The 56,000-nt window shown below is 45.3% G+C and overlaps 1 protein-coding gene across 1 annotated transcript; it reads right to left on the bottom strand.

Annotated features, from left to right (window-relative positions):
- Window positions 1–14,611: 14,611 nt before the first annotated feature.
- On the bottom strand, window positions 14,612–38,268 carry LOC136500271 (uncharacterized). Its single transcript, XM_066495625.1, has 2 exons — window positions 37,912–38,268; window positions 14,612–15,025 (listed from the first exon to the last, which is right to left on the bottom strand). The coding sequence occupies exons 1-2, from the start codon at window positions 38,266–38,268 to the stop codon at window positions 14,612–14,614; spliced, it is 771 nt and encodes a 256-aa protein (XP_066351722.1).
- Between the last annotated feature and the right edge of the window lie 17,732 nt (window positions 38,269–56,000).

Raw genomic sequence — 56,000 nt, 5'->3', positions numbered from 1 at the left:
TTTTTCTCTTTCTTCTTAGCTCCTCCCCCATTCTTCACCTTGCACTCATAGGACTTGTGGCCTTCCTTGTGGCATACATAGCAAACCACGATTTGTCCTTCATCAAGCTTCTTCACTTCCTTTACGGTGTTATCTTGATGAAGTTGAGCTTGCTCCATTTTGCCTCTTACTTGAGTCAAGTCCTTGGTACGGCGAGTCATTTCTTGCTTGAGTTGCTCATTCTCCATTGCAACCTCATGTGTGCATGTATCTACAACAACTTTCTCAACACAAACTTGGTTGCACAAGGATGAGTCTAAACATAAATCATTGTAAGAAGTAGAAGCATCCTTTTTAGGCATGCCAAAGATAGAACTTTTCTGTTTAGGTGCCTCCATGGGGGTAGAACCGATGGCTTCATGATTAGCAACTTTATTAGTTAGATCATCACAATGTTTACACATAGTTTCCATTTTATCAAGTAAACTTTTATAAGCATCTTGTGAGTTAGCTAACTTTTTCTTTACAAGTTGCTCATCATTGATTGTGCAATTATTTGTGTTTGCACTAGTCTCAAGTTGCTCAAATTTAGTAGATAGTTTCATATTAAGATTGACAAAAGTTTCATATTGTTCAAGCAAAGTAGCATAAGCTTGTTGAGATCTATCTAATTTTTCTTTTAATTTTTCAAGCTTCTTTTGTTGACTAGTGCAAACTTTAGCAAAGTTAAGATTTTCTTGCACAATTTCATCATAAGAAGGTAGCTCATCATCACTATCACTATTATTGTCGCTATCACTAGGGATAGGTTTTTTGTTACCTTGTGCCATAAGGCACACACGTGAAGTGCTTGATGATGAGTGCTTGTACCCTCGCCTCTTGTGATGGTCTTCTTCTTCACTTGAAGAATCATCCCATGATCTTATTGATGTGAGGGCTTTATCCTTGCACACCTTCTTCTTTGTCTTGGGTGTGGTCTTGTTTGGACAAACTTCCACAAAGTGTCCCAACTCACCGCATCCATAGTATCCTTTCTTTCTTTGCTCATTTCTTTGATTGGTGAAAATGAAATCTTAAATTTGGATGGGCACACTCTTGACATTGAGCCTTTGGATCATCTTTTCCACCTTGTTGATAAGTTTGATTGATTCTTCGTCAAGGTCAGAGGTGGAGAAGGAAGATTGATCATCATCACTTGAATCATCATCATCATCATCATCATCATCATCTTCTTCTTCTTCACTTAAGGAGCTTGAGCTTGTCTCAACTTGCTTGCCCTTCATCTTCTTGTGCTCACTAAAAGCGAGAGCTTTGCCTTTGCTTGATGAAGAGGCTTCTTCATGACCCATTTTCCGTGACATTTCAAATGTCACTATCTTGCCAATGACTATGGCCGGGGTCATAGTGCTCAAGTCCTCCATATTGTGAAGGATGGTGATGATGCTTGCATATTTCTCTTGTGGTAGCATGGAGATGATCTTCCTCATGATGTCCGCATCATCTAGCTTCATTAATACTATTGAATGGAGCTCATTGATAATTAGATTCAAATGACAATACATATCACGAACAAGCTCATCATCATTCATTTTAAAGGAACCATAATTTTGTTTAGCTAGACAATATTTTTGCTCACGGATATTAGTTGTGTCGTCATGGAGCTCTTGGAGTTTTAACCAAATTTCATGTGTCGTATTTAAAGTGAACACTTGGTTAAACACATCCATGCTAAAAGATTCAAACAAGCAATTTTTAGCTCTAGCATTTAAATGAATTTCTTTTTCTTCACTCTTTGTGGGTTTATCGGAATTCTTAATGGGTTTCATCCCGTCACGAGTGACTCTCCAAACACCCCAATCTACTGCTTCAAGGTGACAAGCCATTCTAGCTTTATAGTAGGGGAAGTTATTGTTGTCAAAGTGCGGAGGCCTAGAGGTATTCATCCCAACCACTCTAAATAATGTCGGCTCAACGACGGTGAAGTCAAAGGTCCAAATTGAGCCAACCGGCTCTGATACCAATTGAAAGGGACCATGACACCTAAGAGGGGGGTGAATTAGGCAACTTAAAAGTTTAACTCTAAACTATGACCTCTTTTCTATTCTTAGCAAAACCTATGCAAAAGATAAATTATCTAAATGTGCAACTATGATTTTGCTAGCGTGTTGCTATATCTACCGCAAAAGAAGTTATGCAAACAATATAAATACAGAAGCTAAAGAGTAAGGTAAAGATATACAAACTCCCATCGATGACTCTGGTATTTTTACCGAGGTATCGAGAAGCGCGCAAACTTCCCCCAAGCCGTCGTTGGAGCCCCTCGCAAGGAATCCCTCGTAAGGGCCAAGCTCTCGGTCGGGTAACTTCATGGATTTCCCGGGGCCTTCTCCACACGCAAGTGGGTCTCTGGTGTGCCTTCCACCAAGCCTCTCCCAGACCGCTCCCCGCCGTCTTCACTGTCAAGCTTCCGGCTGAACCACCGTGGGCCTTGTTCCCTTTGGTACACGGTGGTGGCCACACCACAAACACGGTTGATGTGATCTTACAAGACTACAAGCCCCTCCGATGTATAACAATGGTGCGCGCAAGCACCGAGTGGTAAGAGGTATGCAAACCTCACTAAACACTAGGCCTAAACCTAGAGCAAGCGCATAAGTGGTGGTCTAATCAACCTAAACACTTCGCAAAGCACCTACGCTAATCACCTAATGAATCATAAAAATAGTTTATCAATACCCTTGGTATATTTCCTCAGCTCCACCCTACTCAAATGACTGGTTGGGGGTCTATTTATAAGCCCCACTGAGAAAGTAGCTGTTGGGGACGAAACCCACATTTCTGCTACTAACCAGACGCTGATCACGTCCTGATCGCACATGTCCAGTCGTCCTGACTGTTGAGCGCGCACGCTGATCGAACTCTGGGCTAAGTCCGGTCATCATTGGTCGAACATGTCCAGTCGCACTGGCGCCGCTCTAGAACCTCTTTGGAAATGATCAGACGCTGCACTTCGTGCATCTGGTCGTCCAGTGCCACTACGTCCGGTCACGCTAAAAACATTGCCATGATGATGAACAGTGTCACCGATGCGTCCGATCACTACTTCACACAGCATCTGATCACTGTTGCTCAGCGTCCGGTCATAGCTGCCGACGCCTGGTGTTGCCGAGCAACGGATCGGACGCGTTTGGTCCTTATTAGGACAACGTCCGGTCACCTCTGCCGAGCTTGTTTCTTTGTGATCTTGTGTCCGGATTGGTTCCCATCTTCGTGCTTGGACTTTGCTTGATATCTTGGGTCTTCTCTTGTGCTTCTAGGGTCTTGCTTATGGTGTTGATCGTGGGATCATCATGTCGCCTTCGTCCAAGTCATGTCTTGCATCCTATTAAACTACAAAACAATTACTTGCAAATTCATTATTCCAATTTGGTTGTGTTGGTCATCAAACACCAAAATCCAAAGCAAATGGGCCTAGGGTCTATTTTTCTTACAATCTCCCCCTTTTTAGTGATTGATGACAACACGACCAAAACAAGCAAATAATAAAAAGTTTGGAATTTAAAAACTATTTACTTGCTAGGATGCAATGCAAAGGGCAAGGTTATATGATGCTAAAAGATACCACAGGTAAACATCTTTGGAAACTTATCTTACCCTTACAAAAGTCCCCATGTGGCATTATAGATTTAAGCCTCCCCCTAACTCCATAATCCACTATCCTCCCTTTCTCGGACTGTTACCACTTATAAATTATTATGACCGGGCTTGCTTTTGGTCCTATAAATTCTCCCCCTTTGGAATCAAACACCAAAAAGGAAGACATTAGTTGCACAAAGGAGGGTCAAATTTTGTGATACTTTGAATGTGGAGTGGAATAGGTCACAAAATTTGACTCTCACATTACATAGATTAAGCTCCCCCTAAATATATGCATACATATGATGGAGAATGTAGTTTATGTATAATTGGCAAATTAATACTCAAGAGAGTTTAATCTATATAATACATGGAGAAAGCATATAAATACCAAAGTGAAATCAACATGATGATATCGGTTTAGAAATACCACATGTGGAAATCAATTTGATTTATACCACCTACAATAGTTGGTGGATATTTGAAGTATGATGCTTAACTCCAGGGACTCCATTTTCCTTGCAATGAGACTACTACACACATGATAAGCTTGAAAAGGTATTAGTCTCAAAGCATCCAACTTGTAGAGTAACCTCCCCCTAAATTTGTACACACAAGTATGCAATACTTGTAGGAGACATGCACATTGATTTTAGAATAAAAAATACCACTTGAAAGATGACATCACATGAATGTGAGAATCATTTTTGAAGGTGATATTCTAGAGAAATTGTCTACAATTTGGACTTTGGCACATATTAGATGAATAATTATAAAACAAGCTATGTGCCGTGCTCCTAAACAATTTAAACCATATAGGTTTTCTCCAAGGGTTAAGAATGAAACCGAGCAAGCCTACCATAAGATATACCTAGTGTATGCAAGACAAAAGATTAAACATACAAATGCAAATGTAGGCATGAAAAGGAATGTGGTAGAACCGCCTAATCTAATGCCTCCCATGAGTGCTTGTCTTCCATTAGACACTAAACACTCACGGGAGAACACTAAATTACTTAGTTCCATCGGGCACACCCCAGGGGAGAACCCGAAATTCCACATTTTTGCCATCAGGATCACAAATGAGAGAATAAAGCTTACATCATCCTGAACCATTTCTTACATCACTTTTAATACAACATCAGAGTATAATATTTATTAATATAACAGTGGAATGAAATCATATTATCAGAGTTATGAACAATTTAATCGAACAATGGAATATAAACATGCGATCAGAATTCCAGCGGAAATGAATATCTAATCATAACATGATGAAGTATTGATATATAAACTACGACAATAGATTATGAAACTTTCATTTATAAAAGCATTTGGTGAGAGTTATAATTAACAACTACAATCGCAACATAAAGGAATCCTCACTGAGCCCACCAGGAGGTATCCACACACATGGGTCAGCTCTAGCATCCACCTGTAACCTACAACAGGGGGAATAAAACCCTGAGTACTCAATTGTACTCAGCAAGACTTACCCGATAGGAGGAAAGAGAAGACTCTAAGGATATGCAAGGCTATCTGGCTTCTGGGTTTATCACATCTGTAGGAAGCATTACTAAGCGTGCGTCCTTATATTCGATTTTTATTAATAGCCATATTAGTTCATTAACTAACCATTCTATGTAAGCATTTGTGCTACTTTCAAGCAGGTGGTAAGCAATCAGATTTCCTTTTTTCATCTTCAGTTCTTACTACGGTGCTAGACATGAAACAAGCCGTACCAGATTTCCCGGCGATTCACGAATCAATGCCCCCAGCTGGGTACCCTAAAAACACACGCCTTGCTAGTGCCCAAGGCACAAGCAGGACTAGCCCATCACTCTCCTATCCTAGGGTCCTAGGTCCCTGTCCAAACTGGGACTCCAAGCCTCCGCACCTAAGTCCCAGACTCAGTGCGGTGCAAGGACCTCCTCCACTAAAAAGAAACCCTAACAGTCGGTCCGGAAAGAGCCGGAACACATGACAAGAGAGCAACAAGTCTTCCAAGCACCCATACCCAAGTATGTCCTTGGGATAATAAGTCTGTGACTTGCCTCGATGGCTTATGCAACGATCGGTCCTTAAACGACATAGACAGAGAAAATAGTGTAACCAAGCCATGCCCCGCGCCCACGATGACACAGCCTCTTACACCCACCAATACCCAAACCATATCCTTGCCCGGTCACCATTTTTCCTTTCCACCATTTATATTGTCCAAGTGATAATAATATAGTAATATATTTCCTATCTCTCATGAGTGACAGCCATTACTCGACTTCTACCGGAGTCCTGTAGCATAGCATCCTACACGATCCTGCCATACTAGTAAGACTCATAGGATAAAGATATATATATATATATATATATGTATATATATATGTATATATATATATATGTATATATATATATATGCAAGTGGGTTTCATTCAACTCCTTAAAACTTAATGTACAAATATAATTTAAACTGTAGAAAAGTAGGGGTTATGCACTGGGGCTTGCCTGGGTAAAATATAACCAAAAGTTAGTATTTGCATCTTCGGATCATCCACCATCATCTGAATAGAAAGTCCATTGCATCATCTCCTGGAGAGAATACCATTACACCATCTTTGGATTCCCAATCATCCTTCAATTGATCTGTTGACCCATCATCGTACCTATATGATATGCATTGATGCAAATACATAGATGTAAATAATTAACGACAGCCGAAATGCTTAGAAATCTAATCACGCCTCACAAGCTAACGAGCTCGCTCTAACGATGTCTGTACTTAGGCTACGTATCCATGTTGGCGAATAAGACGCTATTACCCAACAATTATTTTAGTTACATAAATCCAAGTTGTTTCCTTATTTTATTCTATCGATTTACTCATTATTCGAAATAAGACATCATTATCTATTTAGCAAACTAATTATTCTAGAGCTACAAAAATTACAGTGGGTACCTAATATTGCTAGGAGCCTACTGTACAAATTTCAGATTCAACAATGTTACCAATTTATCATGGAAATTCCTACAAGTTTATATTTTACAATATTAAGTTCCTTAAATTAATTATATAGCTTCCAAGAATATTATCAAACGAAGTGAACACAATATGCTAACAGCTAGATCGTGATTTTAGAAACTCAACAAAACTGGTTTGGCATTTTTATGATTTTTTTACGGTTTACTATGAATCTTTCAAGTTTACTTTGCAAGCCAAATTAGAAAGTGCTCTACAATTCAAAAAGGCCAGCGACACCCCTTTCGGCCTAGCGGCTAGGTCCGGCCCCAGTGAGGCACGGCGTGTGCGGCCCAGGCGTGGGTGGCACATGACCGGCCCAGCGGGGCGAGCACGACCCAAGTTGGCCCAATGCGGAAATGAATAGCTAGCGGCCCAGGCGAGGCGCGCGGCCAGCGGCCCAATCAAACCGGCCCGACGCGACGGTAGCGAACTAGCCCAGCGTAGCCTGCCTAGGCATGGTGGAGCTCTCGCACTAAGACCCTTGGGCTTTCCTCGAATTAACTAAGCTCTTTCTTGTAAAGTTACGAGTCTAGCGCTTTTACGAAATGAACCCGGTAAAAAGTGCTATTTACGCTTGAGTCCTTTTCTACCTTTTTACCAGTCTCGAAGCAGAGCACGGAGGAAAATAGAGCGCTGGCCGCTGCGACGGCACGCCGATGATGGAGATGGTGTGTAGGGGCAGCAAGGGTGGACACGGTGCACCGGCGGGTGGGTGCGGCACGGTAGCGGGCGAGGGCAGCCCATCGGCACTAGGTGGACTAGGCGCTGGAGGTGGAGCCCCACGGCGGCAGAGGCACTAGCACACGGGCATGGGGGAGTCGCGGGGACCCATCACCGGTGGCGTCTAGCCGGCGCGGGTCGTGGAGGGGGACAGGTGCTGTGGTCGCCATGGCCACAGATGCGGGCTATTGCGACGATGGGGCGCATCACCGGCCACGGCAGTAGGCAGGCCACGCGGATGATGGCGGGGCGGTGATGGCGCCAGGGAGGACAGCTGCTACGGCACGACACCAGCATGGCATGGCCTAGCGGGCGCTGTAGGGAGGGCGAGCCGAAGGTGGAGCGGCGTGAGGTCGTGGTCTGGCTAGGCTCGACAACCGTGCAGCCACGATGGGACGCGGCACGAGGAGTGTGCTCACACGCGATGGCCTAGCAGCGGCGCTGCAGCAGCCATGGTGACTCCGGCATAGATGGCATGGGAGGGCGGCAAGGTGCTGAGCTCGGCGCGGTCCTGGGTGGTGGCGTGGGGAGCAGGATGAAGATGCACGCGGGCAAGCAGAGGGAGGCGAAGGAAGCAAGGAGTGACCGACGGACACGGCAATAGAAATAGAAAAAAAGAAGGGGGCAACATCACATGGTTTAGCCGAACTTGGAGATGACCTAGCACAGACATGTTGGTGATGGCAACAAGCCCGTGTACACGGTGATGGGGGAAGAACTGGGGCAAGGACAAGCAAGGACAGACCGTAGAGCCAGGCAAGATAAGGCCGAGACAGCAGAAATAGAAAAGAAGGAAGAAAACAACGTGAGTGACCCAGCCAACTTCAATAATGCTGGGACAGTGCGGCGTGATTCGACGGCTTTGCAGATCGACGGGACGACAAAGGTAGACTACGGTATCGTTCCATCGGTGATATCTAGCGAGTCCACATACATGGCAACGTGGTCCGACAACGCGATGCAACGTTAATAATTCGGATGGTAGATTTATTCAGAGTAGGGGAGGGACACACCACCATACTCAAGCATCCAGAATGACAGTGAGACAAGGACAATAGTGGCATGGCTTCACCTCAATAACGCGCACCAGAGCACGAATACAAGAGATCAAGCAGTAGCTAAACGTATGGGCCTCGCGTGGCTCTACTGGTCGCCTGCCTACGCGTGAAATGACTCGACGCGGATGTGAACAGTGATACGTCATCGGCAACTCTAAATCCTATCAACTTCCATCAGTAGACATTTCACATGATAGCTCATACTCCATACCAAGCCATGGAACAAAATATTAGGGTGTTATATAATTATTTCATGTAAAACAAATCACCACAAACAACGCTTTAAAATATAATTTCCAATTTTTACCATTGATGCGAAAAGCTGGTTTTTAAAATTTTAACTTCGATGAACTTATTTACAAAATTTTTTACTTAGGCCTAAATCACGGTGCTAAACAAGATTGTAACACCAGGGGTGTTACAAGGAACTAGATGCTGATTGAAATTTCAAGAAATTAAATCTAGTTACCTAACATGGGAAGGGAAATTTGGGTCCATTGTATTCACTAACACACTTGGCAATTACTTTGTCCATAATGATGCACCCCATGAAATGCACCCATACTTCACCAAGTCTCCAAATTTCCCGAAGTCCATTAGACTTCTCACTTCCCTTTCAGGATCCAAACCTTCTTGGTACTCTTAATATTTGAAATGATTTCCTTTGGCACCCAAAAGCGTTTGACCCCATTGTTGGCTTTCTTGTTCACCTTGATGGCCACCACCTTGTTATTTTTCTTCTTCTTCAAGAGATAAGGTGTGGAGGCCTTTTTGTCCACCCTGTTGGTGTAGGTGTTGGAGAGCTTACTTGTTTCCTTTTTGCTTTTCTCTTTCTTCTTAGCTCCTCCCCCATTCTTCACCTTGCACTCATAGGACTTGTGGCCTTCCTTGTGGCATACATAGCAAACCATGATTTGTCCTTCATCATGCTTCTTCACTCCCTTTACGGTGTTATCTTGATGAAGTTGAGCTTGCTCCATTTTGCCTCTTACTTGAGTCAAGTCCTTGGTAAGGCGAGTCATTTCTTGCTTGAGTTGCTCATTCTCCATTGCAACCTATTGTGTGCATGTATCTACAACAATTTTCTCAACACAAACTTGGTTGCACAAGGATGAGTCTAAACATAAATCATTGTAAGAAGTAGAAGCATCCTTTTTAGGCATGTCAAAGATAGAACTTTTCTTTTTAGGTGCCTCTGTGGGGGTAGAACCGATGGCTTCATGATTATCAACTTTATTAGTTAGATCATCACAATGGTTACACATAGTTTCCATTTTATCAAGTAAACTTTTATAAGCATCTTGTGAGTTAGCTAACTTTTTCTTTACAAGTTGCTCATCATTGATTGTGCAATTATTTGTGTTTGCACTAGTCTCAAGTTGCTCAAATTTAGTAGATAGCTCCATATTAAGATTGACAAAAGTTTTATATTGTTCAAGCAAAGTAGCATACGCTTGTTGAGATCTATCTAATTTTTCTTTTAATTTTTCAAACTTCTTTTGTTGACTAGTGCAAACTTTAGCAAAGTTAAGATTTTCTTGCACAATTTCATCATAAGAAGGTAGCTCATCATCACTATCACTATTATTATCGCTATCACTAGGGATAGGTTTTTTGTTACCTCGTGCCATAAGGCACACACGTGAAGTGCTTGATGATGAGTGCTTGTACCCTCACCTCTTGTGATGGTCTTCTTCTTCACTTGAAGAATCATCCCATGATCTTATTGATGTGAGGGCTTTATCCTTGCACACCTTCTTCTTTGTCTTGGGTGTGGGCTTGTTTGGACAAACTTCCACAAAGTGTCCTAACTCGCCGCATCCATAGCATCCTTTCTTTCTTTGCTCATTTCTTTGATTGGTGAAAATGAAATCTTAAATTTGGATGGGCACACCCTTGACATTGAGCCTTTGGATCATCTTTTCCACCTTGTTGATAAGTTTGATTGGTTCTTCGTCAAGGTCGGAGGTGGAGGAGGAAGATTGATCATCATCACTTGAATCATCATCATCATCATCATCATCATCATCATCTTCTTCTTCTTCTTCTTCTTCTTCTTCTTCTTCACTTAAGGAGCTTGAGCTTGTCTCAACTTGCTTGCCCTTCATCTTCTTGTGCTCACTAAAAGCGAGAGCTTTGCCTTTGCTTGATGAAGAGGCTTCTTCATGACCCATTTTCCGTGACATTTCAAATGTCACTATCTTGCCAATGACTATGGCCGGGGTCATAGTGCTCAAGTCCTCCATATTGTGAAGGATGGTGATGATGCTTGCATATTTCTCTTGTGGTAGCATGGAGATGATCTTCCTCATGATGTCCGCATCATCTAGCTTCATTAATCCTATTGAATGGAGCTCATTGATAATTAGATTCAAATGAGAATACATATCACGAATAAGCTCATCATCATTCATTTTAAAGGAACCATGATTTTGTTTAGCTAGATAATATTTTTGCTCACGGACATTAGTTGTGTCGTCATGGAGCTCTTGGAGTTTTAACCAAATTTCAAGTGTCGTATTTAAAGTGAACACTTGGTTAAACACATCCATGCTAAAAGATTCAAACAAGCAATTTTTAGCTCTAGCATTTAAATGAATTTCTTTTTCTTCACTCTTTGTGGGTTTATCGGAATTCTTAATGGGTTTCATCCCGTCACGAGTGACTCTCCAAACACCCCAATCTACTGCTTCAAGGTGATAAGCCATTCTAGCTTTATAGTAGGGGAAGTTATTGTTGTCAAAGTGCGGAGGCCTAGAGGTATTCATCCCAACCACTCTAAATAATGTCGGCTCAACGACGGTGAAGTCAAAGGTCCAAATTGAGCCAACCGGCTCTGATACCAATTGAAAGGGACCATGACACCTAAGAGGGGGGTGAATTAGGCAACTTAAAAGTTTAACTCTAAACTATGACCTCTTTTCTATTCTTAGCAAAACCTATGCAAAAGATAAATTATCTAAATGTGCAACTATGATTTTGCTAGCGTGTTGCTATATCTACCGCAAAAGAAGTTATGCAAACAATATAAATACAGAAGCTAAAGAGTAAGGTAGAGATATACAAACTCCCTTCGATGACTCTGGTATTTTTACCGAGGTATCGAGAAGCGCGCAAACTTCCCCCAAGTCCTCGTTGGAGCCCCTCGCAAGAAATCCCTCGTAAGGGCCAAGCTCCTGGTCGGGTAACTCCATGGATAGCCTCGGGCCTTCCCCACACGTAAGTGGGTCTTCCGATGTGCCTTTCGGCAAGCCTCTCCTAGACTGCTCCCCACCGTCTTCACTGTCAAGCTTCCGGCCAAACCACCGCGGGCCTTGTTCCCTTCGGTACACGATGGTGGCCACGCCACAAACATAGTTGATGTGATCTCGTAAGACTACAAGCCCCTCCGATGTATAACAATGGTACGCGCAAGCACCGAGTGGTAAGAGGTATATAAACCTCACTAAACACTAGGCCTAAACCTAGTGCAAGCGCATAAGGGGTGGTCTAATCAACCTAAGCACTTCGCAAAGCACCTACGCTAATCACCTAATGAATCACTAAGCACTATGCAAGTGAAGATCACTAAAATGGTGTATCAACACCCTTGGTATGTTTCCTCAGCTCCACCCTACTCAAATGGCCGGTTGGGGGGTCTATTTATAAGCCCCACTGAGAAAGTAGCCATTGGGGACAAAATCCACCTTTCTGCTACTGACCGGATGCTGATCACGTCCTGACCAGACGCGTCCGGTCGTCCCGACCGTTGAGCGCACGCGCTGATTGAACTCTAGGCTAAGTCCGATCATCATCGACCGGACATGTCCGATCGCACTGGTGCCACTCTAGAACCTCTCTAGAAACGATCGGACGCTGCACTTTGTGCATCCAGTCGTCCAGTGCCGCTGCGTCCGGTCATGCTGAAAACATTGCCGTGATGATGAACAATGTCACCGATGCGTCTGGTCACTGCTACTCAGTTGTCGACGCCTAGTATTGCCGAGCAACTGATCAGACGCGTCCAATCCTTATTAGGGCCACGTCCGGTCACCTCTACTGAGCTCATTTCTTCGCGATCTTGCATCCGGCTTGGTTCCCATCTTCGTGCTTGGACTTTGCTTGATATCTTGGGCCTTCTCTTGTGCTTTTATGGTCTTGCTTATGGTGTTTATCGTGGGATCATCATGTCGCCTTCATCCAAGTCATGTCTTGCATCCTATTGAACTACAAAATAGTTTCTTACAAATTCATTATTCCAATTTGGTTGTGTTGGTCGTCAAACACCAAAATCCAAAGTAAATAGGCCTAGGGTCCATTTTCCTTATAGAGTAACCAAGCAAGAAACCTTCATCATATTTCTTCTCAAACTTGCTCAATCTTGTGCCTTTATTTAATATGTAGCATTTACAACCAAAAACTCAAAAGTATGCAATATTGGGCTTTCTTCCTTTCAAGAGCTCATATGATGTCTTCTCCATCATGGGATGACAATAGGGTTGGTTGCAATAGTAGCAAGCTGTGTTGATTGCTTTGGCCCAAAATGAATGACTCACATTGTACTCAATCAACATTGATCTTGTCATGTCAATCAAGGTTCTATTCTTCCTCTCAACTAGGTCATTTGATTGAGGAGTGTATTTGGCCGAAAATTAATGCCTAATTCCAAACTCATCACAAAGCTCATCAATTCTTGTATTCTTGAACTCACTTCCATAACTCACTTCCATTGTCACTTCTTACTTTCTTGATGGTTGTTTCAAACTCATTGTGAATTCTCTTGATGAATGTCTTGAAGGTTGCAAATACATCACTCTTGTCAACAAGAAAGAACACCCATGTATATCTAGTGAAATCATCCACAATCACAAATCCATATTTGTTTTCATCAATGCTAGTGTAAGTGGTTGGTCCAAACAAATCCATGTGCAACAACTCAAATGCCTTAGAGGTACTCATCAAGCTCTTCTTAGGATGTGTGTTGCCAACTTGCTTTCTAGCTTGACATGCACTACAAAGCTTATCCTTCTCAAATGTGACTTCTTTCAAGCCTCTAACTAGATCATGCTTGATCAACTTGTTTAATTGTTTCATTCCAACATGACCAAGCCTTCTATGCCATAACTAACCCATGCTAGACTTAGTGAGCAAACATGTTGACAATTGAGTTTCTCTAGCATTGAAATCAACCAAGTATAGGTTCTCATATCTAAATCCTTTTAATATCAAGTTAGAGCCATCTACACTTATGATCTCTACATCATCCACACCAAATATGCACTTAAAACCAAGATCACAAAGTTGAGCTACCGACAATAGATTGAAGTTCAAGCTCTCTACTAGTAGCACATTAGAAATGCTCAAGTCATTGGATATTGCAATCTTGCCAAGCCCTTCGACCTTGCCTTTGCCATTGTCACCAAATGTGATACTATTGATCCCATTGCTCTCATTCTCATTGATTGAATTGAACATTCTTGAATCTCTGGTCATGTGTGGTGTGCACCCACTATGAAGCACCCAATGCCTTCCTCTGGCTTTATAATAGACCTACAAAAGAAGATCAATTCTTTTTAGGTACCCAAACTTTCGTGGGTCCTTGAAGGTTAGTTACCAAGGTCTTTGGTATCCAAATGGCCTTCTTCTTTGGGCCCACAATTGGTGTACCAATGAACTTAGCCTTCACACTATTGGCACGCTTAACAAGCATGTAACAAGAATCAAAACTAATTGAGGATACACTAGGTTGCTTGTTCTTGTTAGTCTTGCAATATTGCTCTATATGCCCAACTTACTTGCATCTATTGCAAAACCGACCATTGCCCTTCACAAAGCTAGCTTTGGAAGTAACAAAGGCCACCTTGCCTTTCTTGGGTGTATAGCCCAATCTCTCTTTGTTGAGAGAAAACCTTTGGCTATTCAAACACTTTAGCAAGCAAGCATCTCCACCATAGGCATTGCCTAAGGCACGAGTGAGCTCATTCACCTCCTTCTTGAGGGTCTCATTTTTCACCATTAGTGAGGCATCACAAGTGAAACCATCACTCAAAGGTGAAGTAGTGGTGGTGGTGCTACAAGAAGGTTTAGTGGGAGCAACAACAATGGGTTTATAATAAGATTCATCAATAATATCACATGTTAGTCCCACATCACATGTCACCATCACTTGCTCCTTCTTGGCTTCCTTCTTCTTAACTTGCTCAAGGAGAGAGGAGTGAGCTCTTTAAAGCTTAGTGTGAGCACTGCCAAGCTCCTCATGGTCTTTCCTTAGACTCTCATGAGAAGCATTGAGCTCATCAAAGGATCGCTTGAGAACTTTGAGCTCTTTCCTCAATTCTTTGCACTTCTTTCTCTTCATCTCAAGACATGTGTGGGCATTCTCCAACATGTCCATGAGAGCCTCCTTGGAGTCCTTCTCATCATTATCAGTGTCATCACTCCAATAATCATCACTTTCACAAGCATCATCATCATCACTATCATCATATTTTACCTTGGTGGGCTTTGCCATGAGATAAGTTGATGAAGTATCGAAGATGGAAGGCTTGTTGTTGATGGCTATGCTTGCAAGTGCTTTCTTCTTGAATTTCTTGTCATCATCACTTGAGTCATCATCCTCCGAAGAAGCATCACTATCCTATGTCACCACATAGCCACCACCATTCTTCTTCTTTTGGAAGGTCATCTTTTTCTCCTTCTTCTCCTTCTCCTTGTTTTGCTTCTTCGTCTCATCCTCATCATTGTTACTATTATAGGGACAATCTATCATAATACGGTACGGGATCTTGCAATTGTAGCATCTTCTCATATATTATTTGCTCTTGTTGTTGTCTATTCTCTTTCTTGCACCATAGCCCTTCTTCTTCATGAATTTTTCAAACTTGCGCACAAAGGGAGCCATGGCCTCATCATCAATGTCACTAGCATCTTCATCATCACATGCTTGTTGCTTCTTTGACTTGCCCTTGTTCTTGGATGATGAGCTAGCCTTGAATGCTACAATCTTCTTTTTCTTGTCTTCATTTTCCTTCTTCTCATCCTTGTCAGCCCCCTCCCTATCCACATGATATGTCTCTTGTGTCATTATATCACCTAGTACTTGGTTGGGGTGAGTTGCTTCAATCCTCCTCTAATGATGATCAATCTCAATGTCTCAAATCTAGGAGGTAAGCACATCAAGAATCGATGAGAGACATCGTCATCATTGATCTCCTCTCCCAAAGCTTTCAAGTCATTGGCAATTACTTATAATTTATGGAACATCTCCGGAATGCTCTAATCATCCTTCATCTTGAAGCTTGTCAACTTGTCCTTGAGGATGTATAGCTTGGCACTCTTCACCGCCGGTGTGCCCTCATAGGTCTCCTCTAATCTCTTTCACACTTCACTAGCTTTCTCACAATCCTTGATTTGCTCAAACACCTTGGAATCAATGACATTGTAGATAGTGTTGAGAGCCATTGTATTGCATTGGTTGTTAGCCTTGTCGGTGTTGGTGAGATTGTTTGGATCAAGAATCACATAGTCAGTCTCGGTCATATCCCACACTTGGTCATTAATTGAACCAAGATACATCTTCATCTTTCTCTTTCAATAATCATAGCATGTGCCATCAAAGAACGGTGGTTTGCCCCCCACATAGTTGAACACAATTTGAGCCATAATTTGACACCGAGGTTGTTAAGCCTTCAATCAAACATTGACCATGGCTCTGATACACTTGAAAGGTCCTAATATGGCTAAAGGAGGATGAATAGCCTATTTAAAATGTATAAGATTACTAGAGCAATTTGATTAGTATGACAAATAGCGAAATACAAACTTGCTCTAGCTCTACAAGGGTTGCAAGCCACCTATCCAACACTTATAGTTATTATGATCACTAGGTACACAAGAAGTTACGTTGCTACTCACTAAGAGCTGTCAAACTTGCATGAATACCAATTCAATCACTAGGAGAATACCAAAGGGCAAGAGACAACCAATTTTCTCTAGAGGTTCATATGCTTGTCGGCACGTTACGTCCCCATTGTGTCGACCAACACTTGGTGGTTTGATGGCTAATATGTATCTAAAAGGACCTAGGATGCCGCCTAGAGGGGGGTGAATAGGCGTTTCTAGTAATTAACACCTTTAAATGTGGAAATGATTAGTAAAGGGAGTTTCCAAAATAGAAACTCCAAATAAAGAGTAATACCACCCCTCACAAGTTAGACACAGAGTATACAAGGTATAAAGAATATATATAGAAGCTACAACCCTACAACATAAAGTTAGAACAAAGAATAAATATATTCTACATAGGTAGGAAATACCGGATGTGTCCGTATGTATACCGGACATGTCCGGTATGTATACCGGACGTGTCCGGTATGCACAGTTTCTACAGAACAGCCCCAAACTTGCTCCTTTTGATTTCTATCTTCAAACCAAACTGCAGGTACCTACTAGAGATGACAATAAATATAGAGAACCTGCACAAGAGCTAGAGCAACACAAATATCGAATGAAATATGAATTGAGACATGATATTTGTTTTACCAAAGTTTGGACTCATTCGAGTCCTACTCTCCATTGAGGGGGCTATGGGCAACCCAGCGAAGGTCAGCCCTAGAGGGTACCACGAAGGTCACTCTAGCTAGAGTCTTTTCCAACTCCTTTTCCTCCTTCCACTAGTTGATTCCGAGGTGACAGAATCGACCGTTACAAACTTTTCAAGGCACACCACAATCTCTTGGGTGCTCTCCGATGACGCCTAACCGTCTAGGACCGAAGAGTCCAAGAGTAACAAATACAAATCATGAGATTGATAATATGCACAAGTGCTCAAGTGGTGGCTTGCTCTCTTTTTCAAATTCTCTCTTAACCCACAAATGGATTTTGCGATTTGAATCACACACTCACTAAGAGAGGGTTTGGGAGAGTTGGCAAGGCTAAAAACGTGTATTGCAACCAGCAGAATCAGCAGCCTCCAAAGGTGGAGGCTTGGGGGTATTTATATCCCCCTTAGAAAAACTAGCCGTTTTATAGCCGTTGCCATACCGGACACGTCCGGTATGACTTACACTGCGCCAATGGTAACTGAGTTACAATAATGTTGTAAGGCGTTAAAACTCCCAATGAATGCCAAAACTTCCGACCGTCGGAACTCCCGCCTTACATCGGAACTCCTGATGCTTAGCACATTTGAAAGCTATGGTAACTGAGTTAATATATGTGAGGTGTTGGAACTCCCGATGCATGCCAGAACTCCTGATCGTCGGAACTCTCGACCCTTAAGGCACTTGAAAACTAGCTATTGTCTTCTAGCCATCCATACCAGACACGTCCGGTATGGCCAGGATAGTGAACACTCCAAGTCAGTTAAGCATGAGACGTCGGAACTCCCGACCATTGCCAAAACTCCCAATCATCAAAACTTCCGATGAACCAACCCGAGAACAACAATTTTACCATTGCTGGTCAAATACTGGACACGTCCGGTATCCATCCGGTATTGCTAGACCAGCAAAAAACAGGTTAGCTCTTTTGTCTCTCAAACACTCAAAACTCGCATGGGTTGGCATGAGCACTTATGACTAATTATCTATCAACATGATGCATCCCTCTTAATAGTACGACATACCTATTAAACTCAAGATCAAATGAAAAATGAATTTATACCGCTTGAGTTGATTTCTTTTGAATTGATGCCTTCTCTTTTAATCTTCATCAAGTGAGGTTGCCAATATGTTGATATTGATCTTTATACTTGAGCATAGCCATCTTGAGCACGTGACTTGATTCCATTCATTAAATATGAATAACTCCAAATGCATCAAGTCACTTCCAACACTTTGTCTAATATGGATTTGATCCTCCACATCAATATGACTATCATAGCTTGATTAGTACCTTAACTAAAAGCAAGTACTTTCTTCTTCACCCTAGCTAGGTTCTTCAGCCGCCAAGCCATCGCTTGCCCTTCACCCTTGCTTAGTACCTCGAAGCCTTTCCTTGCTATCTTCACCATCTCAAGCCATCAAGTCACATCTTGTGTTGAATCATCCATCCATTTGTATTGTTATCTTTTTCGTTTCAATTTAGCAAGCTTCAAATATGAGACCATTCCGTATGCAATCCCTCATGTCTCATCAACTAATTTTTCTAGGGCTTGCTTTCACATAGTACATGGAAATCCCACAATGCATGAATTATATTTGTATTGTTGTCTTGTGCTTGAACTAGATTGTTTATACAACAACACATCATTTTGGCTTTCATTAAGTACCTGTGAGATAACCTATTACCTGTCCACACTTAGCAAATGGGTTAGATCTTTTAATCATGTTGTCATTCAATCATCCAAAACCCACTAAAGGGCTAGATGCACTTTTAATCTCCTCCTTTTTGGTGATTGATGACAACTTGATTAAAGCTTACAAAAGGATATAAACATTTAAGCTTTTGGGTTTAATGATTTATGAGAGGCTCCCCCTTAATATGTGCAATATGAATTGAATTCACAACTGACCTCAAATGTCAATTTGCACATACTAAAACACATAGGAGACTCTCCCTAAATCATTGCATTCGTGGGGTGCATGTGCGTGTGACAGAGTAAAACCATGATGCATATGACAAGATATATCACACAAAAATAAATATAAAGGCATCACATCAAATATTTTCATTCTAGCATGCATAGTCCTTATGAAAATAAATATAACACATGTATGTCACACATAGCACTCATTACACATTTTCTCAAGTCCACAAGCCACTAATATATAAATAAAGATCATATCTTAAGAGATACATAGATAAAGCATAAGTATAAGTCTCATCTCTCACAAGATACAATCTATGAAGCTAAAAAAATACAGCCTGTAGTACATATCTTTAGGTACAAAGATAAGCAAATAAAACAAAAATCCTGAAGCTTTAATCAGTCTCTCTTCCCCTTTGTCATCTATCACCACAAAGATCACTCATCACCATCATCTCTACCAACATCCTCATCATCCGAGCGTAGAGCACCGGCTAGACGAGAACCACCCGCACCAGACGGGTCATAGCTACCAGACCCATAGTAGCCGAAACCACCTGTGAGGTCACCCCACCAATCAGAAGCATACTCGTCTGCAGCACTGGGACATGACTGAGAGTGAGTAGGCACCCAATTCTATAGTGGTAAAGTGTTAGGGTGCTCTAGTGCCTGCTGCTGCTGCTGTCGCTGAAGGAACTCAGCAAACTCTATGTTGTACCTGCCCTGTTGCTGTTCCTTAGTCTCAGGCTCACTAGCTGCCTCATCTGATAGTGGAGATCTAGGAGGACCAAGCTCAAGTCTAGCAGCAATCAGCTTTAGAGTCCTAGTGTCCTTCCTCCTAGCCTCCCTCTCCTTCTGCTGATAGGTCTATATGTCCTTGCACATCCCAAAGATAGCACTGAACATCTTACGAATAGGAGAAGAAGGACTACGGCAACATGAAGAAGAATGTGAAGAAGCATGTGGTAGAGGGGAAGCTCCTCCTCCTGCTGCACCACCTATAGGTGCATCTACCTCTAGTGCTGCTGCTCCTCCTCCGGTCCTACGGGAGGTACCCCAATCTCTGTCAAGTCATCTACTATCTTCAGGACTTTATGCTTCTTGTCATACTCAAATATGTGTCCTATGACCTTCTCAATCATAAACATGATGTAAGGTGCAAATCCATAACCCTTGAGGGGCCTCTCTCTCCCACATTCCTGATCTCTGACCAAATAAAGTCAAAAACACTAAATGACCGTGCATCAGGTGCCATCCTATGGAGTAGGTTCCTGGAATAATCTACAATGTTGCCCTTGTCTCCACCCTTACAGTCAATGGTCTTTCTGAACATCCTATCTAGGTATCTGTAGGTAGGGTGAAGACCTAGAACCTTCCCAACTGCTCATCTCTCACCTCCTGGTGGGTACATATAGGCAAGCTGCTCAGGAGGTAACACCTACTCTATGTGGATCCTATCTCTCTAAAGGTCCTCCTCTGAGAAGCCAAGAAAAGTTGTAAAGGCATCATAGTCAATACTGTACCACTGGCCCTCAAGCATCCAATGCATATGCCTCGGCTCCTCTTCCACAAATAGAGTGGCATAAAACCGTGCAACGACTTCAGAGTTCTAATCATGCACAAACCCCAAGAGCGTGTATACACCTATGCGCTGACAAGTGGCAATAGCATACTTAATGGAGGACTTTTGTAGCTCTCTGACATGTTTCGAATCTATCCACTGAGACTTGGCTACCATAGGATTCCTAGCAAGTATCACACTAGTGTAATAATCTAGATGGAACATAGTGTGAAAGCGATGATCATACTGAATTCTAGGCAAACCTCTAGGATCTATCCTCCTCTAATCTCTTGCTCTCATAGTCATACCCTTTCCTTCGCAGTTGACTCCGACAACATAGTTGGGTAAAATAGGAGCATGTACTTCAAGAAGGCCATAGTTCATGCCCTGACCTGGGTGGTGCACTAGAGGTGCCTGCTGTTCCTTATCTATCTCCTCAGAGCTATCACCATCATCTGACTCTCTATCTGAGTCTCTGTCAGTGCTCTTCCTTTTCCTATGCTCAAGTCTATAGTTCTTAGTTTCATCATCAGAAGAGGGGCTGCTATCACCATCACCACCCTCTTTGTACTGTGGAGCGCCCCTAGTGGATCTAGAGGGTCTCCTCCTACTGCCCTACTCCTACGGACTGAATCTAGGATGCAAATCCTATCTTGCCTTCTTGTATTTCTCCAAAGCTAGATCATGCCTATGCTTGGACCTAGGCTCCTATCTTCCACTTATGGCTACTGTCCTATATCCATAGATATGCAAGGAATTTTAGATACTTGCCCAAACGATAGCTTATTTTAGTTGAAATATAGAAATAAGAATAATTATTCTATGCTTTGCAATCACCTCAACCAAACTAGGTCACAAGGTTCACAAAACACAATAGACAATTAAACTTAGTCCTATGAATCAACCACTGAGAAGATTGAAATAAGAGAGCAAAACCTGCTCTGCTGTCCCATACCAGACATGCCCGGTATGAGCGGATAGCAACCCTAACCAGGGTCCTTCGCTCATTCGTCAACCAATCCAATCCAAACTCTGGGCATTGCTTCTAGATAGGTAATGTAGCATCTCTACCGAAGGGATTTTAAAATCATGCCCTAACCGCTTAGATTGGATGAGGTCTAGGATTAGGGTACCTTGAGAGAGTGAATGAAGATTCGATTGGAAATCCAAGTCCCGGAGCCTTCGATCTTGATGCAAATCTCCTCCGATCCAATCTCCCTCTCTTCCTTTTCACAGTGGAAAAATGAAATCACCACAGAAGGTGGAATAGCGATGGTGGCATCAGCTTGGAGGAGAGAAAAGAGAGGACCAAGGCCGAAGGGGTACGAGCTTTTTATAACCCCACTCATACCGGACACATACCAGACACGTCCGGTATTTGCGGGCTGGCTGTTCTTGTTCCAAATTTCATTCACTTAATTCCAATCCCCTTCTCCATTATTTCTTGATCTAAAACATGTATGTCCTTGATCCAAATAAGGTGTAATTACTTTTCTTATCCAAATGCCGTGAGTAACACTTCTCTTTTCCAAATATTTCGTATATAGATTTTGATTACATGAGAGAGATATTGTGAGACATAGTAGATTGTGGACTTAAGAAAGTCATGTCTTATGTAATTAGCCAATCAAACAATCATGGTGAGCTATAATTATCACATGACAAGGCTAGGTCACAAAGACCAAGATTCAAATAGTTTTTCAAATTCACACCACCTACACATGCTAGTTATGGATTTTGAAAAACATCTCTCCTAAGTAGCACAAATGCACATTCTAACATATAAAGGGCCTTAGATGCACTTACAATGCATGTATGTAAATACATACCTTTGCCTTGAGCCCACAAGAATACCACTAAGAAGATACATAGCATGATAATCTTTATGTTGACCTTAATTGCTAAATAATCATGCTAGATACGAAATCAATTTTTCATCCAAAGGAAATGCATTAGGATTTAGTAAATCACAAGCTTCTGAGTAAATTAAGGATATATGAAAATATATGGATCAAAGACTCAGTTGCAATCTAATTAGTGTTCTGGTTCCTGCAATACCGGACACGTCCGGTAGGTATGCCGGACACATCCGGAATACATAGAACAGAAACATTTTCTCTCTGTCCCTGGCCATACTGGACATGTCCGGTAGTAATACCGGACACGTCCGATAGGTGCAGGACAGAAACAAATAACCTGCTGCTTGTGATTCTTCGTTTTAGCTATAGTATTTATTTTATGCCCTGCATCTCAACAAATAAATTACTCTACTAGAGAGCCATTAAAAGCATCATATGGCAAAATAAAATACTTTTCAATTGAATCTAATTAGCCACTTTCAATATTTCACAAATATTCCTATTAGTGAACTATTTAGCACAAAATGAACAAAGTGGCTATCCTATAAGGTTTAGGTACTTGTTACCAATGGTGAGGATGAACTAGATGATATATTCATTACATTATCTTTGGGTCAACCATATAAGAGATTATAATAAGAATTGGTTGATAGATTGAGTGAATATTTTTAATTTACTTGCTCAACCACCCCGAAGTCTTCATCTCATCACCAAGTACCTACATCATTAACCTAAGCACACTTTGGTACCCAACTCTTGTTGGGTCCTTTTGAGTTAGTCAAAAAATGCTTAGGCACCCAAATGGCTTTAGTACTAGTTTGTGATGAACACATCACTTTGCTAGTCCTAACTCCATTTGTGGTCTTCCTAAGCATATCATTATAAACAAATGTGTTCGGCTTAGGAGTGATACCATTTGGGCATTCATAGCTTAGATGCCCCTTTCTTCTACAGGCATAGCATATGCGGCCTTTGTTTGCTCTATGCTTGTTTTGCTTATATGGACATCTATCAACCTTGTGGCCCATCTCATTGCATCCATAGCATCTTCTTGTTGTAACTTGGGCTTCTTTTCTTGCCTCTTTGTACATTGGGCATTTCTTGGTAGGATGCACCAAATTCTTGCTCATGAGACAAGTGCTTTGTCCATCACTTTTCTTTTGGTTGGCCAACTTGTTTGAGGCCTTTTGTTCGGCTGCTTCACACTTGTTGGCCCAACTCTTGTGTGGACACATAGCCCACTCATGTCCATATAATTCACAACCATAGCATAACTTTTTTCCATGTTTCTTGCTCTTGGTTATGTTGGCCTTGCTTGAAATGTGATTCTTTTGTTGGGCTTTGGAGGAAGCAAGGTTTGAACCCTTCTCAAGCTTCTTCACCATGTTATCATGGTTATCTTGAGAAGGTTGTGCTTTCTCCTTACCCTTCAACCAAATCACATCTTTCTTTATCCTTTTCACCTCTTCTTTTAGCTCTATGTTTTCTATAAGATTTAGCTCAATCAAAGATTGGCTTGCTTGAGGAGCACACTCATTAGTACAAGAAATATTTAATTGAGATGGTGTACTAGTGAGTGAATGTGTAAGAGGTTGAGAAAATTTTACCGATGTGATCACAACCTCATGGGCTACCTCAAGCATGATGCTTGATTCTACTACTTCCTCATGAGAGCACTTTAGATGAACATAGTTTGCTTGTAGCACATTATACTTGCTTGATAGTTCATCTAGCCTTGCCTTGAGCTCAAAGTTTTCCTTCTCTAGTTGTGAAACACTAGAAGAGGAGTTAGTAACTAAAGCATGCTCAATTGACAATTTTTCATACCTTTCACTTAGAGCTTTTAGTTCTTCCATCTTGGAGATGAGAAATAATTCTTGCTTTTGAAGTGATTGCTCTTGCTTCTCAATCTCTTCTTCAAGCTCATCATTCTTTTCAACTATCTTCATGATGATGAACTTGTCCTTGCGGTTGAGATGATCAAGGTTGTAGTTGTCTTCAACTTCAACATCACTCTTATCTTGATCATCCACTTGTGCTTTCTTGTTACTCTTCTTCTTGCTTTTCTTGGCCATGAGACACAAGTGATAAGTATCATGAGATACTGAGGTTGACTCATCACTTGGTCGCCACCGGGCTTTAGCCTCATCATCATAGATAGCCTGCTGTCCTACTACCACGGCCATACCGGGCATGTCCAGTAGGCATACTAGACACGTCCGGTATGTGTAGGCAGATAGCAGGTCATGCGTTGCTTGTACTTCTTGCTTTGACTCGGCATTCTTGAGGTCTTGTGAGGCTTTTTCGCTGCATGAAGACACAATGGACAAATTTTCCATTGACTCGATCTCAAGTCCATCATCACATTTGGATTTTCCATATAACTCAACAAGCCTAGTCCAAATGAGATGGGCACTCTCTAGAGGTGGTTGTCCATTAAAGATTGTCTCATCTTGAACCTCTACACTTAATGTACTCAAAATGACATTAATAGCTTGAGCATTAAGTTGCACGCATATCTCTTCCTCTTTTGACAAATTTTTATAGTTGCTCCAATCAACTATAGGAAGAGGTATGCTTGCATCCACAATATGCTCAACAAGAGGACTAATATCTCTAAAAGCATTAAGTACATGAATTGACCAAGGTCAAAAGTTTGAACCATCATTTTGGAGAAGCACCGGCTCCAACTTGATAGGCGTCGACATCCTTTTCTCACGGTGGTGAAGCTTTAGGTGAGAACCTTGCTCTGATACCAATTGAAAGGACCTAGGATGCCGCCTAGAGGGGGGTGAATAGGCATTTCTGATAATTAACACCTTTAAATGCGGAAATGATTAGTAAAGGGAGTTTTCAAAATGGAAACTCAAAAAAAAGTAATACCACTCCTCACAAGTTAGACACAGAGTATACAAGATATAAAGAATATATATAGAAGTTACAACCCTGCAACACAAAGTTAGAACAGAGAACAAATATATTTTGTACAGGCAGGAAATATTGGACGTGTCCGATATGTATACCAGACGTGTCCGGTATGCACGGTTTCTGTAGAACAACCCCAAACTTGCTCCTTTCGATTTCTATATTCAAACCAAACTGCAGGTACCTACTAGAGATAACAATAAACACAGAGAACCTGCACAAGAGTTAGAGCAACACAAATATCGAATGAAATGCGAATTGAGACACGATATTTGTTTTACCGAAGCTTGGACTCGTTCGAGTCCTACTCTTCGTTGAGGGGGCTGTGGGCAACCCAGTGAAGGTCAGCCCTAGAGGGTACCATAAAGGTCACTCTAGTCAGAGTCTTTTCCAACTCCCTTTCCTCCTTCCACTAGTTGATTTCGAGGTGGCGGAATCGACTGTTACAAACTTTTCGAGGCACACCACAATCTCTCGGGTGCTCTTCGACGACGCCTAACCGTCTAGGACCGAAGAGTCCAAGAGTAACAAATACAAATCATGAGATTGACAATATGCACAAGTGACCAAAGAGTCCAAGAGTAACAAATACAAATCATGAGATTGACAATATGCACAAGTGCTCAAGTGGTGGCTTGCTCTCTTTTTCAAATTCTCTCTTAACCCACAAATGAATTTTGCAATTTGGATCACACACTCACTAAGAGAGGGTTTGGGAGAGTTGGCAAGGCTCAAAACATGTATTGCAACTAGCAGAATCAACAGCATCCAAAGATGGAGGCTTGGGGGAATTTATAGCCCCCTTGGAAAAACTAGTTGTTTTATAGTTGTTGCCATACCAGACACGGTATGACTTACACTGCGCCAACGGTAACTGAGTTACAGTAACATTGTGAGGCATCGGAACTCCCGATGAATGTTGAAACTTCCGACCGTTGGAACTCTCAACTTACGTCGGAACTCCCAACCCTCAGCATATTTGAAAGCCATGGTAACTGAGTTAATGTATGTGAGGTGTCAGAACTCCCAACGCATGCCGGAACTCCCGACCGTCGGAACTCTTGACTCACGTCGGAACTCCTGACCCTCAAGGCATTTGAAAACTAGTCGTTGGCTTCTGGCCATTCATACCGGACACGTCCGGTATGACCAGGACAGTGAACACTCCAAGTCAGTTAAGCATGAGACGTCAGAACTCCCGACCATTGCCAGAACTCCCGACCATCGAAACTCCCGACGAACCAACCTGAGAACAAGAACTTTACCATTGCTGGGCAAATACCGGACACGTCCGGTATCAATACCGGCCAGACCAGCAAAAATAGGTTAGCTCTTTTGTCTCTCAAATACTCAAAACTCACATGGGTTGACATGAGCACTTATGATTAATTATCTATCAACATGATGCATCCCTCTTAATAGTACGGCATACCTATTAAACTCAAGATCAAATAAAAAACGAATTTATACCACTTAAATTGATTTCTTTTGAATTGATGCCTTCTCTTTTAATCTTCATCAAGTGAGGTTGCCAACATGTTGATATTGATCTTTATACTTGAGCATAGCCATCTTGAGCACGTGACTTGATTCCATTCATTAAATATGAATAACTCCAAATGCATCAAGTCACTTCCAACACTTTATCCAATATAGATTTGATCCTCCACATCAATATGACCATCACAGCTTGATTAGTACCTCAACTAAATGCAAGTACTCTCTTCTTCACCCTAGCTAGGTTCTTCGGCTGCCAAGCCGTTGCTTGCCCTTCACCCTTGCTTAGTACCTCGAAGCCTTTCCTTGCTATCTTCACCATCTCAAACCATCAAGTCATATCTTGTGTTGAATCATCCATTCATTTATATTGTTATCTTTTTCATTTCAATTTAGCAAGCTTCAAATATAAGACCATTCCATATGCAATCCTTATGTCTCATCAACTAATTTTTCTAGGGCTTGCTTTCATATAGTACATGGAAATCCCACAATAAATAAGCCTTTGCATGAATTCCATTTGCATTATTGTCTTGTGCTTGAACTAGATTGTTTATACAACAACACATCATTTTGGCTTTCATTAAGTACCTGTGAGATAACCTATTACCTGTCCACACTTAGCAAATGGGTTAGACCTTTTAATCATGTTGTCATTCAATCATCCAAAACCCACTAAAGGACTAGATGCACTTTCAGTATCACACACTTAGCCCACCACAAGAGGCGCCACAAGAACCTACCCACAAGTGAGGTAACTCAATGATACGAGTAATTTACTAGAGCTACCTTGAGGCTCTTCGCCAGGGAAGATGCGAGACCCCTCACAATCACTGGAGCTAGCCATAAACAATCAACAACACGTGCTGAAGCTCCTCTGCTGCTCCAAGCCATCTAGGTGACGGCAACCACCAAGAGAAACAAGAAATACGTGGCCACAATAATTCCCAAGTGCCACTAGATGCAATCACTCAAGCAAATGCACTTGTAATCACTCTCAATCTCACTATGATGATGAATCAATGATGAATATGAGTGGGAGGTGTTTGCTTAGGCTCACAAGGATGTCAAGTATGTCAAAATGCCAAGAGAGTGGGCCTAGGGCCAGCCAAACACTATTTATAGAGCCCCTCAAACAAATAGAGCCATTAGGGTCAAGAGAGGGCACTCTGCGCACTGACCGGTTGCGTCGGTCGAGATGATCGAACGTGCTGGCCTCAGCATCCGGTCGCTGGATGGTCTCCACGTGTCACCCTTTCAAATCTCAGCCACTATATCTCAACGACTATTTTCTAAACGCGCGAATAGTTAAGTCATGACTGGACTCAGCGCTCTAGTGATCGGACTCTCAGCACAGCGGCGTCTGATCATTTACAAAAAGATTCTAGAGTCAGAAATTACCGACCAGATGCGTCCGGTCAATGCCGACCTGACGCACCCCAGCGTTTAGTCCTTTTACTGCTTAGCAGCGCGCTCTCGAGGTGCTGACGCCAGCGTACGTCCCACTCGACCTGACACGGCCTCTACGCGTCCGGTCATGAATACAGTGTAGGGTCCGGTCACCACCGAGCACAACTTCTCCTCTACGCCAATTGACCAGACGCGCCCGGGGTCAGTCTGGTCACCCTGAGGCCAGAGTCTGGTCAAAGACTTTCTTGTCCTTTCCTTTTTCTAAGTCCTCAACCTTTTCACCCTTGCTTCCAAGTTGCTAACCACAAAGTGTATAACTTGTGTGCACGTGTGCTAGCATTTTTCAAGGGTTAAATATTAGCACACTAGGTCCCTAATGCATATGCAAGAATCATGTCACCTAGTGGCACTCGATAAACCATTTAGCCAAAGATTTCTCTTCTTTATAGTACGGCTATCAATCATAAACGTGACCACACTCTCTATAGTGTCTTGATCACCAAAACCAAAACCCTAACCAATACCTTTGCCTTGATCTCCATAGGGTTTTTATTTTTCTCTTTCTTCTTTTGCAATTTGAGCACTTGATCACCTTTTGGTCATCATCATCCACTAGGATCATCTTCAACACATGTCCATCTCCATCTCCATGGACTTTATCACCATGCTCCATCACTTGGTATGTACCAACCTTGCTCACATGACACTCATGACAAGGGTTAGTACTTAGGTTTCATATATTAGCTAAAACCAAACTAGGGCTCTCAACGTTAAACGAATCACACCTGCTAATTAACTCTCTTGTGTTTTTGTCCTCGCTTTGCGCAAAAGGATCGATCCAGAGTTAACAGCCTCCTAGGTCTAGGCTTTTAACTTGTTCACTTCTTCTTCAACTTTCAATGTGATACTAAAGTTCGGTCGCTACAATATCACGCAAACTTGGCCCAGCCCATAGCCTGCCGGTGCTATAGTATTGGGCCTCATTCCACTTGGTCTCACACAGGGGCAGAGCTGCTACTAGCAAGGAGAAGGACTGGCCACAACTGGCTCTTCCCCCTATGGGAGCCGCCCCCACAGACACATCGATGCACGCCCACGCCCACACGATGCTCGTCTTCCTATTCGATCTCGCCAGCGATGGCGAGGAGCGCGAGGTGGATTTGGGGAAGGATCCCTCCCCCGATGTGGGGGTATTAACCCCTATACCCTTACGGCTAGGCTTGGGCTGGCCTAGACCACAGGGTTTGGCCCACTAGAAGATGACACGTGGCCCAGCCAATCTGCTCGGAGTCCCGCATAAGGAATCAAGGTAGACTTGGAGATCAAGCAAGATCCTGGTCGGTTAGAATAGGAATCCTTATCTGACCACCTATGGCAATTGTAACTGGTTAGGATTAGTTTCTAGATCTGTAACCCTGCTCCCTAGACTATATAAGGCGGGCAGGGGACCCCTCTCAAAACATCTCTCATTGACATATAGCAATACAATCAGACACAGGACGTAGGTATTACGCCTTCACGGTGGCTGAACCTGGATAAAACCTCATGTCTGTCTTGCATCACCATCTTATTTGTAGCTTGCGCATCTATCTACTGATAATCTACTACCTTGGGCATACCCCTAGGTAGACTACCGACCATATTTTGTCAACAGTGGCATGCCAGGTAGGGGGTGTGCATACTGCTCCCTAGAAGAATAAGATGGTCATCATCCCTGGTTCCATGGCTATGCCGAACGACCTCACGTTCACCATCGGCCAGATCACATGGACCACTGGCTCCGACAACTTCATCGCCATGACCATGGAGGAGGCGCGGATACAATCTGCGTCGACCACTGCTTCACCGGCATTGGCTATGGCTCCGACCATGTTGGACCTGGCTCCGGCTACACCAGCATCGTCTTCAGCTACGCCGACAACCTGTCGTCCACTTCCTTGCTACAAAGGGAGGCAGATCGACAACACTAACCTGCTCGACTCCATTGATCGGGTCAGCACCAAGCTTGCTGAAACCCTAGCTCTGGTAGATTCAATTCAAAATCAACCTACCGAGCAGGTAACCACTACCCACAACAGATCTACCCGACCAGCTCGGGCCAGTCGTCCTGCACGACTCGGTATGGATCTTGTGGTCACGTCTACTCCTAAAGGGCGCTCCGTTCACCGCCGACTAGCCCCCGCGACGGGTCTCCAGCTCTCCGAGTGCGAAGCCTTGATGGAGAATTACCAGGCTCAGCCCTACGGCCTGTGCAACTTTGTCAACATGGTCTGGATTGAGGAGTATCAAGAACAATCGGTCCACATAGTTCAAGAGGGCGGCTCAAGCTCCCTGTCCGACATCGCATCTAATGGCTCCATCCACACCGAGCTCCATCATCATGACAATGAAGGAGTTGAATATGATCTGGATATCCCAGACCATGCCCCGAGGTTCCCACGATTCCCATCCTTCTCACCAAGGCGAGGAGACTTGATCAACATTGTCAGTAATGACGAACCACCGGCGGTTGGTGAAACAGAACAAGAAAGGCTAGCACGCGAAGCACGCAATATTGACTGGTTTAATCGCAGACAAGCTGAAGTCGAGGCAGAAGAGGAGGCACGACGCATAAGGTTCTAGCCATGTGATCTCAACAATGCCTTTGATAGGGTAGGGGAAAAGCAGGTCTTCAGGACTCCAAGCGCCAACATAGTTGTTGCTGTGGCAACAATGCAGTGACTAACCCAATACCCTGGAAATCCAGGCAATTCGTGATGATGTACAAGCCTACCTGATGGCTACTATAGCCTAGACCACAGAGATTGCAAACCAAGCCCAGGCTCCGTTCATCTCAGTCGAATCAAGCCACAGTCGCCAGTACTCAAGTCGCCCACAGTCACCCAACCAACGTGGCTCGCGCAACAACGACCCATCAGACAACCGTCAAGGTGGAAACGGTGGTCATGATGGTGGTCGGGATGACAACCGCCGCAACAACCGAGACGATAATCAATGAGACAACCGCGACAATTGGGATCACCATGACGGCAATAACGATCTCCGCCATTCCCTCGGAGAACGTGATCTGCGCGATCGCATTAACCAAAGGGCCAACGATCGTGCATCCCACAAAAGCTATCGCCATATGGAATATGATACTACCCACGGCCCTCCGGATTTGAAGCAGTTTACTCCTCACCTTCGCCAAGTCATATGGCCCAAAAACTTCAAGCTTGAAAAACTCCAGAAGTACGACGGTAAGGAGAACCCCGAGTTATGGGTCATGCTCTATGAAACCACGTGTAGATCAGCCATGGCTGATGAGCACATCATGTCTAATTACTTCCCAGTCACCGTTGGCCATGCAGGCCACCAATGGCTGGTCAGCTTGCCGACGAACTACTTTGATTCTTGGCAAGAGCTCAAGCAAGCATTCATCGACAACTTCATTGCTACTTGCAAACAACCTGGCAACAAATATGATCTGTAGCGGATTCGAGATCGCAAAGATGAGCCACTACGCGAGTACGTCCGACGCTTCTCGAAGATGCGCATCAAGGTCCCGTCAATCTCTGATAATGAGGCAATTGAAGTTTTCATCACTGGTCTCCACTTCCACGACGCCCTAAGGGACAAGCTCCTCCACAAAAGACCTGAATCGGTCACAACGCTCCTAGCCACTACTAAAAAATATGCGGATGCCGATGATGCTAAAAAGATAATCATCGAAGAAGTAGCAAGGGTTCCACGCTCCGACCACCCCCACACCACGACGACTACCATGGCAATCGTGGTTGGAATGACAATTTTGATCGCCACAACCAGCGCAACGATTCCCGCGACCACCGCGACTAGCGTAATCAGCGACGTAACCGCCGTGACGATTATAGGGGCAAGCGTGCTCGGGAAGATGACAGCGAAGTCAACACCGTTAAAAAAGGTGGCGGATGTCACAACTACGAAGAAGACTACGCCAAAGCATTGAAAGGACCCTGCCAGCTCCATCCCAAGTCAAACCATACCATGGAGAATTGTCGTGTTCTCAAATCTATCTACATGCGCCAATAGGCTCCGGATACATCCGATAAGCCTAACAACATAGGGGAGCAGCGTAACGAGGACAACGATGATGAAGACGTAGATCCCCGTCACAAGTACATCAAGCCAACCGACCGCATCCACACCATCATTGGGGGCAAAGTGTCCATCGAGACCAAATGAGAACGCAAGCTGCTCGCCCGCGCTTGCTTGAACGTGGCCAACGCCGACAACCTCATCGCCGATCCATGGCTCCCTCCTTGGTCTCACCATGAGATCTCCTTTAGCAGAAAGGACCAATGGGCTGCGATACCTGAGCTAGGGTGTTTTCCTCTAGTTCTCGATCCTTGTATCAACAAGGTTCAGTTCAATAGAGTGCTGATTGACAGCGGCAGTTCCATCGATGTACTATTCAAGAACAGTCTGCTAGCCCTAAAGATAACCCAGGCTGATCTCAAGCCATACGAGGCACAGTTCTGGGGTGTTCTCCCTAGACAGAACTCCACACCTCTCAAGCAGATCACGCTACATGTGCAATTTGGTACCCCAGACCACTTCTGCACCGACTACGTCAACTTCATGGCCGCCGACTTCGAAGGCACCTACCATGCTATCCTTGGCTGACCAGCGCTCACCAAGTTCATGGCCATACCTCACTATAGGTATTTGGTGCTCAAGATGCCTACCGAGAAGGGGGTTCTAACTCTCAGGGGCAACGTATACGCAGCTTACACCTGCGAGGATGACAGCTTCAAAATAGCAGAGGCTCAAGACCTCTCTATTCGCATGGCTGAGACCACGCTCGATGCTAAGAAGACCCTAGTCGACCACCTAGAGATCCCAGACCTCGAGGCCCCATGCAAGAACATCAAGTCCAAAGAGCACAAAGCGATCCAGCTGGTCGACGGTGATCCCAGCAAAACAGCCCTTATCAGGGCCAACCTGGATCCTAAATAGGAAGACGCGCTCGTTAGGTTCTTGAGGAGCAACGTGAGTGTGTTCGCATGGAAACCCGCTGACATGCTCGGTGTACCTCAGAACTTGATCGAGCACTCCTTAAATGTCGATGGCAAGGCCAAACCTATCAAGCAGAAGCTACGACGGTTCGCTCGCAACAAAAAGGAGGCTATTAGGGTAGAAGTTACACGGCTTTTGGCAGCTGGATTTATCAAAGAAGTGTATCATTCGGAGTGGTTAGCCAACCCGGTTCTTGTACGCAAAAAGAATAATGAATGGAGAATGTGCGTTGATTACACTGATCTCAACAAACACTGCCCTAAAGACCCCTTCGGCTTACCTCGCATAGATGAGGTCGTAGACTCAACTATCGGTTGCGAGTTGCTTTCCTTTCTCGATTGCTACTCTGGTTATCACCAGATTGCTCTCAAAAAGGACGACCAGATCAAGACATCCTTCATCACGCCCTTCGGCACCTACAGCTACACGACCATGTCGTTCGGGCTCAAGAATGCTGGGGCTACCTACCAACGTGCGATACAGGCCTGCCTCAAAGACGAGATAAAAGACGACCTCGTCGAGGCTTATGTTGATGATGTAGTTGTTAAAACCAAGGAAGCATACACCCTTGTTGACAACCTAGAACGTACCTTTGCATCTCTTAACACATTCCAATGGAAATTAAACCCAAAGAAGTGCATCTTTGGTGTTCCATCTGGTATATTGCTCAGCAACGTCGTCAGTCACGACGGCATACGCCCTAACCCAGAGAAGGTAAAAGCTATCTTGGATATGAAGCCGCCCAAAAAGGTGAAGGATGTTTAAAAGCTTACCGGATGCATGGCTGCCCTTAGTCGTTTCATATCAAGATTAGGTGAAAAAGGGCTACCATTTTTCAAGCTGCTCAAAGCATCCGAGAAGTTTGAGTGGTCGAAGGAAGCAGACACTGCCTTTACATAGCTAAAACAATTCCTTACATCACCTCCGGTCCTCACTGCTCCTAGAGAAGACGAAACCCTCATGCTTTACATTGTGGCAACTAATCGAGTGGTCTCCACTGCCATGGTGGTCGAGTGCGACAAGCCCGACCACGTCTACAAGGTACAATGACCAATTTATTTTGTCAGTGAGGTGCTCAATGAATCCAAGACCAGGTACCCACAGATTCAGAAATTGATCTACGCCATACTAATCACATCTCGAAAGTTGAAACACTACTTCGACGGATATCGTGTGGTGATCATGACTGAGTACCCTTTGGGAGACATCATTCACAACAAGGATGCAAACAGGCGCATCATCAAATGGGCAATGGAGCTATGCCCTTTCTCCTTGGAATTTGCAAGCCGTACTACAATCAAGTCTCAGGCACTTGTCGATTTCATCATCGAGTGGATAGACTTAAGCACACCTGCCTCTTAGGGGCCTGCCGAGTATTGGAAGATGTACTTCAACGGCTCTCTCAACATCGATGACACAGGAGCAGGAGTCCTTTTCGTATCACCATCCAAGGAGCAGCTCTGATATGTCCTCAGGATTTATTTCCCAGCGTCTAATAACGCCACCGAGTACGAAGCATGCCTACATGGTCTGGGCATTGCGGTCGAGCTCGGTGTCAAATGTCTCTATGTCTACGGAGACTCGGCTCTAGTCATCAACCAACTCAACAAGGACTGGGATACAACCAGTGAAAAGATGGACGCATACTGCAAAGCAATCAGAAAGCTAGAAGGCAAGTTCTATGGCATCGAATACACACATGTGGTCCAGGACAAAAACCAAGCAGCAGACGCGCTGTCAAAATTAGGATCATCTCGAGACAAAGTACCACATGGCATATTTGTTCAAGACTTGCTCACGCCCTCCATCAAAGAAGAGGATCCCACGGTCGATAAGCCTCCAGACTAGCTATTGGAGGCTATGGTTCCGACGTCAAACACCACCAAACCACTTCCGACCACTAAGGAGCCCGATTGGAGAGTACCTTTCATCAAATACCTAACAGATGGCAACGGTTACACCGATCGGACAGAAAACGAACGCCTGATGCGTCGTAGTAAGCAGTATCTGCTCGTCGATGGCAAATTATGGCGCAAGAACGCAAAGGAGGAAATCTTGATGAAGTGTATAACCCAGGAGGATGGTGAACATCTCCTAGACAAAATCCACTCTAGCTCCTACGGCAATCACGTGGCCTCGAGAACGCTAGTGGGCAAGGCTTTCTGAGCAGGGTTCTATTGGCCGTCAGTCGTAGCCGATGCAGAGAGGCTAGTCTGCCATTGTGAAGGTTGTCAGTTCTTCGCCAAGAGAATCCACGTATCAGCACATGAGATTCAGACTATACCAGCCTCTTAGCCCATTGCATGCTGGGGACTGGATATGATTGGGCCTTTCAAACCGGCCCTTGGGAAATTTACATGCGTCTTTGTGCTGATCGACAAATTCTCCAAGTGGATAGAGTACATGCCCCTGGTCAAGGCATCTTCAAAAAAGGCTATCGCGTTCCTCGACCAGGTCATCCATTGCTTCAGCATACCCAACAGCATCATCACTGATCTGGGTACTCAGTTCACTGGGAACGCTTTTTGGGACTTCTACGATGAAAGGAGCATAGTAGTAAAATACATCTCGGTGGCACACCCTAGAGCTAATGGACAGGTCGAGCGGGCAAATGGTATGATCCTGGACGCACTTAAGAAGAGGATGTATAGAGAAAATGACAAAGCTCCTAGAAGATGGCTCAAAGAGTTACCAGCTGTGGTCTGGGGTCTTAGAACCCAGCCCAGTCGCAATATCGGTGTATCACCGTACTTTATGGTTTATGGCGCTGAGGTAGTGCTCCCAGCAGATATAGCCTTCAGATCAGCACGGGTAGAGAACTTCGATGAAGACAAACCCCATGGGAAGGGCCCTTCATGATCAAGGAGGTTACACACCCTACATCTTATAGGTTAGCTCACCTAGACGGTATAGACATACCCAATTCATGGCACATCGACAAGCTTAGGCGTTTCTATGCTTAATACTAAGATATGTACCCCTCTTGTACTTTTGATTTATTTCAATAAAGCTATTATGATTTCTCCGACCACTCTAATGTGTCACTTCGAAGTCTTTTGTTATTCTAACTCTACCAGTTAAAACCGACCACCATTCCTTCTTGGGTTCTTGGAGCAGGCCCTGTCTCTGGTTCCTCCCAACGCGTGCACGGGATCCGCTCTCTACGCTACGGGTGATCGGCAGGTGCTCTCTGGTTTGACTTGTGTGTTTCTACGTGTGCACAAGCTACACACCTTACACTCCGACCACAAGACAAACTAGGGCCATACAAACCTTTCAGGATGACGTGTCGACTAAACTGGTACAACTAAACAGAACACCAACACGTTCTAACTTAGTTACATCAACACGATATCCGAGCTTAAACACGTTTTCTACAAAACAAACAAGCTTATGTTGATATACAATTACGTTATTACAAGCTCGCCTGAAAAGGTCCAAGTTTACAATAACACAACTACATCTTCTTCTACAGCTATAGCCTATACTATTGGCTGGTCGGGGCATGCGGCACCTGCTGCTCGCCGGGCCTGACATTATGCAAGGGTCTTGGGGACTCTGGCACTGATCGAGCTGAAGAAGATGGCTCCGCCGATGCCTGGCTGGTCGAGACCGCAGGCTTCGCCAGTTGGCTTGAAAATGACGGCGCTCCTAGCTAACTTGTTGATGGTGTTCCTTGTACAGGTGGTGTCGCACCTCCACATAGGTTAATATCGCCAATTATTTTCGTCGACAAGTCCAGCTAGGTCATCCGTAGCTCCTTGGCCTTGTCTGGATCTACCTCCTTCGGGTATCTAGCCTCCAGGTGCTTGAGATCGATTAAGGGCCAGTGAGCACGTACCATGCTTAGCACATGTGCGCCTGCGTACTCTCTCGCCTCCTTCACGAACTCCTAGAACCATCCCCATACCTTTTGGCATCTCTCGATCAATCCCAGTTGCGGCGTCCTTGGCACATCTTCTGCTAGTGTCGGATCAATGAGGTTAAGGACTGGAAGAATGCCCTTTGCCACCTCCTGGGACCGGCTTTTCTAGGTGTCATGGTCCTTGGTGATCTCTTGGCATTGTGCCTTCCAGCTGTCATGGTCTTTCATCATGGCCTCCAGATGCTTCTTTGCATTGATTTTTATAACTACAAACCGCACATGCTGTTAAGACGCTATACTATGCCAAACTACGGTAGGCAACCAAAATGAGCAAAGGTGGTTGGACAACTTACCCTTCAGTTCCTCTGTCATCTTGGTTGTGTGGTCTCAAAGCTGCGACTGGTCTTGCACCAGTTTTCTGTTGTCCTCATTTAGGTGATCACACTCCCCGACCACACGACTGTTCTCCTCTTGGAGACGGATCACTTCAGCTTCTAAGCCTGCACTACAGCTGTTACTACCAACAACACAGCAGCACTTGTCAGTAGTAGGTATGATAAAATGGCTACTTACTTGTTCTTTTCCGCTCTTTATTACTGAGCTAGATGACCAGGTTCTGGTTCTGGGACTCTTGCAATGTCTTTTCATGATTGGTGGCTTCAAGTCGCTGGCGCAAGCGTTCCACCTCCACTGTCAGCTCCTTGTTGCTTGCAGTGATCCCCTCAATCTGGTTGAAGCATCTCTTGTGGTACCTTGCGGTCTTCATTAAGTCATGTGTGCAGATAGCTAAGTAAGACAGCTATGACTAGACAGCAAGATCAGGGGGTGAAGCGAAGCTTACCTGCACCTCCGTCACAAGCTGTTTCGCTGCCCGTTCAACTTTCTTGGTTTCTTCGACCTCCGGGATTTTCTCATGGACAACCCATTGGTCGTTCCGCCAACGCGACACATACACATGTTGACGCTTGTCTTGCAGATGGCCTAGGACCTCCTCCACTTCATCCTCTTCGGGCTCTTCTTCGGGTCCCGGTGCTGGTCCGGCGTCAGCAGCATCTGTGATCACCACAGCCTTCCCACGGGCTACAGCATCGATAAACATGGTCTGTGCTCTCACCTCCGGCCGCTGCTCCTTGGTCTGCTCTGTTACCCTCAACACTAAGGTGTTGCCCTCAGCAGGTTTAGCGCTCGGAGCACTCATGCCCGGCTCGGCTGTTCCCTCGACCACCTGCTCGGTGACTGTTGTCTGACTGTTTGCTTGCTGAGGCCCCGACGGATCTTCTACTATGGGTTCCTCAGTGGTCAACTGCTGGGCAGTCTGCTCTACACTTATTGGCGGCGCCACGCCACTTCTGGCTAGCTGGTCTGGACTTTCGGTGGACGCCGAGCTAGTACATCCGAGATAAGTTCATAAAGCAACCATATTAAATGCAAATTGCTAACTTATAATAAGGTTACAAATACTTACATGTTGGAAGCACGGAATGATGTGGAGAAGGCGCGTCTTTTCGGCCGTACATGCTCCACGTGCTGTGCGGGTGACTCCTGGTCTCTTTCTACATCTAGCACTATCGCTGGGCCTTGGTGCTCGACCCCTCCACCGCTTGTCCTTCGCGCTGCAGTGGTCGGTGGTGAGCTCGGTCGAGTTGTCGCTTCCGTCGCCAGTCGTGTTCCTTGCCTAGGTACTCTCGAGGTCGACCCGGCTGCATCCTTCACCGCCATCGGCGATGTGGGTCCCAAAGACGTGGAGGAGACACCTTGCTCAATTGACTCCAGTTGCTTCCTCCTCTTTCGAGGGACAAGTCGAAAGGTGTCTGCATCCTCTCCCTCCTCCGCGTCATCGTCTGACCAGGCAAAAATCGCCTATCGACGCTTGCTGGCTGGGTTCTCCTCCGGGCCCCCCTCGGGCTCATTGATATTTAGTGCCCCCCTAGTGAGCAGGGTGGTTGCTGATCTCTTCTTCGACTGTTTGGGGGCAACCGGCCGCTTACCAGTGGCAAGGGCCGCTGCCTCCTCTCTAGCTCCGAGCACCGCCCAGTCGACGTCCTCGTCCTCGATCTCAACGCTGGTCTAGGTGGTGGGACTAGCTCCTTGTGGCCACTCCACTCTAGGGGGTGGCAACACAAACACTGTCGCTCTATCCCGACCATTAACCTGGGTAACAAAAATGAGTGAACACAGTAAGTTTCCACTTATCCTACCACAATATAAGACTACGGGTACAAGGCAAGACGAGTTATCTTTGGGGGAGGTCGGGCAAGCTTGAAAGCATGCTCGATGTCACTCAATCTGGCATAATTTGGATCAGCTAAGTTAAATAGCTCGCCAATTCTGGCTTTGATTCGATTTTATCAAGCGCCCCCTGCCTCGTCCTCGTCGGGTCCGCACTCCCTTGATACTCATAGCCTGGATGCACTCTCCTCTGGCAGGACTGGATCCATCGGCTGATGAAGCTCCCGACCATGCTTGGACCATCCAGTTTTTTCCATAGGATCATTCCAAATATTTCTGGAATCTGTTCCAGGTGCTCGGGTTTCTCCGACCAGCTTGTCCTCTTCTCCGGACTGTAGCCCACGTCGCACAGCATGATCGTGTTCGGCTCTTCGTGGATGTAGAACCATTTCTTGTACCAGTCGTCGAGCGACATGTTCCATGGGCAGTGCAGGTACTGGGCTTTCATACCATCATGGAGGTTGAGGTACACAGCCCCGGCTATCTTCGAACCACCGCTTCTTTTCTTCCGTAGACAGAAAAGATGGCGGAAAAAATCGAAATGGGGCTGGAAGCCGCCATATGCTTCACAGAGATGTATAAAAGTGGTGACAAGGATGATCGAGTTGGGATGCAGATTGCAAATCCCAATCTCGTAGTAAAGACATAGCCCCTGAAGAAACGGATGTACTGGAACCCCAAATCCCCGTTTAAAGAAATCCTCGAACACCACGATCTCACCTGGTTGTGGATCGGGGTACCCCTCGCCCTCCGGCGCATGCCATCCTGCGAGCTCCTTATTGTGGAGTACCCCCATGGTGATGAGGTCTTCAATGGTCTGCTCGTTGCTTTTTGATTTCCACCACTCCTTCGCCATGACCCCTGCTTTCTTCTGCGCATCACCTTTCGCCATGACTTCGGCCTTGCAGGTGAACGGGGAAATGACGACGGATTGATTGGTGGCGATTTCAGATGTATTAGGGTTGGCGAAAGGAAGATAAAAGCTACGGTTGCGAATAGCAATGGGGTTTGGTAAATAGTAATTGGCCTATCATATACCGTATTTATCACAAGAGTTATGCCGCTTCGTCTGCCCAGGATTCTTGGAGGACGTGCACACACGCCGCAGACGGTTGTTTTCACACCCTCGAGATCTACGCCAATATATGCGCCTCTTCATTGCCAGTGCGGGAGGGCCCACGCTGACGCACCTACTGACATGTGTCACGCAACTGTTTGCTTGACAAGACAAAAAGGTAGTATGACGTGCTATACCCGTCTACTTTTTTGACCAGACGTGTCAGACTGGACTTGACAGAACAAATAAATAAATAAATACATAAAATAATAGTACAAGTGGCATATGGTTTTTTGCCACACTTTTTGTGCTCGGGGACTGTCCAGACCACCATCGTGCTCGGGGACTATCTAGACCACCATCGTGCTCGGGAACTGTCCAGACCACCATCGTGCTCGGGGACTACTCCGACCACTCTCGTGCTAAGGGGACTGCCCCGACAACTCTCCGACCATTGCTCGGAGACCGCTCTCCTTGGCTACATGTGATTTGTACTCACATACAGTTGAGAGGCATTTATTTTTTCTCACTTAGACCTTGCTACAAGGCTGATACCTCGCTTTCCAGCAAGCTCGGGGACTATATCGGTACGATGCACCTACCGGTGCATCTCGTATCGCTTGTACGGCGATTGGATTCTCAACTTAATTGGGAATTCTTTTTAGACCCTGGCACCACGTGCCTGCGTCACCTACTACCACGCTCGGGGACTAAGTGGGCACACTTCACCTTGCGGTGAATGTGCTTATTTTATCGACCCCTACGCTCTGATTGTCGGTCATAACTACTACTATGCAAGGGTCACTTACATTTCTTTTCAAAAATACAAGTGGGCACACTTGATCAGGAAAGAAATCTTTTTCTTTTTTCTTTTGAGCACTGTGCATTCTTCGGACAACCGGAATCTTCGGCTATAATCGTGGTCTACCGCTCTCTGTTCTGACCAGAATACTGGCATGTTCGCTTGGTCAATGTTTCAACCAGTTGGACATGGCATGAAGATGGATCGCATTAGCCGAAGAAGATCGAACGGCGTGTCGAGGCATAATACATGGTGCTCGGGGACTAGCTGTGGGGGTATTAACCCCTATACCCTTACGGCTAGGCTTGGGCCGGCCCGGACCACGGGGTCTGGCCCACTAGAAGACGACGCGCGGCCCGGCCAATCTGCTCGGAGTCCCGCGCAAGGAATCAAGGCAGACTTGGAGATCAAGCAAGATTCTGGTCGGTTAGAATATGAATCCTTATCCGGCCACCTATGGCAATTGTAACTGGTTAGGATTAGTTTCCAGATCTGTAACCCTGCTCTCCAGACTATATAAGGCGGGCAGGGGACCCCTCTCAAAACATCTCTCATTGACATACAGCAATACAATCAGACGCAGGACGTAGGTATTACGCCTTCACGGCGACCGAACCTGGATAAAACCTCGTATATGTCTTGTGTCACCATCTTGTTTGTAGCTTGCGCATCTGTCTGTCGATAATCTACTACCTTGGGCATACCCCTAGGTAGACAGCCGACCATATTTCGTCGACACCCGACAAGGCCGCGAGGAGGAACACAGACATCTGGGGACGCTACCTTGCGCAGTGGGGGCAACGTTACTAGAGCGAGACGGCCAGCAACACAGAGAGGAAGAAGGGCAGGGGGCGGAGGCTGGCCAAGGAGAGCTCGGCGGTCACGGCTCACGGCAGGACAGGAGAGCGGAGTGGATGACCGATGGGAGAGAAAGTTAGGGGTATTCTAGTACATCTAGAGATAGGTACGAAGTTGTTGGCCAGCGGATCCAAACAGGGTTGAGCTAATCACTAGTCAACTAATCACTACTTCTAGCTAATCACTAGTTCTACTTCATCCAAATAGGCTCTAATAGTGACCATTTGTCGATTAACCGTGACCATTTGCCATAGACGGCCGCTCTGCCTGTCTCCGAAAATCCTCCCTTCCTCTAGTAGCAGGGTTTGCTTCTTAATCACTTACTATACATTTGTCATTCTAAAAAAAAAACCTAAAGTAAACAAACCAATAATCAACCGTGTTGTTGGTTCGATGCTAGAGTGACTCGTTCACAGAATCGTATACTTTCTAGTATTCACGTTAACCTGGATCTATTACTGCACTTGATGACTTGACTCTTGGAGCAGCACATGACTCCTTGATTTACATATGCATGTGAACAGGCACAAAAAAACCATAGTATCAAAAAACTGTAGTTTTAGAATCGTTGATGTGCAAAACCGTGATTTAGAAAAAAGAGGTCTAGAGTGGAGTTTTTAAAACTCCAAAAAGACTAAGGCCTCGTTCGGTTACGGATTAATCCCGGCCTGGTGGATTCCTTCCTAAAATACGTGTGTTCATTAGCCTACAAAACTCGTATACCCAGAACTGTTCTGCTATACGGCCCGAAATATCGTTGCACAACGCCTGGAATCAAACCGTAGCTCTGGAGTGGAGGAACTGATCCCCGCGGAACGCTCGCGACTGCTGCGGCGCTACTCCTCACGATGGCATCGGCGCAAGATCTCTCGTGCCTGCGGATCGGAGGACTCGCGATGGTCGGTATTGCTCTGCACGTACCCCTAGGTCAATCCGTCTGGATCGGTTCCATTACAACCGAACGAGGCCTAAGGGATCCCAAAGACTAATACCGTGATATTCAAAACCATAAAGTTTGTTGCACTCAAACACTTCATGACACTCTAAAACCAAAGTATTTTATAAAACCATGGTATCTTTCTAAAACACCAAAAATACTTTGCATCTAAACGGGGTCTAACTATCTAATTCTAACATAACTTACGTGTCCTATAGTAGGACCCAGGGTTGTTCTTCTTGTTCGTATGAAAACTAGACTGGTTAGAACTGCCCTGTGGGATGTCTGGTAAAAAAAAAAGGCAGGACCTATAAGTCCATATATATAGGAGAGCAGAGCGAGATCCAAAGCATTTAACATGACAAGACGAAAACCAAGTAAGCATATCATCATGCTTTTATCATTTGCGAAACAAGACCATAAATACAATCCAATTCGAGTTTGTGCAAGTTCATACGTGGGATGTTCAAGTTCAGTACTTGAATTTATATGGGATAATTAAGTTAGTGTTCATCTTATATTAGGTAGAAACGTGCGTGGCTTGAAGTTTAGTGAGTCTAAAGTCTAAACCACATATTTGTTAGTTTATGAAAAGGCTATATATCTAATCGAGCCAACTAAACCCACAAAGGACAGGACCAAGCTAATCGAGTCAACAATGCAAGTCTTTTCTCCTCTGCTCCTCCTTTTTGCAAGGCTGTTCGTGTGTGCTGTCCTAAACTTGCATCATTTGCTGTCGGCAACAAGCTAAGGACATAGGAAAAACACAGAAATCACAGTGTGCTAGCTAGAACCTATCATCAAGCATTATATTAACCAAATGAGGTGCTAGTATGCATGCTGCCACACTGGCTTCACTCAGATATTTCTATATCTGATTGCCTGCCTGGTGAAGCTTCCTTGTTTGATGGGCTACCCATCAAAAGATAACTTTAGCAGGCAGGTTATGTATGACTACTTGTTCAAGATTCTTATGTCACCAGCTTAATTAATCTACATGCATATACGGTGTTAAATAAAGTACTGTAGCAATCGAGCTCACCTCAACTGCCATCCTTGCAGGTTTGGGTTTCCGATGATGCTGGAAAGGACTCCCCAGTTTGTGCTTGTCTGCAAAACAGAAATTAGTAACTGCTAAGAAATGAAGGCCGGTGGTGATAGAGAATCTTTGCGTTAATTCATTCCTCCGATCCATTCGAGTATTTATGTGTAAACCTCAACGGCCTCCACATTTAATCATGCATGCATGTATGCAGGTTCTTCACTCAAAGATAAACAAGGGATCACTGACACACACTGAGTGGGGTTTGGTTTGATGCAAGAGAACAAAATTTTGATTGAAAAAAAAAAACTAGAGAATTTGGCAAATATAGCAGAGAAAAATGGTTGGGTTCGCCTGAGTATTAAGAACGGGTATCTTGGATTGTGTCCAGAAATGTGAGATTTTCTGTGAGATATCATCAGCAGGACTATGTAATTCTACTGTTTGTCTGCAGAGGGTACATGCAGAGACTAGAGGACAGCATTTTCGTCCAAGACAAAAAGCATCTCTCCTTGTCATGTTGTTATGGGCCGGATTTGGACAATTCAGAAGGTGGAACGCGGTGGTTGACTTCAGGTAGGGTGCTGGTGCTGCCCACATTGCTGGATCCTTCCGATTGCAATCTTTTGTGACATTGACACTGGACATGAAGTAATATTCTCGTTTTATGCAGGCGATATCTTATCATAGTGTTGTGCACATCTTTTTTTGTTTATTATGAGAAGAACTAACAATGTCAGTTGTCACACATCCATGCCAAAATGACAGGCTCTGGTGCATGTATATAGTAACTATATATATAATGCTCAATCAGTGCATCAATCTGGACTCTTAACAGAGGCGAAAAGAAAAGGAGAGAGAGAGAGAGAGTTGTTCCTGCGATTGATTTCGAGTAACCAAACCAATAAACAACCGTGTTGCATTGGTGACAGGCCTTGTCAGCTTGCTTCTGCCGTCTTCTTGCCCTGCTAGTTCTTTTTTTCGGACACAGTAACGCAGTGATGACTTGCATTAGAGCAGGTTGGTAATCCACTCGCTGGTTGGGTATGGTAACACTGACACTGGCAGCAGCTTCAGTCAGTCAGTGAGTCTACTGGATCCCAGCTACCTGACCTCACGGAACGCGCGGCGACGAAAAGAAAGCACTCCGTGTCGCCTTGACCTTGAACTCAGGTGTCTACCTACGCCGGGGACATGTGCCGTGCTTGACTGACTGACTTCAAACGGTGAAATTTTTATACTCTACATGCTTAATTATCTATAGAAGGGAAACGGGGCGGATTTGGATTCGGACAGGGTCTCTGCGCACCTATTCTCAACACCAATCGAGTGATAATGCACGCCATCACCAAATCTGGTGGATCCCTGAAACCCATCATCATTGTATGGCAATACAATAAGAGCAGTAAGGAATTTCTGGCTACCCATGCATGACATATATTACATATTCACATATATAAATAAGAGGCAACAAACAACATACAATTCCATGACTCGATTTAGAACAAACTTTAGTAGTTTACTAAAACAATTTATTAATACAAGACATAAGTTTTGATTCAAAAATCAAAATGATCTACTATTTGGAACCTCCATTAGGTATCCGTGGGTGGAACCCAATAATACGTTAGTGCTTTGCCGTGCCTGGGGATTCCTTTTTGCCAGAAACGTGCAAGGCGTTACGTTGGGTCTTGGAACAAAACTCTCTTTTAAAGCTAGGATGTGCAAGTTGATTGATAGTATATAGCCCTTGTTTAGTTCCCCCAATTCCAAATTTCGATACTATGCAAAAAGAAGATTTCCCGTCACATCAAACTTGCGGTATATGTATGAAGTACTAAATGTTGACGAAATCAAAAACTAATTGCACAGTTTAGTTGTACTTTACGAGACGAACGTTTTAAGCCTAATTAGTCAACGATTAGACAATTATTACCAAATAAAAATAAAACGACACTATATCTACAGTGTAGCTACAGTGTTTCAGCGGCGCCGGATCGGGCAACTAAACGCGGCCACAGTATCAACGGTGACTCGGTGAGATTGCGATGGCAAGGTACGTATATATAGTATCCACGGCGGCACTGCGGCCGAGCAAAACAGGGCAGGTGATGCATGTGGATGTGGCATGTGGGCCTTCCGCGTGCATGTACGCAGTCCACGTAGGCCTGGACTGGGCAAGCACCAAAGCTGCCTGTGCGGGCTGCCCGCATGCGCGCCAGCCGTGGCAGTGCAGTCATGGCAGATGGCACCCCGCGCGGCGTGATTGGCCTCCGTCCCGCGCTCTCCGGCCGGCCACGGCAGGGACGCAGGCGAGACCCAGACCCAGAGGCGCGCACGTGCTGGCGGACGGACGGATTGGACTGGACCGCGCTAGCTGATGCTCTGCGTCGTCACTGCATGCTCGCTGGATGCTGCCGCAGTGCCGCTGCATTATAGTGCATGTCCATCCATCCATTTACCTCGACAAGCCGGGCCTGCTCCTCTGACAGAAACGCTATCTACGTTGCCTTAATTTTTTCTGGCCATTGGATCTGCTAATCAACGCTCCGGTTCCCCTCACAAAATTCTACAGGGATCGGCATCTCCTTTTATTACTGTATAGCTTCTGCCTGTTTCCCTCTGTGAAAATCGGCTTCGTCAGGCTTCTCGTCGCGATGCGAACAAACGAATATATACTCAGCTTCCATTTTCGTCCGCTGTCCATATCCTTCTCAGTCCCTCCCGATAAAAAAAAAAGAAAAAACCTCCCTCTCGCTCTCTTCCCTCAATCCCTCATTATCCCGACGCCCATAGGGGCGACGACGACGGCGCCGGCCACAAGCGCCGCGCCGCGCCGCAGCCGCCCTCCTCCTCATCCGCCTCCTCCTCCCATCTCCCCTTCCCTCCCGAGACGACGACAGGCCACGGCGGCGGGCGCGAGGCGCCGCCGCCGCCTGCAGCCGGCGTGCCGACGCGAGTGGAGCCCGGCTGCCCCTTCCTCTCCCTCATCCTCCTCGTCGCCTCCTGGATGCCTCCTCCCACCGGGCCGGCTGCGCTCCTCCGGCCGGCAAAACCCTAGGTACCATGCCGGATGGGCCTAACCCTAAACTCCGGCCTGCACTCTCTTCCCTTCTCTCTCCCCTTCCCTAAACTCCCTCTCCTCACTACAGGGATCTTCGCCCCCCCTCCCCTCTTCGGTGCAGCGAGCAAGCTGGCCCAGTGTCCATGTTCTCGTGTTGTTCTCTATGTAAAACTGATATCCTTCTATGTACAGTGATGATTAGTTATTTAGTTGTTTCATTCATGTTATCTACTGAGGCTTGGGAATGATGCGATGATGATGTTTTTAGACTGAGGCAATGGAATTGTGCTGTAACAATGATTATACAGTTATTTCATTCTTAAGGAATCTGCCTATTTTCGTTCTATTAGTTGCATATTTTATCCATTTTTTAGTCACCATACATCCATTGTCGATGAAGTCTTTGGTTCATACAGTTTATGGGTTCCTCTAATACTGAGCACACCCCATTGCCAATGATGGGTTTACGGTTGGCCTTGCTACAAAGGTAATTTATTCCTTCGTGAGCTGCTGTATCAGGCTCTGTATTCTATTTTATTTATAAGCTATGCATTGTCTTCGTTCTTTCAATCCTATTCTATGACTCCTACAACGGGCATGGCTTTCCTGTCAGACATATGCTTCTCCTTTTACCTAACGTCAACTCTGTTCCTGTCAGACATATGACTTTCCTGTCAGACATATGCAACCTTAACATAACTTTGGTATATGGATGTTCATATTTTTTACCCTTGCAACAAACCGAATTCGTATTTCTCAACCAAGAGGAGTACAATTGGAAAGTTCTAGATTGGGATATGTATGCTCATGGCTCAGCGTCTAAACATGAGATGGTACACTTACATTTGTTGTACAAAAACTACATTGATTTCTGTCTGGTGATCTCTCTTCACTTATGGTTGTTGGTCTTTACAGGTCTAGACCATCTCGGCCTGAATGTTTTGTGGATTCATCGCGCCCTAGGGCTTACATGATTTATTACTGACTTCATGTCTTCCAAGGCTTACATGATTTTGTGCTACTGCTTGTGCCATTCTTAGCTTACTCTTAGATAACCATGTACGAAAAGGCTGGAGTGGGAGGCAGCATTGTGCCGCCGGCTAATCTTGTCCCTGTCAATTGCATCGATGGCGTGGTAGGATTACCATTATGATGCTTCCTGTGATCCTAAAGGTACATCCGCTCACATACCTTAATGTTTCCTCTCCATCTCTCCTATTTGTGGTCATGTAAATTATTAAGATCCAATGCTAAAATGACGTCAGTTTAGCAATACCACAGCAAGTGTTTTGGTTAAGCAAGACTAGCAAATGCTCTTTGTTTTCTCTTTGTGATAATTTCAGAGTTCATAGTTCATTAAGGCTAATCTGGGTAGAGCAGCTTCCTTGCCTGCCAGATCATTATCTCCGCAAGGTTCTGATCTTATCTCCAAATTTAGCAAGAGGATTCATAAAAAAGCTGATTACGCATGTGAGGAATCCCATTGCTTTTTTTAATCGGATCTTACGATATGTAAAAGTATGTTTGCTGATGGATCCGTTTCTGAATTTAATTTCTTAGCGATAAGGTGGATGCACGAATGGGCTGAAGCACACCGTCTGTTGAAAACAAGATTACTTATGCCTACCAAAAAAATGTTTTTTTGTCGAGCATGAATCTTCATCTTCAAAACTATACAAGGTATGCCATGGAAAACATTTATTAGTGTTAACTAACACACTGCAACCTCAGTCAACAAGGAAGTGATAATGATCTACACAATTTTTTTCATCATTTGGGATACATTCCTCCTTAGTCTGTAATCCATTTCAGAAATGTAGGGTGTGTAAAATAGATATGGCGCATACGCTCAATTCAACCTTTGCATCCATTTTACCTGCCAATTCAGATGCTCTCTGAAAATCACATGTCAATCATTATATATTCTACGAGCTGATACAATAGATGCATCCATCCTGATGCTTTCATCACCTACTGTTGGTTATCGTGAGTTTGTGCAGCTTGACAACTTCTAGATGGTCATGAACTTTTTATATATCTGCAACTTCAATGAAAAAAGCACAAAGTGATGTTCTGCAGGCTACAAAAGATCTGGCCTACTTCATGCATACATGCTTAATTTACATTTTACCTGACATTTATTATGTTTCGATCACTGCAAGTTTTAGGAATTATCGGGAATACATAGCCTAACTTTTACAAACTAATCAAGATATCCTATGAGGTTTATGCAGCATGATAAATTCTGGATGCTTCCTGGGCTTCATCTCAGGTAACAAATTGTTCCACTCTTATTCCTATTCCATCTCGCCTATGCATGCTTTCTGCTGTTCTGAATGGTGATGGTTCAGTAATGGTGTTAGCTGTCCTTGGCTATCTGCGACATTTAGTACGCACTTCAACTTTAGGTATTCATCGCCAGACTCATAGCTACTGTGGCCTGTGAGATATCTCAGAGTGGATGCCTAATTTCGCATGAAAATTATACAGTGCATACCTATGTCAATATATACATCGACCTTCTATGCTTTTGTTAAAGGCTTACTTTAGTTACTATTAAACGACACGCTTTTGGCTTCCATGTTTTTTTTGAGATTTCAGGCTCACTTCCCATTCTATGTAAATGATGAGCTCACCTATGTTACTTATACCAAAATTTAGTCAGATTTGAGTGAACTGTGATATTAATCCAATGGTTGTCTGATGATCCAAGCAAGTTTGGTGATTCCAATCTCCAGTTCAGGTGTGTACCTAGGCAGCTTGGTGTGTACCTAGGCAGCTTGGTACCTAGATGAGGCAGTACATTTTAGATGGAGTGCTATAGTTACTAGATGTACACTGTAGTTTTATTCATAGTTTCCTCTCAGTTTTCTACTTTAGCTTTTCACCTTGCAACATGTAGCAGGCGCTCAAATGAGCTTTTATTTATGCTGCCCGTACCAAAATTGACTTTGAGCAAGCTTGGTTTGATGATCTCAGTGGCCATCTGTGACTGACATTGTGGATAGCCTGAAGGCCTCTTCTAGCCCTTTGAAGACTGTAAACTAAAGGTTATTGTAGTCATGCACAGGATGTAGAATTTGTTCTAAGTCGAAAAAGAATGTAGCCATGCTCTGAGCAGCTTATGTATGTTCTGTTTTCTCTGATGTAACATGTGTTTATGTCAATCTATTATATATCATTATAATGTGCCACCACCAAATATTATGTCTTCGAGTCACATCTATTCTTTGTCATATGGATATCGAGATTATTCCATTTATCAAATAGTCAAAAAAAATACCAGGTGCAAAACCACGTTATTTAGCTACTTGACAACAGAGTCCACACGCTTTCACGCTTTCCAGAACGGGCGCACCCCTTATACTAATGGACCAATGAACCTAAGACTGGTACCAGCAATAACATATGTTCATTCTTGCATGTCTACCATTACTTCACCACGGGCACGCGAGTGCACGCGCAACGATACTAGTATCTATACATAGCAACACGGAGTTGATAGAAAATAGGACCTCTTAGATGAGGGGTAAACTTAACTTAGATGAAAGACTTGTGATATACCTCATCAACGAGGTAGCAGCGGTGTGGAGGCGGTGAAGGCGATGGCGTTTCTCGTCGTTTACAACACGTCCTTCTAGATCGGACTAGGGCTATAAACCTCGGTGGGACGCTGGCGGCTGCGATGAACCTCGTTCCTTGTGCCCTAGCTCCCACCGTCCTTTTATGGCGCTACGCGACGGAGGTCCATCAGCCAGGAGAACCGGCTGAGCACCCCGATCAGGGCGTGGATCAAGGGCCCAATTGACCGTTAGGTCAACTGGTGGAGATCATCCTAACATTCTCCCCATTGATCTCACCTTATGACTTAAACTCAACTTACTTTATCTTTTCCCATTCCATCACAGATCAGTGCATAGAGCGTGTATCATCGTCACTGTCAGTTGCCACTAGATTAAATAGCTATAATGCACCTCTCTATTTTAAAACAGATTCTCAACTAGGCCCTTGGTATCCAAAAATCATAGGCTTTCCCGTAAACTATGTCGACTGTGTGTTCTCTGAATGCACTGGATGGTTAGCCTTTGGTAAGCGGATCCGCAAATACTTGCTTGGTACTCATATGCTCAATGCTTTCAAAATGATTCTAGATTTTCTCCTTTACAACATATAACTCAATGTCAATATGTTTGATAGCACACTTGACATGTTATCTTAGGAGTTAACTAATTTAAATGGTTATTACTGTTCCCTACCATTGTTAATTCCGGGTACTAATTCCCTTAACCTCCTTTTGCTTGTTCCTTAAACCTCATGACAAACTATACTATGGTACGCATCATTAATGACACCATAACTATTTCTTTGGAGCATTTTCACAATAATACTCCAACTGCGAGTGTTAACAACTACTCTAGATTTAACTACATATCTTGTCAAGACTTAACATTTGTACCCTCAACTATTTAAGAGTACTTGTTCTTTCTTACTCAGCATAAGGCCTATGATACTTTGCAAAATATTCTCAACTCCATTTCAGTGATCTATATCGAGACTGGACTTCTGCCAAAATATCCCGAATACGTAAACTACGTCAGGGTAAGTTCTTACTTGTACTTGTACACTCATCAAGCTTACAACAGCTGAAGCATATGGAACCATGTTGTTGGGTTCATAAACCCAAGGTCCCCAATGAAACCGTTTCCCTGCAAAACCCGGTCCAGTAGGCGGCACAGCAACAGCACGCGCCTGGCCCGACCCAGATACATAATGACAGGCCGAGACAATGGTTTGGTCCCTGACCGGAAGGCCTAGCCAAGGTCGGACCGTAGTCCGACTCGGAGCCCCTTCTCCGACCGAAGATACGCCGGACCTCTGCTCGTTGCCCTTTTCCGACCGAGACGGTCGGGACCGACTAGGAACGACTTACCGGGACGCCCGCTCGGTGTGGGCCTAGGGAGCAGGCGGAGCAGATAAGATAAGGCACTCAAGTCAACTGCAATACCGAGGACTGTAACCTACCATGCCCTGCGCACCTGCTGGACGGTGCCATTGGGGCATGTCAGGCGAACACGGTAGAACCTGCCAGACGCGTTAGAGTATAAACAATATTGTGGGAGCCGTCGTTTGCCATACTAGGCGAACATGGTAGAGCCTGCCAGATGTGTCTGAACATAAACAGCATTGTGGGCGCCGACGGCCATCCCGTATCCGATGGTGTGGGCAACAAGACTAGGCAACACACGTATACACACTCTCTCTTTTTCTCTGATTTGTAAGGCCATCTCTGTCAACTATAAAAGGGGATGAGCTCTCTCCTAAAAGCCCCCCTCCGAAGACATGTCGACTCGACAGCTCAATAGCTCTAGGACTCGACAACTACACAGTCTACATGCTCTCAATAGCTGATAAGCTTGGACACACAGAGCATATGTTCCAATACTTAGCGCATATTTGAGCATCCGTCACTCTCTTCCACTTAGTTCAGAGTTCGACCAGGCCTCTAACACCCCCCTTTCTCATTCCTTACTCGTTTGTAACCCCACAACAAACTTTGAGCACTTGGGCTTAGGAATAAAGTCACCGACGGACCTCAACTGGACGTAGGGCCTGTTGTCTGAACCAGTATAAATCCTATGTCATTGAGTGCTAGGCCACATCCGATCATAACGTACGATAAAACTATAAATATTTACTTGTTGGTCACTTTTCGCACCGATAGTTTCACCGTCCGTGGGGAAGACGTCGTGCATTCACGCCTTTGGTCATCAGATGGCCAGCTCGAGCGATACGATTCACTTTGGCTCGCTGGAGTTCCCCACGCTCCCACTTGCTGGGATGTGGGCTCCTCCTATCTTCGTGCCACTCCAGACCGTCATCTTCGGGAGTCTGGACTTTGTCACCAACCAGCTCGACGTACTTTGCCTCCGTGAAGAGGCGCTTGTCCCGGTGCCCACTAGAGGAGGAGTGCCCTCCATCAACTACAACAAGCCACTCGATGACCTCAACATCGAGACACCCATGCTTCCCCTCGAGCGCATGTTGGGCTTAAACCCCACGATGAGTGATGTACAAATTGTTCTTTACTCACCATTTAACACCTTCCACCGACTCTTCGGAGGGACCCCGTTGTCCCCACTGCGATCGTTATGCGATCGGCTCCCCTACGGCTCTGTGTCCCCCATGGACGTGTGCGCGCGGGGACTTCGAAGGATGCTGACACCGCCCCCTCTCACGTCCGAGTTCATGGGGATGGCGGGCTACGCTCCCGCCAACTTCCACGATCTCGTCGGTGCCGAGATCGAAAGCTATGGCTCCAGCATCGGCGATGTCATGGCACCTGGCCACCCTTTGTCCTAGGAGTGCGCTATGGCGGACGCCCCGAGACAGCCACCAGAGGTAGTAGAGTCTCTACAGACTCACACCCCTCTAGACCCCATGCGTAGGCCCTAGCGCGTGCGCAGCAGCATGGCGAGGAGTTACGGCAAAGGCGACAGAGCCGGCCACCGCCTGCGTCGGAGCACCTAGCGTATCACTCTGCGCCACAAGCACGTAACCCGACAAGCGGCGCTCGGGGTCGTGCCCATCAGGTCCAGCGTAACATACTAGACGGAGGAGACAACCCCCTCAGTTTGCTCGGGCTGGCCAGAACATCGCTGCTGCAGCGATGCTTCTGCGCGGCCTCCCTGGGCCTACCGAACCCTAGGAACAGGCAATCCACCATAACCTCCGAGCGCTGGTGGAGACCATCGCCATTCAGCAGGCAGAGAGCTCCGCATCGCGACACCGGCTCATGGCCTCTTGCCCAACCGGGGGATTGGGGCCGCACCAGTCGAATCGCTCTGTCCTCTCATCGCAGCAGTTGCCGGGCGTGGAGCAGGAAGCCACGGCTGCACTATAGCCCAACCCGGTGCCCGCTCCACACCGACCACCTGTGCGTGAACGGCTCAGGCCGAACCGTGATGCTCGCAGCGTCATCAACAATCGATGCCACGTCCGACATGATGTAATGCCCATCAAATGACGACGAGAGCAGGCGGTGCAGGCCTTGGCCTGACCATCGAGGAGTGCGAGGACACGCACCCAGGCATGGTGGCCGACCAAACGATCGGAGCCCTGGCCCGGATGGCCTGGGGCCACAGGCCTTTGGTTGTCGCATCCAGAAAGCGTCGTTCCCACAACGCTTCCGACCGCCCACCAACATCGCCAGGTACACCGGGGAGATGAACCCTGGTATATGGCTCAAAGACTTCTAGCTCGCCTGTCGATCCAGAGGAGTGGATGATGACTACTTCATCATCCAGTACCTCCCCATCTGTATGGGGGAGCATGCTCGAGCATGGCTCGAATTCCTTCCGCCCAACAACATCCGCAACTGGACGGATCTCAAGAGGGTCTTCGTCAGAAATTTCTAGTGGATGTATGTCCATCCTAGGAATTTTTGGGACCTCAAGAGCTGCCAGCAGGAGCCCAATGAGTCCCTGTGGGATTACATCCACAGGTTCTCAAAGCAGTGCAACTCCCTTCCTGATATCATCAACGCGGATGTCATCAACGCGTTCCTCTCTGGGACAACCTGCGAGTCCTTGATCCACAAGCTCGGCTGTGTGAGGCCCCGTACCACCCGTGACCTACTCGACATCGCCACAAACCATGCCTCCAACGAGGAGGCGGTCAGGGCAGTCTTCAGCGGTGGTCGGGACAGGGACAAGGCCAAGCGCGAGGACTAAGGCGAGTGCCCCTCCACATAAAAGGGTGAGAAGAACAAGAAGGACCGACGCCGATCGACCAACCTAGCTTTCCTGATCAAGACGCAGATCATGGGCACAGTTAATCGTTGGGCCAACCGGTGAAGAGCATCTAACAGGAGTCAGTGACGGGGACATGGGGACGAGGCGAACGAGCACTTGCACTGTGCTGCGGCCGCGGCCGCGGCCACGGGCCACGGCCACGGTCCCTCCGTCTCCGTGCAGTCGTGCACGGTGCACAGCGCACGGCGCCCGTCCATCACTGTGCCTGCCACGCACACATCACTTCCAAGATAAGAGATGGACCCATGCATGGATCATAGATGCGCTGTTTTGTTTCTTCAGTGTCGACCCTCGCCTCGCCTCGCTTCGCCGCCGTGTCGAGTTCTCGTGGATGCATCGAAGCATACATGCATGCGACGCAATGCCAAGTCAACCTGCTGATGATAAAGAATTAAAGATATATATATTAAAATCGAACAAACAGCATTGTCAATGGATGGACCGTGTTATCGTTCTTCCGGCCGGGAGCGGCAAGGGTGGATTCTTGAGCGATAAAACTGCGTGTCTGAATGACAGATGAGCAGTTTGGAGATGACGTTCAGCACATGCGCATGGGAGTTGGGAACCTTTCACCAGCATGGCCATGCGCTATCAGCCATCAGGCTATGGCTATGGCTATGCCTATTGCTAGCTTGTACTGCATTTCAATTTTCAAATCTCCCAGCCGCCGGAAATGGAGCTACGCTCATCTTTCCTTCCCTCCACCAAGGTCAGTCAGGTCATGAGATGAGATAGGTATGGCCAGGCCTGTTTGGTGTAGCATCCGCTAGCTTCGGCGGTAGAGTGTGGACCGAGCCGCACCAAAGCTCTCAGCCTCTCACAAAGGAGGAGCGCCCCAGTTATATATTTTCGCATCGTGCTTGGTTGCTGGCGAGAGCACGCCAACGCCACCACCACCTAGGGCAGGTTTGGTTCGCGTACTAGCAGAGTCTGGCTAGAGCCTGGCTCATGTGGGACAGGCTGAGTGCATGCGACCTGTCATGTTTGGTTGACTGCGTCAACTTAGCCTGGCTGAGAAGAGATGCCGTTTGATTGCTTGTATGAAGATATATTGCATGAGATAAAAATATTACAAGGTTATGAATATGATTTTTTATTTTATGCAAATACACTCCTAAAGTACTTATTTT

The sequence above is a fragment of the Miscanthus floridulus genome, chromosome 13, assembly GCF_019320115.1.
Source record: "Miscanthus floridulus cultivar M001 chromosome 13, ASM1932011v1, whole genome shotgun sequence".
NCBI classification, from domain to species: Eukaryota; Viridiplantae; Streptophyta; class Magnoliopsida; order Poales; family Poaceae; genus Miscanthus; species Miscanthus floridulus.
Note: the sequence above shows the minus strand (reverse complement) of the source record. Positions and strands in the feature narration are given on the sequence as shown.

What these genes read in the sequence shown, in the direction of transcription:
- LOC136500271 (XM_066495625.1), bottom strand. Translation starts at nt 38,268, where the DNA reads ATGAGTGCTCCGAGCGCTAAACCTGCTGAGGGCAACACCTTAGTGTTG. An exon ending in AGCTTGTGACGGAGGTGCAG is followed by an intron (nt 15,026 to 37,911) that starts GTAAGCTTCGCT and finishes GTGGTGACATAG; the next exon opens with GATAGTGATGCTTCTTCGGA.